This window comes from Theropithecus gelada, chromosome 4 (genome assembly GCF_003255815.1).
Source record: "Theropithecus gelada isolate Dixy chromosome 4, Tgel_1.0, whole genome shotgun sequence".
Classification (NCBI taxonomy): domain Eukaryota; kingdom Metazoa; phylum Chordata; class Mammalia; order Primates; family Cercopithecidae; genus Theropithecus; species Theropithecus gelada.
Window position 1 is genome coordinate 99224656 of NC_037671.1, and position 72089 is coordinate 99296744.

General features: G+C 37.1%; 1 pseudogene; it reads left to right on the forward strand.

Moving 5' to 3' along the window:
• The first annotated feature begins 144 nt into the window (after window positions 1-144).
• Window positions 145-1498, forward strand: LOC112622632 (annotated as a pseudogene).
• Window positions 1499-72089: the final 70591 nt, after the last annotated feature.

Here is a 72089-nt window from a genome sequence, read left to right on the forward strand (position 1 = left end):
TATCTGCACAATAGGGGCTGCAGTGCATGATCCCTCACAGCTTCATCATAGTCAGGGCAGAGAGTGAGATGCCCCTGTGTCAGTGGTACGGCTAGTGCTCACTGCTTGCTTGCCTTCATTCCTTCTCTAGATTAACCATAAACGATGTCAGGTTGCTGTCTAAGTCCTGGCAGGGCAATGTATTGTGGTTTTCCACAGTCTTCACAACCAGCAGAGGGAGCGAAAGTGCACAGTAAGTAAACTTTAATGAAGTATAAAATCTTTTTTAAAATTCTATTTCATTAAAATAAAATCTGCTAAATGTGTCTGGGTTGAGAAATTTGACATGCCTGGTATATTTGCCTGCTGTCTGTTAGTGTTTGTGCGTGGGAAGTCAGAATTTAAAAATTATGGCCACTATAGTTAATAACAATATATTGTCTTGAAAATTGCTGAGACTGGAAGCTTCCAGCTGTACTGAGCTCTGCGTCTGCCCCAGTGATTCTTCACACTGCCAATCAAGTCCCTAAGGAACTTGTCTCCTCCAGACTCAAGTGCATTCTGTCCTGAAGAAGTCTGGCTTTGATAGGAGCCCTGTTCTTGTAGGGACAGAAAAGAAAAGGAGTGGAATGTGGTCCATCTGCCAGAAGAAAAGTTGGATTGATAAAAAGGGTCTCCAATTTGGGCTGCTGCCTAAAAGACTTTGGAAATTGTAGTTTTACTCCAGTCCCCACAGAGGAGCTCTTCAACAACCCAACAGTGAATCTGTGCTCAGTGGCCCAGCCAACCAGCAACTGGCTCTGCTGGTTAGCCTGGCAATTAGTACCATTAGTGGTCATGCCTGGAACTGCCCAGGCCTTTGTGCCACTTGGGTTGATGCCCAGTAGACATTAGTACACCCCTTACCATTTCATCAGGAAATCTCCATGGACTATCAGTTTCATTTCTCCTCAGAGAACTACAGGGAAAGGTACCAGAACTTCTAGGATTTCCCTGGACAAACCTTGTATCTCTTCCCCAAGTGTAGTGTATTCTGGTCTAGGAGATGTGGACCCTCTGGGATATTTTTTTAAAAGAACGATGATATCTAGTATTTTTCCATGAGAGACACTGATCCATTTGGTACCCAGAAGGTCATGCAACAGAAATTTGATCTGCTGATTGGGAAAGACAAAGGTCTGTCCATCTGAGTTTTGATGTTGATGCATTTGACTCTACACTGGCTCCAGTCACAGGAATCCCTATTGTAGGGGGACTGACCTTTCAAGAAAGCATCTATATTACTGAGGAAATACATAGTACAGGGTTGCTGTCAGCGCTGGATCTTGTTGAAGTCAATCCTCAACTGGGCACTTCAGAGGAAGGGGCAAAGGCCACAGCTAGCCTGCCAGTAGATGTAACTGCTTTACGTTTGGGTCAGACAAGATGTAACTGCTTTACGTTTGGGTCAGACATTGCCTATGGCCAGATTTTCAGTTTCCCGGTCAAGTCAGAAAATGAAGCGTGTGTGAGAATTTAGGAAAGACTGTGCACCGTTTTGTTTCACAATGGACATTCCAGAACTGTAAGGCATTTGAGAGGACAGGTATTAAGTGGTTATCTGGGTTAATATTGCCTTAATGGAAACATTTGCACATTCTCACAATTGTAAAGTTTCCCCTCTCCATTTTGGTGACTAATAATACTACTGTAAATGTGTGTGTGTGTATATATATATACACACGCACACACACACATATACATATTTTGCACTTCACTGGGTATTAATGCATTGTAGTGTTGTGTAAATTTAAAGATGCACAGCAGCATTTGCTACCTTGATATATCAAAAAATGCTAAGAGAGGAGATTTTCAAGTATTTTCACCACAAAAAAATGATAATTATGTGAGGTCATGCATATGGTAATTGGCTTGATTTAGCCATTCCACAATGTGTACATATTTCAAAACAATATGTTGTGCCTGATATATACAATTTTTATTTGTCAACTTAAAAATTAATTAATTGGAAAAAAAAGTAACAAGAGGAAGGAGATTAGGTCCACCCACACCTACTATTCTGCTGTCTAAAGATAAAGGAGGAGCCAGAGGATGCTGGGCCTGCAGGGAAGGAGGAGACGCATATCAGCGTCCTGGCTGGGAAGAGAACTCAAGCCTCTCCCCTGGACCTGCTTTCGTTTTTTCACTCACTCACATGAAAATGGGCTTGGGATCAATAAGAATAATTCTGCTCAAGCTTTCCAACAGAAGAAAAACAGAGTAACCAGCCATGTTCTGCAGTCCTCACAGCAATCCTTCCCTCCAGCTAACTTGCTTCTCATCTGCTACTTTTCATAAAGATAATGTGCTCCCGCATCTCATGATGAAAGGTAAAGTCTTTAAAGTAGTCCGTCGGTCACTAGACCTCATGGCCTCCCTTCGCCCCGCGTACCTCTGGGTCTCCTCAATTCTCCCACAGCACCAGTGGCCAGTGTGCCTTTCCTGAAGCATGTCAGGCCGCTTCACACCAAAAGCCTTTGAACTCACTGTCCCCAGAACTCTGTTCCCCTAGAAGTCTGCATGGCTTAGTCCTTCTTTGTCTACCGAATGTCAGCCTTCTTGATGCCCTATTTTAATTGTAAACTATCTGCTTTTCACTTTTCCTCCTACCTTATTTTTCTTTACCTGACATTTGATACATATTATATGTCTTACTATTTTCCTTATAAGTTCAGAGGTTTCTATCATTTTGCTCACTGTCATTCAATGAATGAATAAATGAATGAGTGAATGAATTTTAAACTTAATTACATATGCAGTGTTTGAAAGAAAGAAAAGCAAGTTTCCTTTAATGAAGGTATCATTATGTGCATATTATGGTTCTTTCGGCCTTACTCCCAAATAATTTTTTAATCGGTAGCTTCAAGATTGCTACATTGATTGAAATTCTAATTACTTGGCTGTGAGCACAAGTGTGCTCATAACTTTATCATGTTGCCATAAATATCAGTTATTTGGTAAGATAATGCTGCATTCACCTCCTCCTACTATAATGTCTAATTATCTCTCTTGGGCTCTCACATTCCATTGTGAAAAACTAACATTAGCTCATATATAATAGTCATTCATAGTCTTTGCATGTTTGGTATGTGTGACCAAATGCCCTTTAATAGGTTCCATACTAATATTATATGAATATTAGTGAATCATCTAGTATAAATTTCTACAGGGCCTCTTAAGTAAATATGTATTTAGTTGGTTATGTTTTATGCATATTTAGAATTTGTTTGCATTATCCAACTTCACATGTATTATTTACCCGGTGGGAATATTTCACTTTCTGCTGCTCTACTTTATCCTATGTATAAATTCACATATGTTTTATAATATTCATAACACTAATCCACCAAACAATCTTGATATCTGGTATATTATCATTTTCTTAATGAGGTGTTATCTACAGCAAAGTATTTGCTTAATCACTCACGTTTTGTTTGCTTGATTTTGGCCATTCCTCACTCAAGACAAGTATCTGTTGGAAAAAAAGGATGTCTCCAGAAAGTCAATGAGTGCTATAAAGGAAATTGTAGCAGACATTTTCTGAAGAAAAACTAATGTGTCAAAGGTAAGTAAACCATAATTAATTTCTTGGAAGTTTTTTTAAATTTTCTTCCCCAGCTTATAAAAAGAAACCTCTCTGGTATGTTGGTCAGGTTGAAAGCTAATTGCAAAATCTACATTATTTCATTCTCAATTGTAGTTGAAACAACTCAAATTGATAAGTGTTTGCTTTCTGTTTTCACATTTTTAAAATCTAATTTTTATTTAAAAAGTTGAGTCTAAAGAACTAAAATTCGGGACAATTTAGAAGCTAAAGGGAGTGGATTAATAATTTGGTTACATTTTGCTGTCCAATCAACATCTCATGGGAGTTTAAAAATAATTTTAGTTATTTGCTTTTAGCCCTTCTTACATAAGGCTAACACAGTGGACGTGTCATAGACCATTATTCCAACTAGTCTGATGGTTTGTTTGCAGACTATTTCATTATGTTCTTCATTTTTTTCATTAAAATCTTTATGAAAGCTAAGTGGCAATTTCATGTTGGAGAAATGAAGCAGTGAAAATGGCTATCATATATCCATCATTTAAACAGAGTACTTGGGGTGCCGTGTTCCAGCACCGCGGCTTAGTGCGCCAATACTGTCTAGTATAAACATCTCTTAATAGGTACCTGGGGCTGGAGTTTCTCTACTGTGTTTAACCTAAATGAGTACATGAGATTGCTATTGAAAGTGTGTTTATATCTGTGTGGAATACAAATAAGTTTATTGTTGTGGAGTCTCTGTCTTAGAAAACAGATATTTAGGGTCTCTAAACTTTTATTTTGAAGTATCTATAGACTGACAAGCAGTAGCTAAAATAGTACAGAGAGATTCTGTGTACCCTTCACCCAGCTGCTCCCATATAAAAAATCCTATGCAACCGTAGTGCTTTATTAGATTTTTAAAAAGGTATTGTTTTATTAGAACAGTTTCAGATTCACAGCAAAATTAAGAGGAAGGTATGGAGATTTCCCATACACTTCTTGTCCTCCTCCCACATGCATAGCCTTCCCCGTATCAACATCCTCCACCAGGGTCATACATTTGTTAAAATTGATGATCCTGCACATCATAATTGCCCACAGTCCATAAGTTACATTAGTGTTGTGCATTCTATAGCTTTGGGCAAATGTATAATGACTGGTATCCACCATTACCTGACTATTCAGAGTGGTTTCACTGCCCTAAAACTCCTCTGTGTTTTGCTTATGCATCCTTTTCTGCTACCTTCAACCCTTGGCAATCACTGATCTTTTGTTGTCTCCATAGTTTTGCCACTTTCAGAATGATTTGTAAAGTGAGGAGACTTGATGGGCCTATTCCTTCTGAAGCAGGGTAGTTATATAGATAAAAAACCAAGCCCCACTGATTATCTCTTAAAACTAGCAACTAAACTCCGTGATTCCTTGGGCAGTTCCAAGATTTCAGGTGCAGTATTCTTCATTTATATTTGCTTTGCTTAAATATTATCCAGCCTATAATTTAACAAATCAGCAAAAGAGAAAAGCAGAGAGAAATTAGCAGAGATATCGTCCCCCAATTCCCTCCCCATCTCTTTATTCCTCACCCAAAACAGCACTTCTGGAGAGAAGTTTATGAGATCTGTAATTTCTGGACCTATCAAAAGTATTAATTTGTGAGTTTCTGGGTCTTTCTTCTCACTGTCCTTCAGAACAAGCACCCCAGGAGCATGAAGGCCAAGTCTGTCTCAGTTCTATCATCTAACGAGTGTCTTGAATTTTATAGTCAAGTATTATATAACTGTTTCTGTATTAAAGATTGCGGGTTTTTAACAGGTTGATTTGTATTTTTTTTTCTTGAATAGAATAGAGAGAGTTATTCTCTCTGAGAAGATGGGTTCTCCCTTGTCTGATGGACTTCAGAGCTTAAAAATAAGGCTGATTTGAAAGTAAATTTGCCTCCTCTTTTATTTTTATTTTTTTTGGCCCTGAGTCCAGGAACCTTTACCCTTTCTCTTCTCTTCCCTCATAATGAACCTGGTCTCTTGTCTCGTTCTGTATGTAATCCCCTGGCTGACTCCTAGCTTCAGCTCTAGACTTAATACCAAAACCTGTGAACAGGGGAATTGAAAGGAAGCTGTATTCTCTCACCAACTTTCTCTGATTTCTAGGCCTCCTTCAGATTTGACCCCAGGCTTCTTCTACTTCCTGTCCACGTGTAGCAATTGCAGTTCAGCTGGTTCCTGAGTTGCTACTGTCCAGCCCCCACGTGCACGTGCTGGTCTAAGAAGAGGGCAGGGATATTGAGAAAGCAACAGGGAAGGGGCAACAGTGACCATCTCTGCCCAAGTGTGAAGGCCTCCCTGGCCCTCCAAAGAGATGTACAGACTTGATGAGGAGATGCAAAGGTCCTTCTTGGTGCAGGACTTCAATTATGATCTCTGAGAATCTGCTTCAAAATAAAGTCCCCCATATTGAAAATCACTGATCTCACTTCAAAGGATAAAAGTAATCTTTACTAGAAAAGTCACATACACACACACACACACACACACACATACTGCCCCCCTACCACACACACACAGTGGTAACTATTGGTAGTGATACATGTGTTAATTAATTTTGTTGTGGTCATAATTATACAATGTATATGTAATTAATTCATCCCATTGTATACCTTGAATATATGCAATTTTTATTTATTAAATATTTTCTTAAGGTCTCCTAAAGTATGTCTTTTAACTCTTTAACTATTTCAGCAATATCATCTTTTCTTTCCTTCATGTTCTTATTCTTTCCCATTTAATTTAATTTTTAAGATAATTTTTCTCTCTGTCTTTTCAGGAATAACGATCTTAAAGTTTTCCTTTAAAAGCAGTGATTGCAGATAAAGAAGCCGAAATTTTTGCTCTTATGATACAAAACAGCATGGCTTGTAAAGAATTTTCCAGTGTCATTTGCCCAGGAGGTGCCCTGTCCCCTCCAATTTTGCACCAGCTCTGTATTTTTTCTCTGTGACCTTGACAACAATTCTTCACATATTCATTCAATACCTCTTAACTTTCCTGGGTGTCAGATAAGGCACTCAGGACACAGTGGTGACAAAATAGATAATTAAGGGAAGCTTACATCATAGTTGGGGGAAACAGTCCATAAATAAGTAATTGAACAATAAGCAAGATAATGTCAGAATGAAACCAGGATCAGGAAGAAAATGAATCAGAATGATTTCAAAGAGCATTTGAGGGCAGGGGAAGATGGGACTTTTTTAGATGGGTGCATCTAAAAGAGGGAAGGCCTCTCGAACATGTGATGTCTGAGCTGAGTCCTAGACGATAAGACAAAGCAACCATGAGAAGATTTTCTCTGAGAGCATGAGAAACAGGCTGCAGAGAACATCAAGCACCTGCCTTCTTCAGACATCTGCTTCCCCACAAATAGCAATCTATTTTACCTGCAGAGAATTTTGCAGTTGCTCTCCTTCCCTCTCCCTCTGCCTCTCCCTCTCTCTCTGTCTTTCCCTCTCCTTCTTCATCCCTCCCTCTCTCTCTCTGTCAGTGTGTGTGTGTATGTGTGTAAATCTATGAGAAACAATTCATCTGAGAAGTCAATATATAAGTTAAATTTAAGACAAATATAGAGGAGAATAAGATTTGAGGGAGTAACAGAGGTAAAATAACCTTATTTGATTAACATTTTATTTCTACCTTAAATAAAAAGAAAAATGTTTCATTTACAATTATTTGATATGTTTCTGTAAGTGCATAAAAGCCTATAAGCTATCAAAGTTCATTCTATTAACTAAGGAGAACTCTTAAGAGCTATATCTGGATAATAAAACAAATTCATAAATTAGCAATTTATAATTCCCCATTGTAAATGATCACTCAGTGGATCCACATGTCCGCATGGGGACATCTGGCAATCAAATTAAATATTCCCATTTCCAGATGCAAGACGTAACTAACTGGTTAATTGCCTTAAAAATTTTGGCCTTATGGTTTATTTTTTAAAAATCATTAGAAAATAGATAATGAAAAAAATGTGGTTCCAAAAGTTTTTCATTTTTCTGAAAAATACTTCCATTATCACTATTTTTAGCAAATTTGATTTAAAAATCTTTTTTTTCCTAAGCTTTGAGTTAGGGAAAATTTTAAAAGACTATAGGAGTTGGGGAAATTTTAATATCAGCCAAAAGGGTTTGAAGCAGAGAACTAGGATAAGAAAGGAAGTGAGGGGTGAGCAAAGGTCTCAAGCCAAATGGGGCAGAAGAAAGAGCCCAACTAGTTGTGACAAATAGAGGGAGAGCAGCTGCTGACCAGCCTCATGACCTTATTTATTACATGGGGAGGAGAGTTGGCCAGTGATGGAAAAGGAGGAAAACCATATCCTCCCTTGGGGACAAGGTATAAAGATCAAGAGATCTGTGAAGTCTAGCATGTCCCACAATGATGATGATGGTGATAATGACCACAGCAGTCCCTAGAGTGTGACACCAAAGTGAAGGGGAGGACAAACACTCACACGGAAATGAGGCGCACTGTGCAGCAGACGGAAAGCCTTCATTTGATTTCAAGCTCTTTTAACAGGAGACCTGTACTTATTCCACAATGAATTGTCTCTCTTCTCATCACATCCTTTGGAGAGAGCAAAAGTTAGGGAATGTCCATGGGGTTTTTGTGACGATTCTTTGTACTGGGGATGGGAGGTACAGATGCATTGGCAGCTCTTCACTTCCCCCATGAAAATATACTATATCCCTCTCAATAAAAAGAAAGCAGGGAGAAGAAAGTTGTGGTAGAGGTAATTATCATAACGCCAAAATTATTCTGAGGAAAAGAAAAAGCCACTTCAGAAATATTCTCTCCCTTAACTGTACAAGGTGTCAGAGGAAGCAGATGTTTTGGCTGTTACTCAGTCTCCTACTCTCTCTTTCTCTCCTCGTCATCTTCCCCATCACTTCTCCATCATAAATTAATAACAGCATTGACTAATTTTATCATGTTTTGAATCAATTTTCATAGATCCATCTGTTTATTTGAATAAATGTCTCTGATATACATCATCTGATAAACACCCCAAAATGTAAAACCTTAAGCACAAGAAGAAAGGTACATGGAGAATTTGTGTTCCAGGACTAATGCTATTATTGTGGATTTTTTCCAGAAGAGGCTGAGCTGTGCACACCTCAAGATAGACTCGGCGATAGGGCTTTATTTATTTTTATTTTTTGGTTATTGCAAGGAAATTAATTATGAAACTGGGTAAAATTTTTTCTCTTATTTTACAAACAATAATACCCATAAAGCACGCTAAGTGTGAGTAACAGGAAGCCAGTCATGCACGGATGCGTAATAGGGAATGAGGACCCCACAATTCAAGCTTCCTATATAAGAGCATACTTGATGGCTGCAAAGGTTTTAAGATCCGAGATACAACTAAGACGAAGAGTTTAAGGAACGCAGTCACAGCCAGTGTTATACTGGGCCTAGCAGCTGCCACTGAGTCTCTACTTGTGAAAGGTGTGAAAGCGAAACTAAGACTTTAGTTCCCTCAGCCACAGTCTCCCTGAAGGGCAGCAGTTGGCATCGAGTCACTTTTGCAAATGAAGTGACTCACACTGAGTAGAAACAGTCAGCCAGGGCAGGAAGGGCTGTGACTCTTCATCAGTATCTCAGGGACCTCGGTCTCCTTCCTTCCTCTCCTGAGGTAAACCATTTGGAAAAGTCTAGATGTTTTCTGAGTATGATAAACTATGAAAATAAGCACTTAATTTATATTTCTCCTAGCATCATTCCACTTACTCTTACAGACTCTTAAATTGGATGATACATTACTGAAGCAACAAAGAGTCCCTAAACAGAAAATGCCTTTGAAATAAGGTATAAGTTAATAAATACCAATTTAATTCAATACTAGTCAAATTTTGCTGTCTTCCCTGCAAGATCATTGGATTAGAGAAGTCAGAAAACATTGGTTTTATTTTAGGATCCCTTATTAGACAAGTGACCTTGAACAATCACTTTAACCTAAGTCTCTGTTTCTCATTTGTGATATAAAATTAGTCACATTGGCTCTGATTACCCATCGGGGCTATTGTTAGTATCGTATCAAATAACCTGTGGAAAAATCACTCATTATTAATAAAATACTATTTAAATCCAAGGCCCTGTTCTTAAAACAAGTTCTCAAGCCAAACCTCACTTTTCTTGCAAATCCTTCGTGGACCTCTCTTTTGCCCAGGGTGGTAGAGGTTCACCTCTCCTTTAGTAGCACCATCCTGAGCTGGGCACGTCACCACTCCACTGAAGATGACACTGCTCAGCCTCTCCAGTATGGCTGTGTAACGAAGTTCTTGCCAGTGGTACGTGATCACAGGTGCTGTACACCACTTTCAGGTCATTTAAAGGATGGCTCTAGTCCTCCCCTTCCTCACCTCCCCTCTTGCTCACCGGATTATAGTCATTGTAGAGGGAGCTAAACAGCCATCTCACACCACAAAAATAGAAGCAACAGATGAGGCTGGCAAAGCAGTAGGACTCAAAGAACCCGAGTCACCCACACTGTGGAGTGGTTATTAACAGCCTCAGGGTGTCTTGTTCAGTGAGAGAATAAACTTCTATTTGTTTAAGCTACTGTATTTTGGTCTTTATTATAAAAATGTCTTAATGGATGTGTTCCAATTAATTTTATCTATCTGTACTGTAGTACTCATCACTGTATATTATTTTACTGTTATCTTCTTAGCTTACTTGTTAAGTCTCCTTTAGCTGAACTCTGAGAGCAGGGACCATCCATTCTTGTGTGCCCAGCACTGAGAACAACATCCAACTCAGAATAGACTCTATAACATTTAAATGAATTAAAAATCATTTTTTAAAAAAATAGGAATGAACAAATAAGGCTTTTGAAGGAAATCTACAACTTTGCATTCTAGTTAAAATAGTAATTAAAACACTTCAGGACTTCAATGCTGTTCATTTTCTGCCATTTAATTTTCATAATAATGCTACAGTTTGATGCTTCTTGAAGCCCAGTCAACTGTTTCATATTATATTTCCCTATTTCACTAATTTTAATTTTGACAAAATTTAGTAGTTATCTAAGAATAATATTTCTAAGAGGGTGATAGGAACTCAGTTCTCAGTGGGGTAGGGATACAAGTTTGTATAGGGTAGTACATAATATAATATATTGTGAAAATGCTGCAGTAAAGTTAGGTATAAATTAGTTAGGATTTATCAGTTAGGATACTACTATAAGAAAGGTCAAAATAAAAGCATCTTAAACAAAAAGAACTCGTAACTACAGTAATATGATATTGGTAAAAACCCAACTATTATCAATGTTTAGGGAATAGGATTTAAATGCTCATTTTCTACTTATAACTAGATATATTCATACAAGAATTACCTGTAATAGTGAAAGAAATAAGGGAGACTGGGAAAGAGAGAGAGAGAGAGAAAGAAAGAGAGAGAAGGAAGGAAGGAAGGAAGGAAGGAAGGAAGGAAGGAAGGAAGGAAGGAAGGAAGGAAGGAAGGAAGGAAGAAAGGAAGGAAGGAAGGAAAGGAGGCAGGGAGGGAGGGAGGGAGGAAGGAAGGGAGGGAAGGAAGGAAGATTCATTTAATAATAGAGAAATGGTAGTGTATCTATCCAATGGAATATTATTCTGTCATTTAAATCTAGCCGTAGAGGAGTTGTTCTTCCTCCTGAAGCCAGTTCCTTCACTTGTGCTTTAGATTTGGCCCTTTCTCCTCTCTCAGAAGTCATGCATTACCAATTATACCCTTTCTCCTTAAATTGCCCACTTCCTCTAAAATGGATTTTTTCTTTGGCATTTCAAGTCCTATTATCCTAAAAATAGCCCCTCTGCCCAAGAGCCTCCTCTAGCTATGCCCTACCCCCCTAACCTTTCTTAGCCAACCTTACTGAAGGTGCTCCACACTCATGGTCACCATTTTCCCATCACGTATATGCTTCCAAGTGACCTAGGAAATGAAGCCTTCAGAAATCATGAACTCTGCACCTGCTTTAAGAGGTTCTTCCCAGGCTCAGCTATAAATTTCTTCAGTTGTAAAATAAGGCAATTCAGAGTTAAAGCTGAAAGGGCTTTCAAAGAGTCTACCTCTCAGTAATATTCAGTGGGATGATGAGGGTGATTAGCTCAGTACTAGCCACATCTTCTGAGTTTCTTGTGTGTTTGATCCTTGGAACCACACTTTGATGTGATTGCATCCAGTCCCATGGCTTTAAATACCATCTACATGATGATCTATATGATCATCAACCACTCTCCTTAACTCTGGAAGTGTGTATTCAGTTTATGCCTCTTCTTTGTTGCTCCAGGCTTCTGAAACATAACGTGTCTAAAACTGAACTCTTAATTTTCTTCCTTAAACCTGCTTCTCCTGCAGTAAATGGTAACTCCATCCTTTGAATTGATCCACCCCAAAATCTCGGCATCACTCTTGATCATATCTCATGATTTCACTACTATTGACCTTGTCTAAGCCAATATCATCTATCTTGTCTACACTATTGCAATAACCTTTTAACTGGTGCTCCTGTTTCTGTTCTTACTTTCATCCCTTTCAGTATCTTCATAGCAGCAATTTTTTTTTAAGTCATGTCACAGCACTCCTCTGCACAAAGTCTTTCAATGGTTTTTTTTTTTTATTTATTTCACATGGAATAAACTCTAAAGTTATTTCCTAAAGGACCCTCCATCACATTGGACAGTGTTTGATTTTATCTCTCACCTACTCTGCTTTGGTCACTTGGATATGGCTATTCTTTGAAAACAGCCTCACACTCTTCTGACTCAGAGCCTTTGTATCTGTTATTTCCACTTCCTGGAATCTCTCCCCAGATATTGGCATGGCTTACAGATTTACTTTCTTCAAGACTTTGCTGAACGCTATGTAAAATATCATACCTATATCCTGTTTACTCTGTAGGCACCATCGTATTTTTTTTTCATAGCACATATCACCACCTGACATATTCTCTATATTGATTTATTTATGTGATTTTTGCTTGTCTTCTTCCACTGGAATGTAAACTCCCTGACAGCAAGGAATTTCTCTTCTTTTTAGTTTTTAAATAACTGAGCACATAAATATTCTTGAATGAATAAATACATTTCTATTCATCTAGGGTTCTACTAGAACTGATATGTACATCACCTCATCTGACAGTCTGTTTTACACTTAATCGTCTTAATATATAAATATGTTCATCTTATTTCAAACTGTAGCAAAGTAAAAAAATAATAATACCTTGAAATAGTTGGAGTTAGCATTCCTTTGAAGAAAATAACTGTCTTTTGTTTGGAAAAATACCTGATAAACTGGTTGTGGTGAAAAGTGAAATCATGACAGCAAGGTTTGGCAGAAGGCGAGCAAAAAAGGGATTAAGTTGCTATGCAATTGCAATTTGGAGTGATGAAAAGACAAACAAATACAGTGGGGGAGAAACAGAAGAGTATAAATAAGGAACAGTTGGGTGAATTGGGAGGCATGGCAAAGGGTTTATGACATCTAATTGCTAAGTTTACATGGCTTGAGTTTTTCTGATATAAACCATTATCTCCCCCAAACCTTCTATAAAGTCTGCTGCTTCCAAAAGGGTCTTTCATTAATGGCGTGTGTGTGTGTGTGTGTGTGTGTCTGTGTGTCTGTGTGTATGTGTGTAAATAATGAAACAGATTGCATTGTGTTTGGGCCATGCCAAGGGTGAGAGTAAAGGAAGGACAGGGTATGGTGGGAGAACAGAAAGCAGTATGGGCAGGACATAAATGCCATAGATGACCCTGAGTGATTGAACCCTGCTGGAATCAGCAAGTATTTTCGTGAGAACATTGGGGTCTGAGCCAATCTTCCGTCATACTTATGGGGCAGAAATGCCTGAGGAGCCGTCTGTGTTCCTTGACCAAACTTTCCTTGCATTTAAAGACTCTCCTTTTATTTATGCTACTCTTTTTAGAAATGTCATGACTCGAAGACAGAAATTGTTACTCTTGAATCCATTCCAGATTAAATAAATAAATAAATAAGGACAAATTTCTCCATTATCATCTAGAAAGTTATTTTTTTCCTTCTTTTTATTTTTCCTCTGTACTTGCTTCAATACCTTCAGGATCCTTTATTTACCTTAAAATAGAGAAGAAAGTTAGAGTGAATATGCCAAAGCAGGTCTCAAACTGAGTACATGAGGACTATTTCTCATTGCCTACATATATCCCTCCCTCATAAAAGATAACAATGGACTTTTCATGTATTACAAACGGTCTTGCCTTGCCAATTCACATGTAACTTTTGGTCCTACTCTAATTATTAGACTTTCTAATTAGATCAAGAGAACTATTTTTCTAAAAATTAGATGCATAAATAATGTTACTTTTGCTACCCCATCCATAACAATGTTCCTCACTAGAATTTTCATATGAACTGTGTAGTAAACTTGTCAGTAATTTGAATTTCATTGCAGCAAACTCTCTGGAGCCTTTCTAGGGAGATATAATGGGAAACATTATTTGAAACAAGGATGCCATTTTCTGGAGCTCAGAAATCTACTTCGAAATAATAGATGTTGCTGCAAAACAATTTGATGCTGCAAAACAATATGTTTAAAGTCATAGCTAAATACACTTAACCCATCACACATCTCAGAATTAGATAGTGTCTATATGCCAGGTTTATACTATTGTTTAAAAATGCATTGTGTGACTTGCAGACCTACAGAGGTGGCCTGAAGAGAGCCTCTTCCCTCTTCCCTCTTCCCTCTTCCCACTGTGTGAATTGTGCTGTTGATTAGCTGCTCCATGAGCCTAGAAAAGCTGCCAGTTAATGCCGGGGACCCCAAAGCTGAAGGAAGATTTGCAGCTGTGACTGGCCTAGATTCTGGCAGTGCCAGGCTTGTGATCTGTTGGAGCTGCTGCTGCATGTGCTGCCTCTTCTAGCATTTTTGAATTGGAAAGAAGATGGAACAGGGAAAGCTGGAGATCAGAAAAAGGAGGCTTGGCTCACATAATAGCTATTCCCTTAGTCTATGCAGGCTTGAGATCTTCCCTTTCTTTAAACGATTCATTTCTGTGACCACCACTCCCCCACTGCCAGCATTGACCCTAACGATTCTTTTTGGCCCTCATTTACATGGCCCTCCAACCTAAGAAATTATTATTATTATTATTATTATTATTATACTTTAAGTTCTAGGGTACATGTGCACAACGTGCAGGTTTGTTACATATGTATATATGTGCCGTGTCATTTACATTAGGTATATCTCCTAATGCTATCCCTCCCCGCTCTGCCCTCCCAACAATAGGCCCTGGTGTGTGATGTTCCCCTTCCTGTGTCCAAGTAATCTCATTGTTCATTTCCCACCAATGAGTGAGAACATGCGGTTTGATTTTCTGTTCTTGTGATAGTTTGCTGAGAATGATGGTTTCCAGCTGCATCCATGTCCCCACAAAGGACACGAACTCATCCTTTTTTATGGCTGCATAGTATTCCATGGTGTATATGTGCCACATTTTCTTAATCCAGTCTGTCACTGATGGACATTTGGGTCGATTCCAAGTCTTTGCTATTGTGAATAGTGCCACAATAAACATACGTGTGCATGTGTCTTTATAGCAGCAAGACTTAAAATCCTTTGAGTATATACCCAGTAATGGAATGGCTAGGTCAAATGATATTTCTAGTTCTAGATCCTTGAGGAATCGCCATACTGTTTTCTACAATGGTTGAACTAGTTTACTGTCCCACCAACAGTGTAAAAGTGTTCCTATTTCTCCACATCTTCTCCAGCACCTGTTGTTTCCTGATTTTTTTATTTCCTCACTTCCATAAAACTTTGCTCTTTGTGCAATGCTACCTATTAGAACACTCTAATCCAAAGAAAAGTGATTGAAAAAATTTAGATTAGTCAAAAGGGCATCTTGATTTTTATCAGTTGGCTTTATTCTGAAATTAGATTCTTCCCTTGATGTATGTTGGACTGAAACCTCCTGCCCACCAAATAACGTCGTATTTAATCACCAAATTATGCCCTATGGTTGTGAAAATCACAACACTTGTTTTCATAGGCAGGCTCTCAAATGCCCAAATCTTAATTTGGCTAAATTTTATCTGTTTGATATTAAACTGAACTGAATGAGGAATGAGAGGTCTGGTTCTTTACTTATTGTCACCATCTGTAAGCTATTTCATCTATAACCAAAAGAAAGACAACACACACATACACACACACACACTACTCTGCTCATTATTTGAGGGGCAAGAAATTTATTAGTTTATTATTAACTTTATTGTTCCCAGCTGAAAACCTTAAATCATATTATACAAATACATTCAATCTCTCAAACTAAAATTATTAGGAACAAAATAAAACTTTATAATTCATAGACCAAAAATCTTCTATTTTCAAATAATAATTTTTGTAAATGATTTTTGTAAAAATGTAAGCAATATTATTTTTGCTGCCCAGCTTTAATTCTTCTAGGGACATGAAAGGAAGAGGTCACACACAAAAAAGTCAATTTACTTTTGAAATGTTTTCAAATGAGGAGAGAAAGGAGACTATATTATAAAAACAGGATATTGAGCTCAAATGAAGATGAGTATAGCTGTGGCACCCAAGGGGTACTGGTTTTTTGAAGCAGCATGGGGGCAGGTTTTATTTGAAAATATGTAATGAAGTTTGCCAGAATACAACAGCCTGGGGACTACAATTAAGAGGTAGCATAATAATAATATTGATTTTTAAAATTATAATAGTGTCTCTCTTGACAAGACCTGCAAGACAAATCACCAAAACTCCAGACAGTTCTTATTTTCCCTTTCTTCTGAGTAGATTTGATCATGAAGATCACTCACCCATTATCAACTCTCCATCTCTTAGAAGCTTCAGGAACATGCAGTGTGGCTTTCCTGGCCACCACCTCTTCAGCAGTGTTCTCTTTATGCTGTGACATAGCCAATTGTTCCCGTTGCTAATCCATCTTTCCAGGAATGGTTCTAGAGATGCTTCTTCTCCATTGGGCACTATCCTTTGGTGCGGATAAGATTCTTTCTTCAACCAGAGGTGAAATTCTCTGCACCAGAGGAAAACATGGAGCTGACTTAGGGGTCCCAGTCTCCAGCAAAAGCCCCAGCATTAAAGTCCTTTTTTTGAGTCATTATTTCCTTTTTTTTAATAGCCAACCCATCTCCCTAAAAAATATATAGTCTTCTGCAAGGGCTATATGAAAGTAACATTGATTTGTTCGTTATTTCTTCATTATACAACGTTGATTTAGAACCTACTCTGTCCCTAACTCCTTCTCACATCATTGATCAAGATAATAAGCTCCCCAAAAGCTTATTTTCTAATGAAGGGAAGCTGGTAGGAAAAAAAATAAATGTATTAAAGTGATCCAAATAGTGATATATCCAATGTAGGAAATTAAGTATGGAAGGAGAACTTTCAAGGGAGTAGACGTGCAGTGTCTTCGAATAGGTGGACAGGGAAAGCATCTCTGAGGCCCACTGGTGCTGAGGCCTGGGGAAGGGCAGGTGGCAGCATGCTTGCTGCTTTCCTTTGAGAAGCAGAAGGTAGGTTGGTGTGGCTGGAAAACAGTGAGGCAGAGAAGGGTGCAAAAGGAGGTCAAAGCAGTCCAGACCAGGGCTTAGGAGGCCATAGCAGGAAATTTGATTTCTGGTTAGCAGTAGTGTGAAAGAATAACCATATCCGCTGAATCAATATGATTATATGACTAAGTAATCTGAAAAGAGAATTTGCCAATAGGTTTACATATCAATGCATGGATGGAGCTAATCCCACATCTAAGCAATTGTCCACCTTAGCAATTGCCACACCTTAGCATTTCTTATAAAATGTATATAGAAAGAGTTTCAGGCACAGGTCAGCTGATGTTCCTATTAAAAAAAAAAAAAGAGCAAGAAAAAATAGAAATAAAATTATATCCTTTTTCAATACATAGGGCCAAAAGATAATATAATTTCATTTTTCAAGAGCAAGGTTACATGCATCAGTCTATGAATTGGTATAAGAAAGTATAGTTTCTACAAAATGTGTCACATACAGTAAAAATTTTCATTCATTTACGCAATGCATGTCAGTATCACTGAAAAACATGTGCCAATGTGCAATGCCATGATGTACCCTAACCAAGAAAGCCCTAGGTTAAGCTATCTTCACAAAGGAATAAGTCACAGTTTTGACTACTCTAACAAAAAGAACGTTTTTAAATAGAGCATGTCATTGGGCAAATTTTGTTCCATTAACTACTACTTCTGCCTATGAATGACTGCTTATACAAAAGCTGCTCTTCCAACAGTTTGGTGATTGGGGAAAGGGATCCAAATTTTGAATTTTTTTTTTTTTTTTAAGACGGAGTCTGTCTCTGTTGCCAGGCTGGAGTGCAGTGGTGTGATCCCGGCTCACTGCAACCTCTGACTCCCTGGTTCAAGTGATTCTCCTGCCTCAGCCTCCCAAGTAGCTAGGATTACAGGCATACACCACCACGTCCAGCTAATTTTTGTATTTTTAGTAGAGCCGGGGTTTCACCATGTTGGCCAGGATGGTCTTGATCTACTGACCTCAATGATCCTCCCGCCTCGGCCTCCCAAAGTGCTGGGATTACAGGTGTGAGCCACAGTGCCTGGCCCGAATTTTTATTTTCTCCATCACTTCATTACTATTTGGAAAGCCGAGTAACAACAAATATTCTGAAGCACTCTAGGAGCTTGCTTGCAATGTTAAACCAATGAGTATTTAGGAAGAGAAATATAATCCACATGTTCCTGATTGACTTATAATTAAATCATTTGTAAGAGCCATTTGATGTCCAAAATGCCTTGTAAAATTTTTTTATAAGCTTTGTTTCCTTCAAGCAAAAAGATCTATTATTGTCAAGAGTAAACAAAGCTTAAAGGCACATCTACTTTAACAACAACAACAGCATCAAAGCCTAAAAAACAAATAACCAACCAAACAAACAAAAATCAACAAAAACAAAAGCCATTCAATAGCATGATGAAAATGCACTGTACCTCAAAAGGAGACAATATTCTGGCTCCAGAGCCATGCACATTGACAATCCTCTAAGTTTTGACCCAGATATAAATTGCTGGCCAATCTCATCTCATTTACCCTTTTATGATTGGATGGGTAGGACATGGAACAGAAACTTAACTTTAAATGCAAACAGCTGCTACAACTGACCTAACCCCAAACAACTCCAGAACGCCTACTCTCAGACCTTGCCTTGATCTTGGACCATTAACAATAAGACTAAGAAATTTTTGACAGGGAGACAAATTGAAATTTTCCCACATATGTAATAAAAGCAGAGTTCTTTTTTTTTTAACTATACTTTTTTTTTTTTTTTTTTTTTTTTTTTTACTTTGTTCCATGTAGGAACAAAGTAGGAAGGAAGTATTTATTTCACTCCGTATGGAACTTCAGAGTAGATTGTCCTAAGCAACCCTAAAATTTAATAATCTTCTTGTGACCAGCTTGCCAATAGAAAAAGCATCTTATAGTTTGGCCTGTAAGTGAACTTGGGCAAAGAAACAAATACGGGGACAAAGATTCAGCAGGAAAGTTGAATCTTTTTAAAAAATAAAGAATATGATTGCCAAATATTTAAAGACTCCACGTTTAGAATCGAATCATTGAATATGTTTTTGGTAAAGGATATATGTAAAACTTAACACTAAATGTCCCATATTTTTAAAATAATGTATACAAAAACACATTTTTAAAATCAAATTGTTTACTATTCATGCTCAAAGTATTTGCAATTCACTAGAAACCTAAAAATACTATTTTCAAAAAGTATTACATAACAAATTCCTATTCATTGTAGAAAATTAGGAGATACAAATAAATTTAAAGAAATAAATTCAGATCACCTGTATTTCCACCATCCTGTAGTAACTATTATTAACATGTGTATATGTATGTGTGTGTTTATACATATGTGTGTATATATACACACATACGTATATATGTATATATATGTGCATAAAGACTTTTTTCCACTCACACTTATAAATGTAGTTTTTCTTAACAAAAATAAGATGCCACTATAAACGTTTTTGTAATTTAATTTTTTTCCTTCAGTCCATAGCCTGTCAACAAATATTAAACTTTCCCTTCTTTATAAGATGGTGTCTGAGTACAGGGGTAGCTAATGTATTCAGATAGTTCTACAATCCATAGAGACCATCTCTCTGGTCTCTTGTACAAGTTTGAAGTCATGCATCCTCACTTGCCAAGTCTGCAGATGATAAACCCTTGATCTATTTTCTGGCATGGGCCACTCCCAGGGGTAGGTCTTGTGGCTTGATGATGCCCTACCCTTGGCACACTGATGCTTACCTCTGAGTCCAGCTTTGGGCTGCCTGTTTGCCTGGTATCACCTCTACTCCTTTGAAGACACAAAGTCTTTAAAATTAAGACTTTAATTCTCAGTTGTGCCCACTGTTCTTCCCTGAGCCTGTGACAATCTCTGACTCTTTGTCAACCACATACAGCCTATGCAGCCCTGACCCCTCTATGCTTTAAGCTAGCCATGTTGCCATTTCTACTCTCCTCCTGGTGCAGGACACTCTGCAATTCTCCTGAAGGGGTAGCAAATGAGAATCAAAGCACATGGTTTTGGCTTCCCATTCAAAAATGTGCTCTTTCTGTGGTGTTCAACCCATAAGGGCAGAAAAAAGGACATTCACATTTGACTCCTTGCCACCCCTCCCTTCGTCTCTGGGTCCTCCTCTCTGGCCCCAGGAAAGTCTTACATAATTTTCCGGATTTTTTTCTGCTTTATCATCTACTCTGTGGTCAGTCCTTTAAGCTCTGACTCATTGAAACGTGCAATTTTTCCCATTTCTCATTAAAGCATGGCTTTTGAAAATCAAAAGTATTTGCTTTTAAGTTGCTAACTCTCTATGGATTAATAACCTCTGTTTTGAAACTTAAAGTCAAGCAATGATTCCCTTATTCTTGGCAGTCCTCCACCCACTTACACATGGCAATGAATTCATCTGATCCATTCGGTAGGGCAGCTGCCAAACAACTCTAAAAGGGAATTATCACAAAACACATTGGTTTGATACCTCAAAAATGGCATCCCTTATATCATTAGAAGTGAAATTGTTGAGTCAAAGAAAATGTATATTTTAAAGACTTTAAGTAGATGTTACTTATCCTCCAGTAGACTATTCTGAGTGGCCTTTTAAACCTAAAAAAGTTAATATAAAAAGTGAGTATTAGCATATTTTCATATTTGTCAAATAAAAATGATAAATAGTATCTTATTATTTTAATTGCTAAAAGTATGAACAAATTTGATAGACAACTTGGTAGTTATATTAACTCAATCATTTGATAAATATATATAGGTTCCATACGTGTGTTAGGTAATGGGAAAAAAATCTACAAGACATACTCCAAGACTCACATTCAAGAGGCTCATAGGCTAATGGGAACACAGCTATAAATAAGTAATTTCCTCTGAACATCAAAATGAAGAGTGATAGGAATAAACTTTAACACATTCAATGTTTTAAAAAATTCCATGAGTCATTGGGCATGGTGGCTCTTGCCTGTAATACCGGCACTTTAGGAGGCCGAAGCAGGCTGATCGCTTGAGCCCAAGAGTTCGAGACCACCCTGGGCAACAAGGCAAAACCTCATCTCTACTAAAAATACAAAAAATTAGTTGGGCTTGGAGGCACGTGCCTGTGGTCCCACATATTCAGGAAGCTGAGGCGGGAGGAGCACCTGAGCCCGGGAAGTCAAGGCTGCAGTGAATCTAGAGCATGCCACTGTACTCTAGCCTGGGCGACAGAGTGAAACCCTGTCTAAAGAAAGAAAGAAAAAGATATTCCGTGAGTCCACACTGATACTTATAAAGGGTTTTTTCTTTTCCTTTGTTTTTAAGGAGGGAGAAAAGGAAAAGTTTTCTTTATTCTTGTAAAAAGTCAACTAATAAATGTAGAGGGAATTAAAGAAACAGGAAGCAATTCATTTAATAGCATCTAGCATCATAACAATAATTGATTCAGTTAGGAATCATCATTAGATGCTCTAATTATGGGATGAAAATGTTGAGAGCAGTATATGGAAAAATTGAGTTGAAGGACACTCCATTATTAAATTACTAAATTTAACATCAACAGTAATGGGAAAAAACTGACATTATGTACCTTTGATGTGATGTGATAAAGAGTATAAAATATCATCTATGTATATTCTTGCCAAAAATGTTTAACCTAAATTAACCATAAAGAAACATTCAAGTCAGATAAATTCAAATGGAAGCACATTCTGTAAACAACTGCCCAGAATTCTTTAAAACTGTCAACACCACAAAACCTACTCTGTGTCAGTCCATTTGAATTACTATAAAGGAATACCTGAGACTGAGTGGTTTATAAAGAAAAGAGATATATTTTGGCTCAAGGTTCTGCAGACTGTAAAAGCATGGCACCAACATCTGCTCAGCTTCTGGTGAGACCTCAGGAAGCTTACAATCATGGCAGAAGGCGAAGGGAAGCAGGCATATCACAAGGCAAAAAGGGAACAAGAAAGAGAAAGGGAAGCTCCTAGACTCTTTTAAACAAACAAATCTCGTGTGAACTAAGTGAGAACTCACTCATTACTATGGGGAGGGCACCAAGCTATTCATGAGGGATCTACCTCCATGGTCCAAACACTTCCCACCAGGTCCCACCTCCAACATTTGGAATCACCTTTCAAGATGAGATTTGGAGGGGAGAAATATCCAAACCATATCACACTACCATTATGACCCCTCCCAAAAGGCTATGAAACTGTTCTAGATCAAATAAGACAAAAGATATATACCAACAAAATACAGCAAGTGACTATTGATTGTATCCTGAATCCAAAAACAGCTTTAAAAGAAAGTATTGGGCAATGGAGGAATATTTAAATAGGAACAAGTATATTAGATAATAGTTTTGTTTCAATATTAAATATTCTGAATGTGGCTGTGAAGGAAAATGTCCTTGTTATTAAGAGATGCACTCTGAAGTATCTAGGGGTGAAATAGAGTGATATTTACAAATAACTTTCAAATGGTGGAGAGAGAAAAAGAGGAGATGGAGGGAAAGAGAAAGCAAACATAGCAAACTATGTGAATCTAGGTGAAGAGTATATCCAACATACTATTTGGTCACATTCCACACTTCTGAAATTATTTTGAAATAAATCCTTGGGGAAAAAAATAAATGATTGTAAAAAAAATAATTCCCATACACCATGAAAATGGCATGAGAAAGGCAGTAATTATAAGCAGAGATGGCATAAACCTTTCTCCTCTTTTCTTCTCCGTGTACCTCTACTTCTTGGTGACAGTACACTATCCTGTGCCTGAAACACCATCTGATGCCAGTGACTACCAAAGTGATATCTCTAGTTCTGTCTTGTCTTCTGAAGTTTTTGCGGCTGAATCCCCATTGCCTAGCACCTAGTAGGTCAAATGCTTGAGAATGAATGAATACATTCTGCTTGGAGGAGAGAAGGGTAATGTCATTGAGTAAGAGACTCTTTATCTAGATCTTTAAAAGTGAGTAGATGTTAGTAGTAAGGTGAACGGGAAGATGACCTGTACATCCTTAGTTGACTCTTTCTCCAATGCCTTGGTTTAGACAATAAATGATCAACACAAGCTGAGGCAGAGAGGTGGGGCAGGGGACGAAGTGGAGCGTGCCCATCCTGCATGATAGTAATGACAGATCCTCAGCTAGTTCTTTTCTGTGGTAGAGTAGACCAAGAATTTCCAACTGATTTTAAGAAGAAACTGAAAGTCTACAGATTTCTGGGAATTTTCTCAATAATTAAAAGTTTTCTTTTAAATTTATTTTAAGTTCTGGGATATATGTGCAGGTTTGTTACGTAGGTAAACGCGTGCCATGGTGGTTTGCTGCACCTATCAATCCATCACATAGGTATTAAGCCCCTCAGACTCAAACAAAATAAGTATTCTGGATGAATGACATGGTTTGCACTCCCAGATCTGAAACATGATTAGTAGCAAAAGATATGTAGGACCAGCAGAAAGAATAAATCTTTGAGACTCTTGTGAAAGATACGCTATAAGAGATAGAATCAGGTTTTAGTGGAAGATTATGTTTGATGAGAGAGACAGAAAAAAATGATCAATGGTCCAATCAGAAGAAAGGAGACAAGTCCTAAATAAGATGTTTTTTAAAAAACCTGTTAGTCATTGGGGCACAAAAAAACACATAACCTCAAAAGAGGGTCACACACACATACACAGCAAGATAGCATCACCTTTAAAAGTGAGCCCTGCTTAAGTGTTAGCTTCCCAGAGCCCCTCTGCTCTGAAGGGACCTGGGAGTGCAGTGGAGCCTGGCAGAAGGGGTGTTTGTAATAGGAATTGGAGAGTGGGGCCTGTCCAAGTGGAGCTGGAGCAAAAACTTCATGTTGAATCTCCCTGGGTTCACACAGATCGTTCCAGGAGTCCTGCTTCCACTGGAGAAGGCAAGAACTGAAAAGCAGTGGGCACGGGCACTGGAGCTTGACAGCACATTCCCAACTCTGTAATCTTCCCTCAATCACCAATTTTGCCTTTTGTTTTCCCTAAGAAACATAGAAATGTTTGTCTAACTGAAGGAAACATTGATAGCATATGTAATTTGCATTATTTTGCTTTTTTGGTCTCCATATTTGCAACTATTCAATAATTGTTTTTGAGCATGTGCTTGGTGCTAGACACTGTATTAGGTACTAGAGGCACAGCAAAGAGCAAGACAGATCATTAAATAAAAATATTACTTGCATATAAAAATAAATCTTATAAAACTCAAGTCATGGTTTTTTCAGGAAAAAAATAGAAGTATGCTTAGACAAAATCTACAGGACAAGAAGATTGCAGTGAGTTAGTGTCAGAGAACACCAATTTAAATTTTCATTCAATCATTCACTATTTTTACAATAATTTATTGATTATTGACTATTGCTCAGCTGTGGAAGATACTAGAGAGAAAAAACAAATTTTTACTCTTTAAGAGTTCACATTCTAAGGAGGAAGTTTAACATTTATATAAATAAATAATTATGATATGTATAATAAGAATAGAGGTTTGAGCAAAGTGTTTAGGATCTCAGTGAAGGAAGAAATTAATTCTGCTTAAGGGTCTGAGAAGTCTTCTCTGAAAAGTAGAGAAGAAATCTGGATTTCTTTGGTGACGTACTAAGGAATGATCATAAATTGTAAATACTGAATAGAAAATACGTTAAAGAGACCTGTAGAAATTAAGAACTGAAGGGGAGTGGTCTCGGGAAGAAGTTTTATGAGGTGGGAAAGAGGACCTGTGCTGTACAGTACTAGGAAAGAGACAAGGTTGACTGTGGGAACTGTACATAAATGGGATGTCTGGCTTTACTCTTCAATCACATGTGAGGCTTTTAGAACAAAATGTTAATAGAAGATGTGGGGATATTGATACAAATTATATCCTGATAACTTGGGAAACAATTTGCATCTCATCATTTTAAAATCCCCATAATCTTCTCAAATCAGGCTAAGAACGCTCAGGATCGATTACACTTGTGTAAGAAGGTGGTGCATAAAACTCCCTGTGATGGATTCAGGCAGTGTTTTCCCACACTAAGTGGAGTACCAAGGGTAAAAGGCAAAACAGCCTTTAACACAGGCAGGAAGAAGCTGCATTGTAGATAATTTTTTTAAAAATAATAAAGCTGGCCAAAAATTAGTTCACTTTTTGTTATCACCATGAGTGCACAATTCTTACCCGTGTCAGTGATAAAACACTTCTTCCCAAAATATGTTCTTTAAGTTCCAAGCAATTATTGTGATTGCTGTTTGAGTTCTAATGTGAAAGCTATAAATGATCATATTTTTTGTTACTTATCTTTTAATAGGCATTATTTTTAACATGGAAGTTAACACAGAGTTCCCAGTTTTACAGCTTTACTGAAACACACACACAGACTCATCTGTACATGTTCATTTAGAAAGTTGTTTGTAACAGGTTAAAATTATTCGAGCCTGTGTAACTTATGTCTGAAACCCCTAAGATACTACGAAGTCTTTCATTTAAATACTAGATATGAACTAAACAGGGATAGCTGTGTGGATTTTTTCTTCTCTGATATTTTTTTCATTACAAATGAGGTTAACCTCACACACACACACACACACACACACACACACACACACACACACACGTTAGTCTTGAACGATGAGCAGTGAAAACCAAGCTTTAAAATCCTTTCTTGATTGGCTCACAAAAATTGTGAAATATTCCATTTGCTATTTCATAAAAAAAGAGAATAAAATTTTGAGAACAAAATTCTCTTCATTGTCTGTGTTTATTTTCTGGCCATGAGTTACTGTTTATTTCTTAATTATTCTGAAAATAATTATGTTGTAATGAGGAAAGGATGTTCATAAATGATCCCCTCTGAGTGTCAAGAATGCTGGGCACGTTAGTGAGCTGAAGCAGCTAGAGGAAGTTTAAGTCAAAGAAGCAAAAGACAGCTCTTCCCTAAAAGTGGCTGTCTTCAGACAACTTGGTTTCCTAGAACTCATGGACTCAAAGGTGAATGTGGTTGGGGGACTCACGGTTTTAGTGGAAATTGAGTATTAAAATTTTCAAAACACTTGAAACTCCATTTGTAAAATTCTCACAGGTAGACATTCCATAAACAAAAGGTGTTAGTATATTACCATAAATAACTCAAGTTATTATGATTACTCAAGTTATATTGTATGCTGATTTAAGGTACCTTTTATCGTAGAAGAGAAATAAAAGATCTTTTGCATCAATGAGAATGCTTGAACAAATCACTCCTGTGAATTAACATGTCACAGAAGAGAAGCAGACTCTGATATAACAGATTCAATGGATAAAGAGGAGGGACACAATTCTGCATCACCAGTTTGAGATGTACTTCCAAAATCCACCTTCTAATGGACAGTAAAAGCAAGGCCATGTGGAAATAGTCTATAACACTACTTAAGGGATATTTTCTGTCATTGGTTACATTCAGCATTGATTTATCATTTTGATTTCATTAGTGGTCCCTATGACTTGGATGCTCACATTCTGCCTGAGGAACTATAATTAAATTTTGTCAACCAAGCTAATCTGATTTTTGCATGCATTATAACTTCCAGATCTTACCTACTTCAAGAGTCCTATGCCGTTGCTGCTGCTTCTATTGCTACTACTACTAATAATGATGTGTCCCACAACTTTAAAAAGTTTTTAAAAGTATTTAAATAAATAATTTCTCCCCAAGTTTCTTAAAATTAGAACTGGGGGTGATATAAAAATAATAAATCTGGAGGTATACATATTAAGTGCTCATGCTGGCACTTCTCTTCCCACACCAATGCAGACATTACTAACCACTCTTTAGCACTAAGCCTAGATGCCCCTCTGAGTCTTTCACAATTATCAGTGGATGTCCAGGCAGCCACTAACCTATCATGTTGTATTGGCATTACAAGAGAAAATATAATTTCTATTCTTGATATAGTATAATTTATAATTTTAAAGATAAAGAAATGCTCAAAAATCACTGCACAGCAAATTAGTTGCAGAGTTAAGACAAGAACATGTCTCATCTCCTGACTCTCAGCCCAGTATACCCTTTCTACTGTGTCACGTGTAGTTTTCCATAACATAACACCCAAATGACTAATCAGATTCTGGTTTCAAAATTTAAAAGCTCACAATGACTTTTAAATTTCATTATTCAGAAAGCTGTTCTAATAAAGAGACTTTGGTCCAATATATTTACTACCTCATCTGGTCACCATTCTTTACACAGCAAGTATAATCAGTTATCTCCAGGGGGCAGAAGGTGATTTCAGCAGTTGCTGAAATACATGCATTTATAAAGACTGCTAGCATTTTTACATCCTACAAAAATGCACAGAACCAATCCCAAAACATCACCAGCCCTCAAATAGAAGGATTCTAACTATATGTGAGGGGTAGCTGATCAAAGTCAGCTGAGACTAATAAACGTGAAAAAGAAGAGCTGAAGAGAAAGACAGATGCCGATGAGTACTTTTTACCATTTAAGACAACTTATAATTCTAACCATTCTGCTAAAAACAGACAATGGACTGATTGCTATTGTTTTACTGATTAACTATTCTCTCTGCTTTTTCCCAAAAGGCACCCTGGCAAACTTTGCTTAGTAAATATTGACACCTGTACACCAAGCTGGCTAATGCCATTGGCTCTTCAGCAATCTTCCCATCTGTTGCCTGAGAATTTTAAGCAATGTATTTTGGGACTCTTGCTCTCTTTCCATTGTAAACTGTAAAAAATGCTACCCAGAAGCTAATCCGAAAGCCACATGGCCCTAGAGGGGCCTGTAGTAAGTAAAGGGAAATGTAGTCTAATATGTAAAATGCATATCCCACTGGCCTCCGCGGCCACCCCGTCTTTAGTTAACAGCATGCCGGGGTAATCTGCTTAGTTACCAAGTGGGGCTTTTTTCCCTCTTCCCCATGAGATCACCCAGACCACGATCAAAGCCCAAACACACTCTCTGCCAGCTCTATTGTTCCCCAGAGTGGGATTAATGACTAATTATGTCAGGTCACTCATCCAGATGGCCTCTCAGATGTTCCTTTGTCATTGTCTGACCTTCCATATGCCCCTTTGACCTTGAGGTTTATTTCCATGGAAACATGAAGCCTCAGTTTCCTTGCTGAGATTGCCAAGAATTGGCCAAAAGGAGGGATACAGGATAATCTACCCACACTTTGTATTCTGCTTCCATCTCATGCCTTGTTAAATCCAATGAATAGATAAAAAATGCTATCTGGTCCCAGCTGAGTGATGACCATGGTCATGATTCTATGTTACATGCTATGTTTTTTAAATTAGCAGACAGCTTTGTACATGGAAACGTGCATTCAATTTGAAGAACATCAATCGCCATAATGTGATCTTTTTATCTCATTAATGTTAAGCAAGGGTAATAGAATGGAATTACAAAATATCACTGTGAAAGGAATACAATTCAGAGAATTATAGATATCCTCCATTAAAGCCCTAGAGATGTTTGGATAAGTCAACTTGTTCAGTTTCATAAATTAAAGATTCTTTACTCACTACCTTTTCTGGGGTTTAAATTCTAGCCTCAGATGTTGATCTTAATCTGAGGAAGGATTTTAAGGTGGTTAGTAAAATAGAGAAAATTTCCTCAAAACTACCAAATAAGTAAATAAAAATAGAACAGGAGACTGACTTATGAACTCAATTAAATAAAAAAGGTTGGATATGTATTTGCATGGGATAAAATGTATTTCACTTCATAGTTTAAAGAAGACTAAGGAATAATTTAAATACCTAAAACGGGGAGGCTAATTCACCTCTTCCAAGTTCATCCAAGAATAAAATGTCTGTCTCTTCTATACATGAATTCATACAAGCCCCGAGGTCTCACGGAGAATGCAAACAGAGTGGGAAGTACTCACACGTGCCCAAGTTTCCCTGGCAGGGTGGCAATTTATTAATCTTCCCTCACCAATGGTTAGGAAGCTGCAGATTCCAGCTGAGAGTTTTCAGTGTATTTAAGAAGAAAATTAGAGAGCTAGGTGAAAGAAAGGATTTTGTTCCTTTCATTGTTCTTGAAGGGCCATTTTTGCTTTCTGAATCCAGAAAGGAAGACTGGGTGAAAAGAAAAAGTCACCCTGGTTAACAGCAACCAATCCCCTCCACTCCCCTTCCCAGGGCTCTAAGGCCCTTTGGAAGCAGTGACAGTGCCTTGCTCATTGCTAACTACAGTCATCTTTAATACTTCAGTGCCCAGCACAGTGCGTGGCTAATCTAGATTTCTAAGAGCTTGCTGAAGGAGTGAACGTGAGATAAACGTTAGTGTCAGACTAGATGGACCAGAAAGCTTGACCTTTCTCTTCTTTTTTATTCCAATAACACAATCATAAATTGTATAATTAAAAAATGTTTTGTATATCCAAGTTTAGCCTAAAGGAATACAAATTCAAAATGTCACAGAGAAATCCTTTCTTTCCATTAAAAGAAGACAACTTTGCTTAAAGAATGGTAACTATACAGTAGATTTCCACAGAGTATAAAAGGACACTATGTTCCTAATCATTTGAGAATGTGGCCAGGAAACTCCTGCCATGTTTCAGACTCCATGCTTTAGGCCTATGTAATGTCCCCATTCCACATGAGATACTCATTATGCCTTCTGGATATGTCATCATCACTCCCAGACAAAGATCCTCTCCCTTCTCAGAATAGCACTGCTAGATATATGGCTAACCAAGAGCCTACACTATGGACGTCGAGTGGTGGCAGGTGACCTGGAGACAGTGGCACTATAAATCTGCTACTTTCCAGATTATTCAATAATGTAATTAAGTGGTGTTTATTATTTCCAATATGTGGAAGATAGATTCCCTCACCCCACACTGGGACCATATCTACCAAAGTAATTTTTTAAATTCCCAGGGAGAAATGCTTTGTCTTTCATATGACTCATAGACAAAGAATAATATTAATAAGAAACACGTCCCAAATGTTGACATTCTACCTCAGTAGAATCATTGCCTGAACATAATTTCAAATCTCCCATTATCTGAGGCATCAGATCTGACACTTGTCTAGGTCCCAGTTTCCTCATCTGTAAGTCATACAAACGTACCCTGCTAGTCCTTGCAATAACTACAAGTCGAAATAATTCTCTCAACAGGTCTTAGAATTCTTATGTACTGGAACTAAAATATTCATGGTTGCCTAAAAGATTCATGTGAGTCAGCTAGTCTATTAAAATATTGCATCAAGGGGAAAATTACTGTATCAAGGAATAAGGAACTGGAGATCGGTATCATCCAAGTATTGCTTGTTTGATATTTATGGTCCTTGTAAGTTGCCTTGTAAGCAGTTTTACATCAATGAAAAAAAAAATACTTGTGAAGTATCTATAATGTGTCAGGCACTGGCTTAGTTTCTGGAGATACAATAATGACAATCTCAAGCTGCTCTTAGCCTAGTAAGGAAACTGAGATGTAAACCCAAATGCCTTGGGAAAACATGGGACAACTTCCTGGAGGAGGTGATATCTAAGCTGAGTTGAGCCCTAAATAAGGGCAGACATAGAAAACAGGGGAAGAAGAGTGAGAAAAAGCATCCAAGAAGAGGGAGCAGTTTATGCCAAATTCTTCAGAAAAACATGGCAGGCCAAATTTAGAGATTTGCAAATAGTTCAATATGACATAGGTAGGGAGTGATGAAGGTGAGGATGGGGAGGTGTACAGGAGTCCCATCATCAGAAGCCTCATCTTAGAGAATCTGCAGCAACAAGAGATCGATGCAGGCTATGCCAGGGTGTCCACAAAGGGAATGAACTGTCATCAGCTGGAGTGCCTCAGACCCCTGGTTGGAATTCAAGAGAAGAATTTCAGTCTAGAGAAAGGGATAACTGGACCAAGTCAGAGACCCAGTCCTAGAAGGCCTAGATTACTAGGTTTTCCAGGCAGAAACGTGGGCACTCTGAACAAGAGAGTAAAACCATGAAGAATAAAAAGACGAAGCTCAGATCTCACCCACTTCTCCCAGACAAGGACTTGGAGCTGAGTTTCATAGTGCTGAGCTAGTTTCTTCTCTTTTTTTTTTTTTTCCAAGATGGAGTCTCACTCTGTCACCCAAGTTGGAGTGCACTGGCATGATATCGGCTCACTGTAACCTCCGCCTCCTGGGTTCAAGCCATTCTCCTGTCTCAGCCTCCCGAGTAGCTGGGATTACAGGCGCCTGCCACCACGCCCAACTAATTTTTGTATATTTAGTAGAGACGGGGTTTCACCATTTTGGCTAAGCTGGTCTTGAACTCCTGACCTTGTGGTCCACCTGCCCCAGCCTCCCAAAGTGCTGGGATTACAGGCGTGAGCCACCGCGCCCGGCAAGCTAGTTTCTTAAATCTCTCCTTTCTAGGATGTGAAGAGACACTTCTCAAAAGACATACACGTGACCAACAAGCATATATAAAAAAGCTCAACATCACTAATCACCAGAGCAATGCAAATCAAAGCCACAATGAGATACCAGCTCACACCAGTCAGAATGGCTATTATGAAAAAGTCAAAAAATGACAGATGTTGGTGAGGTGCAGAAAAAAGGGAATTCTTATACACTGCTGGGGGATGTAAATTAGTTCAGTCACTGTGGAAAGCAGTTTGAGATTTCCCAAAAAACTTAAAATAGAACTACCATTCAACCCAGCAATTCCATTACTTGGTATATTCCCAAAGGAATATAAATAATTTTGCCAAAAAGACACATACACCTGTATGTTCATTGCAGCACGATTGACAATAGCAAAGACATGGAATCAATCTAGATACTCATCAATGGTGGACTGAATAAAGAAAATGTCATACATATACCCCATAGAATGCTATGCATCTATAAAAAAAGAATGAAATTACGTCCTTTGTAGCAGCATGCATGGAGCTAGAGGCCATTATCCTAAATGAATGAATAGAGGACAGAAAACCAAATACCGCCTGCTCTCACTTATAAGTGGGAGCTAAACACTGAGTACACATAGACACAAAGAAAGAAACAATAAATACTAGGGCCTACTTGAGGGCGGACAGTAGTAGGAGGGCAAGGTTATAAAAAACTACCTATTGGGTACTGTTCTCACCACCTGGGTGATGAAATCATTTGTACACCAAACCCCAGTAACATGCAATTTACCCATGTACCAAATGTGCACCGTACTGGCAAACCTAAAAAGTTGGAAAAGAAAAAAAAATCTCTCCTTTCTAGAGAGGGGGATTGAGTGAGGTTGGAGAGAGCATAATGAACTCTTGAGAGTCAAGTGAAGGGGGCCATGGCTGTTAAAAGAAGAGAAAGGCAGAGGCAGGGACTTACTAGGTTTGTCTCTTGCAAGAGTGTGAGACAATGGAACACAGACAGTAGAGATACAGTTTGAAATCCTGGATCTGGAGCTGATTAGCCATGTGATTTTGAGAAAATTACCTTCTTCACGTTTCTGTGCCTCCATTTTCTCATGTATAAAATGAGAATAATAATACTTTCTTTGCTGGGTTATTGTGTATTAATAAATCAAAAGTAATAGAAGCAAAATGCCAGGCATCTGGAAGGCAGTCCATGGTGGTAGTAAATAAGCAGTAGTTTTATTACGAGAGTGTGTTAATAGTTATTCTCGGCTGGACACGGTGGCTCACGCCTGTAATCCCAACACTTCGGAGGGCTGAGACAGGTGGATCACCTGAGGTCAGGAGTTGTAGACCAGCCTGGCTAACATGGTGAAACTCTGTCTCTACTATAAATACAAAAATTAGCTGGGTGTGGTGGTGCACACCTGTGGTCCCAGTTACTTAGGAGGCTGAGGTGGGAGAATCGCTTGAACCTGGGAGGTGGAGGTTGCAGTGAGCTGAGACTGAGCTATTGCACCCCAGCCTGGGTGACAGAGCAAGACCCTGTCTCAAAAAAAAAAAAAAAAAAAATTATTCTTTGGGAGATATTGATTGGCCACAATGAATTATAACTAACAATTATCTTTACACTTTATCTGGATCTCTTTCATAGCATTTTCATTCCACTTTTCACTAGTAATTATGCACATATTTTGATAATTCAGTTACTATTATGTTTTATATTATGCTTTATCCATTTTACTATCTCCTAGAGTAGATATTACAGCTTTTCATGGGATGGGTGCCTGGTTAACCCCTTTGGGCCTAAAATATGTAGTAATCATAGGGCCATTTGTAAAAGCTGCTTAAGTTATTGGTAGTTAAGTATTTATTTCTCTACTCCTTCAATACCCATTGGTATTTATTGAGTAGCAATTTCATGCCAAGCCACCCCATCCATCACTAATTCCTACTTTTTCTTTTTACCAAAGCAGTTAGGATTTGTTTTTGTTTTGTTTACTTTCATTAATATTATGGTTCTAAGGAATGATCAGTTTATGAATTTTGTAGTGTGCATTTGTTAAATACATTACAAATGCATCTCTGCTTTGGCTGTTTAAAAGAAAACAAAGAATGAAAATTGTCTGCCCAGGTACTATCATAAGAATCCAATGGCATGAGAAACCAGTGGTGGGGATAACCCATAATAACTCATAGTCAATGAACCCCTACCCAGTGCACAGTTCACTGACTCTGCATTATTATTGTTTTAGATGCCTTAAATTTGCTATATTAGCTTAGAACATAGCCCAGAATAACGGCTTAATGAACTGGCTTTACAAATGGTCAGTACAAGAACAACAGGCTCTGAAAGACACATTACCAGATGTGTTTTTCATTCCATTTTTAAATGATGTCTTTTTGGGGTGGGAGAGAGGTTTTCAAGGTTTAATACAATTTTATTAAAGTTTTCTCAATGGTAAGCTTTAAATTATATAGGCAAATATTAATTCCATGATACACTTACTAAGTTAAAAAAATGATACAAAGTATCCAGGATGATTTTATGTTTGATGCAGTAAGTACAACACTGAAAGTAATCTAATTACATTCTGCAGAAATGTCACTTATATTAATCTGTTATCCCACCTTCCATAGCAGGGTAACTTTCAACTCTCCTTAGCTGCTCAGACTCTCCTTTGGTTCTTTATCTGATTTGCTGTCTAATACAAATAAACTTATTTACTTGTATTTGAGAGAAGATGAAGAAACAGCAGAGAGAATGATTCAAAAGTCACCTTTAAATATACGAACAGAATAGTTCCTTTATCAAAACTCTTTCATTCATACGTTTGCTAAAGCCCATGTGCAGATACCTAAAATTTCAGTATGATGAGTTTCTAGCTGCTATGCATGTAATCAACTTGCTACCTTCTTATATCTTTAACAAAATTACAGGAATCCAATAAATCCACAACAGACTGGATTTCTGCATAACAAAGTCTGCCTCTTTGACATGGAAGCAATTGGATGCTCAGTAGTTCTTTACTTTTAAAGTTCTTATTTTGTTAAGATATCAGGTTTGATTAGTGAAAAAGAAAGGCCGTGTTTTAATGGTAACATTTTTGTGTGAAATAAAAACATTCACTAGAAAAGAAAAAATTATGAATAAATGGTACTCTAAGCCTCAAGTAGAAAAGAATCTGGGGAAATGATTTTATATTTAGAAAACCCCATCATCTCAGCCCAAAATCTCCTTAAGCTGATAAGCAACTCCAGCAAAGTCTCAGAATACAAAATTAATGTGCAAAAATCACAAGCATTCTTATACACCAGTAACAGACAAACAGAGCCAAATCATGAATGAACTTCCATTCACAATTGCTTCAAAGAGAATAAAATACCTAGGAATCCAACTTACAAGGGATGTAAAGGACCTATTCAAGGAGAACTACAAACCACTGCTCAGTGAAATAAAAGAAGATACAAACAAACGGAAGAACATACCATGCTCATGGATAGGAAGAATCAATATCGTGAAAATAGCCATACTGCCCAAGGTAATTTATAGATTCAATGCCATCCCCATCAAGCTACCAATCTACCAATGAGTTTCTTCACAGAATTGGAAATAACTGCTTTAAAGTTCATATGGAACCAAAAAAGAGCCCGCATTGCCAAGACAATCCTAAGTCAAAAGAATAAAGCTGGAAGCATCACGCTACCTGACTTCAAACTATACTAAAAGGCTACAGTAACCAAAACAGCATGGTACTGGTGCCAAAACAGAGATATAGACCAATGGAACAGAACAGAGTCCTCAGAAATAATACCACACATCTACAGCCATCTGATCTTTGATAAACCTGAGAAAAACAAGAAATGGGGAAAGGATTCCCTATTTAATAAATGGTGCTGGGAAAATTGGCTAGCCATAAGTAGAAAGCTGAAACTGGATCCTTTCCTTACTCCTTATACGAAAATTAATTCAAGATGGATTAGAGACTTAAATGTTAGACCTATACCATAAAAACCCTAGAAGAAAACCTAGGTAATACCATTCAGGACATAGGCATGGGCAAGGACTTCATGGCTAAAACACCAAAAGCAACGGCAACAAAAGCCAAAATTGACAAATGGGATCTAATTAAACTAAAGAGCTTCTGCACAGCAAAAGAAACTACCATCAGAGTGAACAGGCAACCTACAGAATGGGAGAAAATTTTTGCAATCTACTCATCTGACAAAGGGCTAATATCCAGAACCTACAAAGAACTCAAACAAATTTACAAGAAAAAAACAAACAACCCCATCAAAAAGTGGGCAAAGGATATGAACAGACATTTCTCAAAAGAAGACATGCATACAGCCAACAGACACATGAAAAAATGCTCATCATCACTGGCCATCAGAGAAATGCAAATCAAAACCACAATGAGATACCATCTCACACCAGTTAGAATGGCAATCATTAAAAAGTCAGGAAACAACAGGTGCTGGAGAGGATGTGGAGAAATAGGAACACTTTTACACTGTTGGTGGGATTGTAAACTAGTTCAACCATTATGGAAAACAGTATGGCGATTCCTCAAGGATCTAGAACTAGAAGTACCATATGACCCAGCCATTCCACTACTGGGTATATACCCAAAGGATTATAAATCATGCTGCTATAAAGACACATGCACACATATGTTCATTGCGGCACTAGTCACAATAGCAAAGACTTGGAATCAACCCAAATGTCCATCAGTGACAGACTGGATTAAGAAAATGTGGCACATATACACCATGGAATACTATGCAGCCATAAAAAAAGATGAGTTTGTGTCCTTTGTAGGGACATGGATGCAGCTGGAAACCATCATTCTCAGCAAACTATCACAAGAACAGAAAACCAAACACCGCATGTTCTCACTCATAGGTGGGAACTGAACAATGAGATCACTTGGACTCGGGAAGGGGAACATCACACATGGGGGCCTATCACGGGGAGTGGGGAAGGGGGAGGGATTGCATTGGGAGTTATACCTGATGGGTGCTGACGAGTTGATGGGTGCAGCACACCAACATGGCACAAGTATACATATGTAACAAACCTGCACGTTATGCACATGTACCCTAGAACTTAAAGTATAGTAAAAAATATATATAATAAAAGAAAAAACATTGTATATCCTGGAGATGAGTTACACATGACTAGCATGTTTAAGATAAACAGCTTGATAAATTTCACTACACTGGGTGCTACAGGAAAAAGTTCAGAACGTTTTTTAAAAAGTGAACTTCCCAGAGGAAAAGAATTATAAAATGGACATAATTGGTTATTTGGCAAATAATCTCCAATTTATTTAATATCTCACTCTTTGTTTAAATGTAAAACACAAACAAAATTTTCATTCATATTTTTTCTTTCAGGAATAAAAATATCCTGTGCTAATTCACTACCGATTACCAGGAAATTTTAATATTTTGTAAGACAACTTGAAAAAAAGGTGCTGCAATTAAAAATGTGCTTATGAAATGACGGTTCTTTCCTCCACCTCCTTGTGCCTACTCCTGCAGTCACATCTGCTTTCCTTGCTAAAGAAATAAGGCTGTGGAAAGAAGAGCTTACACAGTTGAGGAAGAAAAGTGCATTCCTTTTTTGTCTGGTGCATCATCAAACAACCTGTCAGCTACATTCCAAATGCAGAATCTTTATTTTGCATGATGATTCTAGGAGGCAGAAAGCCCAGCTTGGCTGACTGATCCCAGGTGGAGTTTGAAGTGCTGACAGCAAGAGAACTAATGTTTAGATTTATAAACTGAGTGAAGTTGATGTGGAAATCATTGCAAATGAATAAATATAGAGTCTTGCATTATCATTTTTATCAACTCACTTTGCTCACTATAACCCTTTCTATGTAATTACTTGCAATGAATGTGAGTTGTACCTACAACAGACATATGTACCTACAACTGCCACATATGTATGAAATATGTAGCCTCTTCAAGGGAAAGAAACACACCAATTTATTCAGCATACAGATTGCAAATACAAAAGGCAGGCCAGCATCCTATGTAACATGGAATGAAGAGTTCGTGGCTTGTATAATTCATATCCTTAAATGAGTCAAGGAGTATTCATACCCAGGAGTGAAGATAAAACTGGCGTTTTATTGATGGCATTATATAAATGTTAAAATGTATATATTTTATATACTAAAAAAGGAAGATAAATAAAAGTTAAATCAAAGAAAATAGGTTGTTGGTATAGTACTCTATCTTTCATATTGACTGGAGTATATATTAAGTTGAACTATTGAAATTACATTGACATAATAATTAAAAGTGGATTCATTTGAGTGAAAACCTATATTTACTAATATTAATAGTTTTATCCGTCAATGGCTATCAACCTTCTTATCTGTTATTTATATCTGTTGTTTCCATGACTTATATGCATTATTTTTTACAAGATTTCCTTATGAATAGTTTTGTATTTTTTATTCCTGGATAAAACCACTGGTGGCCAGATTTCACTAATAGTCCTTTGACATGAGGAGAGAATCCAGCCATAAAGGACAAAGCTACTCACAGATGCCACTGAATCTCTGCTATACACACTGTGCCCGATTTTTGCTGCTCTTGCTTGGCACCTGCTGGTTTGGAATGTCAAGGCCAGAGTGCATGATGACATGTAGATTGAAGTTAGGGACAGATGCTACACACTCCTAGTTTTGCTGAAAACGTTACTTTCAGGTTATTTGAAGGTGTATTCAAGGGCACTATGCCCACTAAATACACACATAAATGCATGTGTAAAAGAATCGCACCTTCCTTCTGATGCATGGATGTATTAAGCAGTAATATTAATAACATTTTAAATATAAAATTCTATAACTCAGCTAGGATGACATGAGGTTTGATAGATGACATCATATATATTGAGTACATATGCTTTTTCTTGGCACATTGTCAAAGAGTCTCAATACTTTATGAAAGGTATGAAAGAAGTGTATAGCTCTTCCTACTACTTGTACTTAATCCTGGGGCATCACTTTTTAAAAATCTTTATAATGGGCATTATTATTCTTTATTTCTAATATAAAAAGTTTCAAAAAAGTTTATACTTACTAAGAAACTATAATTACCAACAAAGTATTAATATAAATAACATTATAAATTATTTATTTTAAAGTAATACAATAACTATTATTCCCTTTCTGGGAATATGAGAATATTTTTATAATTTCTGTTCTCTAGCTGTTAGATGTCTTTCCTGATTTCAAACCATAAAATCCTACTGGATTTCATACTGTTGTATTAAAAAATATAACGTTATGTCTTAAAGCTTTACAAAATTATAAAAAAGTTGAATGGTTTCAACATTTATTTTATCAATTAAATCTGGGCTTAGAGTAAAATAATGTTATGTCTTAAAGCTTCTCTGCAATTAAAAAAAAAGTTGAATTGTTTCACCATTTATGTTATCAATTAAATCTGGGCCTAGACTAAAAATGTGGAGTGCTTTCAAAATCTAGTAGCATCCCTAAATTCTGTCTGATTCTATAGAGATATGTCCAAGACAAATTAAGGATGCAGTAGTGAAACATATTGGGAAAATAATCACTACTAGCCTAACAGGGAAGACATCATGGTTCTTTCTAAGTTTATTCAAGAATGTGACTTTGGACAGACACAAACTTTCAGTGTCTTGGTTGCTCTTGCATAAAGCAAAAACCTCATAAAACTACAGCTTTCTTCCCCACAAGGTTAAGCAACATTTAAATTAAAATACAACATAATTATGAAGCATTGATATCTTTAAACAACTCAATATTTCTCAATCAAGGGTCTATAATAAACAAATAGTGATCAATAACATCATTAAATGCATGCTGGCTGTGCATAAATTACATATTAATACAAATACACACTATAAAATTGTGGGTATACCTTTTCTTCCATATGGACAAAGAAAAAATCTAACTAGATTTGAATTTGAAAACTTTAGAGTTACACTGCAAATAGTCCCAAAATTATAGACAAAATTACCAAGTGTTATTTAATTGAACATTTATTAATATCACTACTTCAAATTCCCTCTTGCCTTTTATCTTTGCAGAAAACGAGTATATATGTGTACATATGTGTGTATTATTGCATTTTAATTTAAAGAAAACTACAAAGTGAATCACATTTCTGAAATATTTCCTTTAAAAATGTGGCTCATATGCATTTTTTGAGATGCAAGATGTTTAACTTTCACCAGAAACTTTTGCCCAAGTCCAACAGATATGAATATTTGCTATATTTTGATCCCGAGCAAAAAAATCAACACCAAGTGGTTTAGATGTTTGGTGCTTGATTGTGTAGATATTTTGAAGCTTTATTTTTACAAATAGCAATTTAAAAATGTATGTAATTTTGGTAGATATTGTTAATTTTACATTCAACACCTGTCTCTTTGTAAGTGGCCATGAAGATTATGACAGTGGCGAGTCCTGTATGTCTGGAGGACTTCAATAAGAGCCCAGGTGATCTAGAGCTGTTGCAGATGGAGAGTGGCGGGAAGAAGTAGAAAAGATTACAACTGTGAAACAACTGTAGAGCATAATTTCTGCCTCAAAGGGCTTACAATTTGGTGGAGTAAATAAGACGGGTTAGTAATGATGACCTTTGTCAGCCAAAGTAGGGAGCAAACACCTACTCAGGAGAGTAAGCTCAGGAGAAGGAGAAAGGACTTGTTTGAGGAGGGATCAGGAGCCACTTTGCTGAGGGGATGGTAGACTGTGGATGGTAGACTTGGATGTAGACTGTGGTGGAGAGAAGGGTTTGGACTGAAACAGTTGAAGATCTCAGAATGGGTTGAGAAGAGCAAGGATAGGAAAGGCACATGGGAAAACGATGAAGCAAATTGTTCAAAGTCTGACACTGAGGTCTAGTATTATTCCCACTGTGAAACATATTAGCTGTTTCCTCTCTGTCCTGTTTCAGCGGTGCCAGCTCTTTTCCTGACTGGTCTTGCCTACACTGTTTCTTTTCCAGTAGTACACGAGCATAACCCTGAAATGTTACTTTTGCTTTCCTCGTGTTTAATTTTAGGGCAATAATTTAACGTTTAAGTCAAAAACCTGGAGGTTCCCTAATTATTTCCTCTTCTTCATCTTACTCCCACAAGATTGATCACCAAGACCTGCTGCTTCCAGCCTCCAAAACTCTCTCAAAATGTCTAACTTTCTTTTTCCCCTCATCCCCTATCCTAGTCCAAGTCCTCCTCTCTCACTGTATGGAATTTTTCCTAGGTCTTCTCACTCCAAATAATTGCACCCCTTTAATATATTCTCCATATAGCTACCAGAATAATAGACTGAAAACATTACGTTTCACTTTTCTTACAACAAATCTAAAATATATAATGGTCCTTGAAACCTTACATGATCTAACCCCTGCCTACCTCTTCAAGCCAACTTCTCAAAAATTCTCTGCTTCCTTAGTCCACCAGCCCTTTAGGGCTTTGGGCAATTCCCTCAACTGGAAATACTTCTCCCACCTACCACACCGGGCCCCTCCCAACCTGGATGACTGTCCCACATCTTGCAGGTCTCATCTGCGTGTCCTTTCTCTTGGGGAAACTTCCTTTGCCCCTGCTTCCTGTACCTGCAGCCTTGGTTGGTCCCTGTGACGCTGTCCTACAGCACACTGCATTTCTTTTTCTCATAAAGCTAATCACATTTATGTATTTCGTGTCTTCTAGGTCATGCTTGTTGTGTTGATTGTTTTGTACCCACTAGTTAGCACAGCGCCTAGCCCAGAGTGGGTACTTAATAAATACAAATTGATTAAATAAATGGAAAACCTAGTTGAAATACCAATGCTTTTAATGCTTGGCTGGAATATTTGCAGATTGCATTAAATATACTTGCATATTTCTAAATTATGTCTTTCTCCTAGTATTATTTATCTTCAATATAACTACTGAAGTAGTGCTCAATGTCCAGTATTAATTAATTTCCAAATAAACTCAAAATATTCAGTTTTGACAAGTTTTGAAATAGCTGGGGGTTAAGAGAGAGAGTAGAAATTGTCTTTAGTTGGACTTGAAAAGAAATTGGAAATATACAATCTGGGAAGCAGAGGTCTTTATGACAGAAATATTCAAAGACTAGGATGAAAAGGCATTGTTTTGGAGTAAAATGAGACACCACAGTTTACAAAACCAAATTAAAGAAAAATTTAAAACTAGAAAAACTTAACAGTGATGTATATGTGGCAAAGACTGGAATTTCCACTTGTTTCAATCTTTAAAACAGAAAAAAAATTAGGCAACTTACATTAACACAGCCTATAACCCAGCATTTTCTCCTCTAACTGTATCTTTTTTTAATTTTTATTTTACTTAAAGTTCTGGGATACATGTGCAGAACATGCAGGTTTGTTACATAGGTATGCATGTGCCATGGTGGTTTGCTGTGCCTATCAATCCATCATCTAGGTTTTAAGCCCTGCATTCATCAGGTATTTGTCCTAATGCTCTCCATCCTTTTGCCCCCCACCCCGTAAAAGGCCCTGGTGTGTGATGTTCCCCTCCCTGTGTCCATGTGTTCTCACTGTTCAACTCCCACTTATGAGTGAGAACATGTGGTATTTGATTTTCTGTTCCAGTGTTAGTTTGCTGAGAATGATGGCTTTCAGCTTCATCCATGTCCCTGCAAAAGATATGAACTCATTCTTTTTTATGGCTGCATAGTATTCCATGGTGTATATGTGCCACATTTTCTTTATCTAGTTTATCATTGATGGGCATTTGGGTTGGTTCCAAGTCTTTGCTATTGTAAATAGTGCTGCAAAAACATATGTGTACATGTGCCATTATAGTAGAATAATTCACAATCTTTTGGGTATATACCCAGTAATGGGATTGCTGGGTCAAATGGTATTTCTGGTTCTAGATCCTTGAGGAATCACCACACTGTCTTCCACAATGGTTGAACTAATTTACACTCCCATCAACAGTGTAAAAGCATTCCTATTTCTCCTCTCCAGCATCTGTTGTTTCCTGACTTTTTAATAATAACCATTGTAACTGGCGTGAGATGGTATCTCATTGTGGTTTTAAATTGCATTTCTCTAATGACCAGTGATGATGAGCTTTTGTTTCATATGATTGTTGGCAGCATAAATGTCCAACTCCATCAAAAAGTGGGCAAAAGATATGAACGGACGCTTCTCAAACTGCATCTTAAAAAAACTTTTGCACAATGCAGCAGGTGGCAGGCACAAGAATGTTCACAGCCCAATGTTAAGGGTAGTGAAAGAAAAAATATTGGAAACAACCCAAATATATATCAACAGAAGAACAGATAAATATGTTGTGGTGTGTCCATGTAATGGAATACTCTATATCAGAGAAAAGTTAATAAAACTACAGCTACCATGTGAAGAAGGGTGACTTTAAGAAACATGATGCATGGGAAAATCAAGTTGCAGGCAACATAAGCAATATAGTACCATTTTAAATATTCAAAAACAAAAGAAAAACAATGCATTTCTTAGTGTTCCTATCTCTCAGAATTTTTCAAAGAAACAGTACCAATAGGATATATGGTCATGTGCCGCATAATAACATTTTTTCAATGACATACCACATATAGATTGTTGGTCCCATAAGATTATAATGGAGCTGAAAAATTCATATCACCCACTGACATTGTAGCCATCATAACACCATAGTGCAAGGAGTTATTCATTATTCACATGTTTGAAGTGATGTTGGTGTAAACAAACCTGCTGCACTGTCAATTGCCTAACAGTCTAATACATACATAATTATGTACAGTACATGATAGCTGATAATGATCATAAATGACTATGTTACTAATTTATATATTTACTATATTATACTTTGTATCATTATTTTAGAGTACATGCCTTGTAATTATTTTTTTAAAAAAGGTTTACTGTAAAACAGCCTCAAACAGTTCCTTCAGGAGGTTTTCCAGAAGAAGACATTGTTACCATAGGAGATGACAGCTCCCTGAGCATCATTTCCCCGAAAACCTTCCAGTAGGACAAGATGTGGAGGTAGAAGACAGTGATATTTGAAGATCCTGATCCTGTGTAGACCTAGACTAATGTATGTGTTTGTGTCTTAGTTTCTAACAAAAAAGTTTAAAAAGTAAAAAATAAAATAAAATTTAAAAATAGAAGAGTTTATAGAAAAAGGATACAAAGAAAGACAATATTTTTGTATAGCTGTACAATGTATTTGTTTTCAGCTAAGTGTTACAAACGGTCAGAAAGTTAAAAAATTTAAAAGTTTCACCATGGAATACTATACAGCCATAAAAATGATGAGTTCATGTCCTTTGCAGGGACATGGATGAAACTGGAAACTATCATTCTCAGCAAAGTAACACAAGATGAGAAAACCAGACACCACATGTTCTCACTCATAAGTGGGAGTTGAACAATGAGAACACATGGACACAGGAAGGGGAACATCACACACCGGGACATGTTGGGGGGTGAGAGGATGGGAGAGGGATAGCATTAGGAGAAATACCTAATGTAAATGATGAGTTGATGGGTGCAGCAAACCAACATGGCAAAATATACCTATGCAACAAACCGCATGTTCTGCACATGTACCCCAGAACTTAAAGTATATTTTTAAAAAGTTAGAAAAAAAGTTGCAGTAAGCTAAGATCAATTTATTATTGAGGAAAGAAAAATTTTAATGAACTTAGTACAGGCTAAGTTTTCAGTGTTTATAAAGTCTACAGTAGTGTACAGTAATGTCTTAGGCCTTCACATTCACTCACTACTCACTCAACCTCCCAGAACAATTTCCAGTCTCGTAAGCTCCATTCACGGTGAGTGCCCTACATAGGTGTACCATTTTTTATTCTTTATGTTGTATTTTTGATGTACTTTTTCTATGTTTAGATATGATTGAATGCAGAAATATTTATGACTGTATTACAGTTGCCTACAGTATTCAGTACAGTAACATGCTACATAAGCTTATATTCTAGAAGCAATAAGCTATACCTTACAGCCTAGGTATGTAGTAGGCTATACCTTCTAGGTTTGTGTTGGTACACTCCCTGATGTTTGCATAATGACTAAAATCACCTAACGATGCATTTCTCAGAATGTATCCCTGTCCTTAAGTGATGCATGACTGTATATAGATATATATGAGGATACTTATTTTATGTGTTCATATTATGACATTTTATATATTTTATTTGTAGCATGTTAATATTATTGTATGAATTTGCTCACACAGTTAGGGAATCCAAGAGATCACACAATCTACCATCTGCAAACTGGAGAACCAGGAAAGCCAGTGGTGTAATTCAGTCTAAGTTCAGAAGCCTGGGAAATGGGGCGTCAATGGGGCAAGGAGCACCAATGTCAGAGGGTGGAAGATGGATGTCAGCTCAAGCATGGAAGGCAAATGTGCCCTTCTTCTGCCTCTTCGTTTCAGTCTTTCAAAGGATTGGTCATTTCCACCCACACTGGTGAGGTAATTTAATTTACTCTGTCTGCCAATCGAAATGCTAATCTCTTTCAGAAACACCTTCACAGACACATCCAGAAATAATATTTCGCCAGCTATATGGATACCTGTTATCCCAGTCAAGTTGAAACTTAAAATTAACCATCAGAGAGATATATACGTATCTAGTAGAATAGAAAGAGGATGATTTTAAAAATTAGGTTAATGTGATCTCTTGGGTGGATGTATGGGATGCAGAAGAAGTAAGAAGGATGCTTCAACAATATTGATACTGTTCTGCTCCTTAAGTTGCATGATCAGTTCACAGATGTTCATCTTATTATTATGTTTTATAATTTACATATATGTTGCATATATCCTTTGGAAGGTACCAAAAACTTTAGGCTTTTAAAATTAGAATAAAAATCAAGTAGCTCCATTATATAGGTTAGATCCAAAGTCTCTGCTATAAAATATATGGGGAAAAAAGCAAATCTCAAAATGTAAGAGTGTAAAATGGTCAGTTTAGGATAGTAGGTAAAATTTCCATATAAACTACAGATGCTATTTATGATGATCACTGAATAATATTCATAGACTAATGAAACTTGCTCCTCTTCGAGGACAAGGCAAAAATTTTAAGTGGAATTCAAAAATATTAGAAAACTCAAAACAAATCAATCAGTGACATGTTTTTAAAGGATTCTGGTTTGTTGGTATTATAGCCCTAACCCCTGTGACAGACATTAACCATCATTATGGCAATTTGTGTAGACAGTAACTGGAAAGGTCTGGAATGACCATAGCTCCCTATTGAGTGTGGAACTTTGCCTTGAATCAAATGAGGCCTGTAATAGACCCCGACACATAATCACTTGGTAAATATTTATTGTATGAAGGAGAGCAAGTGAAAGTTGCAACTCTTTTGGCTATTTCCTCCCACCTCTCACCCCGTGCAGTGGAGAAACCTTCTGGTAGGCTACCTGTGTGAATTGTAGCCTGTTGACATAGTCTACCTATGTGAATTATAAACTTTACTCTGGAAAGCCAGCTAAAGCAGCCCGAATAGTTCAACTCCTTGTTCAGCATTTCCCTCAAACTTCGCTCCCAGGCAGCCAAGGGTCGCAGGCGAATGAAACATATTCTTCTCCAGCCTGAGGCCCTAGGAGAAGGAGAAAAAATGCAACATACACTTTGGCAGGTAACTGCTTTCTCCTTCTCCTCAAAAAGCAAGGAGGCGATGCATGAAGCTAATAGATTATCCCTGTGTACTATCCCCTAACTAGTATTTTTTTTAACTGTGGCAATATATACATAACATAAAATTTACTTTATATTATTTACACTGAATGCAGCAGTCAGTGACTTAAGTACATTTATGCTGTTCAACTATCACTAGAGTTTTTTTCATTTCCCAAATGGAAACTCTGTATAACTCCCCATTTCTCCCTCCCCCTGGACCCTGGCACCACCATTCTACTTTCTATCTCTAAGAATTTGACTGCTCTAGATATCTCATATAAGCAGAACCATACAATATTTGCCCTTTTGTGACTGGCTTATTATACCTGGAGTAAGGTCCTCAAGGTTCATCCATGTCGTAGTATGTGTCAGAATTTTCTTCCTTTTTAAGGCTGAATTCCTTTGTGTGACTATATGGCATTTTGTTTATTTACTCAACCAGCAATAGATCGATTGGGTTGCTTCCACTTTTGGCTATTGTGAATAATACTGCTAGGAACATCTAATCAAGCCTCTGCTTTCAATTTTTTTGGGTATATACCCAGAAGTGGAATTGGTGGATCGTGTGCTAATTCTACTTCAAAAATTCTGAGGATCTTCCGCACTGTTTTCCACAGTAGCTGCACCATTTTACACTCCCACCAGCGGTGTAGAAGGTTCCCAATTTCTTTAAATCCTCTCCAACACTTGTTACTTTTTTTAAATAACAGCCATCCTAATGGGTATTTAATAAAGTTTTTTTATTAGAATCATTTCTCTTTCTTCTTGTAAGCCACATCACTCATGCACGCTTCAGCTAACCACCCAACCCTGCTTTTTCATCTTCATTAATCATCAGCCTTTCACGGGATAACACTTGAGCTGTCTATTGCAACCAAGTTATAATCCTGCCTACTGGAGCTTTCAAGAATGATACCACTTATGTTTGGGAATGATCCTCTGTGGGTGAAAGTAGGCAAAACAACACACCCTTCATTTTCACACTGAAGAAGGCCACAACAGGCTCTATAATGTGTGAATAAAGCCAAAGGACACTGTAATATTCTACTAAACAATTATCTGCAAACTGATGAGAAGTATCACATTAGCTCTTCAGTATCAACTGTCATTAAACTTAACATGGAAATAGGTAAAATGAGACAGTTTAGAAATAGAATTGATAGTCTTTTTAAAAAAATAAACTACGGACTGGAAAGTATATATGCTTTAGATGATGTTCAGAGTGTAATAGATTCTAATGATCGATGTCAAGTCACTTATGATTTTGCTTTCTTCCCAAGTGAAATTGTCACAAATCCCCAAATGAATTACTGAATGTGAACAAACTTCTTTTTTGCCTGTTGTCATTCGCTTCCCCTTCTCAGTTCTTCCTGCACACCAGCATGTTACTAAATCAGGCACAGTGATAAGCAAGAAGCTTGCCTTCCATTGGTTTCTATCTTAAATAATTACAAACATTATCATCTAGAGCCATACAGCGGTTCTTCTGGAGAAATGTTTATGATGCTACCTTCAAATTAATAGCACTACAGAAGGAAAAGGGTAGAATAATGTCGGAGGCATTAATCAGTAACACTCCAATAAGTGGTTTATAGCATTATAGACACCTGACTTGCATTTATGATATGTGGGATGTTCTTTTAACTGCTCTGTTAGAGGTTTTTGATGAACATAAGATTAATTAGAAGAGATTTTACTGCTGGTTCAAAGTACATTGTTCCTCATCATGAATGTAATCATTGATGACTGAAATAACTCGTGTTCTAGCATAGATTATTTTATCATTACACCATATGCCACTGTAGTTGAGGCTTCGTCAGATCCCAAAGATATGTCATTTATCACAGAAGTTCACCCTGAGGTAAACTGTGAGTTGAGATTCTATCAACAATGAACCTGATGACTTTATCATTTCATTTAAAGAGAAGTAAGCTCTGTAACCTGTACTTTATGCTTCTGTAAGCACAGAAAGTATTTTAAAACGTAGAATGGGGCTTTTCACACAAAACAATAACACAAAAGAATAGATCTGAAAGGACTGTCATCTGCAATGACTTCCTACCATCAGTTTTAAGTCAAATGGAAAAATAGCTCTCATAAGAACGTCAGTAGGTACTCTCAAAGGCACTGAATTAGCTATCTGGGTACAGAAACGGATGTATTAAGGTGTAAAAATTGAAACCCACCAAACGTGTATCAAGTAGGGGAAAATCTGCCTGAGCCTCTAGTGCCCAAACATTTAACCCTGAAGTACCATGTGTCCCCAGCCGCGGGCAAACCCAACCCTAGTTCACGTTGGCGTCTTGAAACTGACAGGGCTCCATGAGATCTTCCGTTTCCCGCCTGCGCGTCAGTGATGTTGATTGACAGCCTCTCCCCTCCCGCCCTCCCTCGCGGTCCGGCCCGGCAGGCTGTTTTGTCAGCTGCTCCGCCTAGGCCTGGCGAGGCCGCAGCCTGCCAGCCGGCTCCGGCCTCCACACCGCGGGAGCCCGCCCCGCCTCGGCCTCGCCGCGGCTCGGGCTGACACTCTGCCTCCGGGCCCGGGGAGACCTTTCCGTCTGCAAATAACACTGGAGAATTCAGACTAATCGGTTCAGCTTCCCTGAGGCAAAGGGGGAAAAAATTGTTTCTTCAAAGGAAAAGGATTAAGAGGGAAAGTGAGCAAAGACTTGTCTGGTCTCCACTTAGGGAATCTGAAAGAGCACAATCAATTGAACAAATGCTTCACCTAATCATGGGGAAAGCAGAGTTGGAGAGGAGCTCTGTTTTGTGGGGTTTTGCTCTTGTAAGGTCACTTATGGAATCAGCTAAGGGAAACAAGTTCTAAAGACTTAGTGGAGAACATTTTCTTCACTCCACATTGAATTAGGTTGGTGCAAAAGTAATTGCTGTTTTTGTATTACTTAAAAAAATTGCAAAAACCACAATTACTTTTGCGCTAACCTAACATGTCTTGCAATTTTTTCTTTTTCTCAAAGGGCACTTTACTAGCCACAATTCTTCATCCTGCACGCGCACACACACACACACACACACACACAGGCATCTCATTGTTTATTCTGCTATTGAAGCGGTTACGTAACAGATTACCTGCAAAATGGGAGCTGAGAAAACATATATAGTTTTAATAAAGATCCAGCGACATTAGAGTCTATCATGGAAAAGCTCGATATATCCAAACTGGGAAACCATGAATCAAAACTTCATTAGAGAAATATTAGTGACTATTCTGACATTTTTTTTGTTTTTCCCTTTTTGATATTAGCCAGCTCTTCCTCAAAGTCTCTAGGCTGTTTTATATGGAGTTCCCAAGCCCTCTTTCTCAGGAATGATATCTGCTTGGAAATTAGGTGTCTCAGTGCAGCTGCTTGCTAATTGTAATTTAATTTGAATCTCACTTAAGTAAGTATTTTCTTTGGCGGGGGAGAAATCTTCAAGGAAAAAAATACTTTCAGGTCTTGATTTGTATAACTAACCCCTTGCACTTGGTAGGTCATTAGATCTCACTAGTTTGTAATGCAATCAGAGTCAGCATTCTGCTCTTAAGGGCTACTCGGTAATTTGCTTGTTAATATATTAGCACACAGCATTGATCAAATGGCTAATCCAATCACACGCTTGTAATCGATCTCTTATTGATCACCTAGCCTGGTGATCACTTTTGTTGGGTTCAGTCAATAGCAAATGCCAAGTAGCCTTTCACACACCTAATTAGCTTGTGAAATAAACCAAACATTTTGCTTGGCCCCGAAGGCAAAGATCAATGGAAAGCTTTGGGGCTGAATTCAGATGATTTTTTCATCAACTTTTCTTCCTCTCTTCTGCAGCCACTCAAGTTCACATTAACACTCTCCCTCTGTTTTGAAGACATCTGAAAAGCAGCTGCCATGGTGGAGATGCTGAAGCAGCTGTAAGCCATAAATCACAAGGGTGAGGGATTCTGGGTTGCACATTGGCATGTGGTCTGTCAGGCCAGAAAAATAGAGACATAAAAGAGCCAAAGGTCAGAGGTTTGTAGAGTTTAGAAGCCTGAACTTGTGCTATATTTTATGCAAGGAAACCTTGGCATTGGTGAGTCTTTCCAAATACACTTTGACTTTACCCTCCTGACTTGGTACTTGATTAGATCTTTACTCCTCTGAATGGACTGACTGTAACTTCCTGCTACCCATCTTGCTACTGTTAATTTGATCATGTACTTCTTGCCTTCATCCAGAGGACCAGTCCCTCCAAGGGTAATTGGGTTAAGTAACAGTTTTCCAGTTGCATCCAAGATTGTTAAAGTTTGAAATGAAAGCAGTATTGGAGATGGTTTGGTTGTTGCTTATCACATGACTTTAAGGAAGAACCTACTCTTATGGACCCAACCCTATTTCCTCGCTTTCCCTGTGGAATAGACCTCATCATAGAAACATTTGCCTAGGGCCTGAGTAATCACAGACCTGCTTGCTGATTCAGAGCAGGAAAATAAAGGAAAGTAAGTAGGATGGCTTTCCTGGAAATTACCGACAGCTACACAGTTGATTTCCCAGAGCAATATATGGTAATGACTCTCAATGATGGGAAGTTCCAAGTTCCAAAACACAACACCAGGCTGGTGGAGTGTGACCAAGTCTCTGTTGGCAAAGAAAAGTGTAGAACTGAAGCACGATCCTAAAATCAATCCCAGAATTTTCCTGTCTGAATTGCCATTTTTAGAACAAAGAATTCACCAAATGACTTTCAATTCTTTTTTAAAGAAAAGCAAATTTCCAGAAACCATACTTGGCTTATATGATTATGTCAAATTTTCCTGAGGATTTAAAACAATAGCTTTGTGGTAAAAAATATAAGCAATCAATCAATCAATCAATCAATCAAACAAGCAAATCCACATACTTGGCAGGGCAGATGAAGCATTATTTGTCAAGGCAAATGAACACAAGTAACCTTCCCTTAGGACTTATCTAGACAATTTCACCAAATTTTCATCTTGCCTTGAAGATAAGATCCATTAATACAATAAAAAGCAAAGTGATTATTTAAGTTTTACTGTTTTTCAATTTTTTTAAAAAAATTTCCTGTTTCAAAACCAGCTTTATAGAGTAGTTTTATTTTGGCTATTTATCTTTTTTGGTTGTCTTCATGTTAAACACACACACACAAATACTGTTCGTACCATAGTACAGATTACTTCACATTTAAAAGTACTTATGCTCATTTTTATGTGTGTGTAGAATAAAATTATTTATTGGAAAATTAAACTGGGATACAGAGAAAAGATAAGCTTACCGGAAGTGACATGACTTAGCACAGTTGAAATAAAACAGATTTCTATTTCTAAAAGAGATCATGGAATTAGGACTATCCTTTTTCCAACCAGATTGTGAAAACTGATCTGAAGCAAAATAGAGATTGGTGATTTAGCTGGTGGGGCTCCTGTACTCCTTTTCTGGTCTGCTTCTCCTCACAAGGTTTTACCTCCAGATCTTGACTGTTCTCTGTAAAGAGCCAGGTGAATAGACAGTATTGATTAAGCACTAGAGCCAGGCTACCTGGGTTCAAATCCCTACTCTGTCATTTACTGACTGTGATCTTGGAGTTTTTAAACTTCTCTTTGCCTCAATTTTGCCATCTATAAAAGAGGAATAATTTTAGAATCTACCTTATAAGGTTTTTATAAGAATCAAACAAGTCATTAAGTGTAAAAAAAAAAAAAAAACCCTTTAAACAGTGCCTGGAACTCTGTAAGCACTCCAGAATCACTGTCTATTCTGGCCATTACTCTCTGCCTAAAAATGATCTTCTGAAATTTCTTCAACTCCTTGTGTTACTCACCTCAGGACCTCCTCAGGGTCCAGCAGGGTTTTAAATCTTCTGTTAGTTTATTTCAGAAACTTCATTTTAAGCAGTATGCCCCAGAAGAAAGAAATCTTAATACTTTTGCAGCAGGTAACAGTTCAATGTGTTATTCTTTCCAGGGTTGTTTACATTTAAAAAGAAGCTGCTGACAGGCAATAGTGAAATCCCTGTACATTCTCAAACTTAACAGTTATGATTTGAAGTATTCAGACTCCGATCTCAAACACTGACTATTGTCAGGGCTCAAATTTGACATCAATGCACTGGGGGGCTGGTGTCAGAGAACTACTGGAGAACTTAGCACCTTGTAATTCTTCTTCACCTTAATTCTGAAGTGCCATGAAAGATGGCCAGCCATGGGAGACACTGTTGGGAGTTAAGAAAAAGTGAGAGACATAAGAAAGGTATGGATTTTCACTCCTCCAAAAATAATCTGTGGGAAGGATTACTGTACTTTATCCCAGACTGGGGCAACCAGGTGAAGACAACCTTGTGAGCTTGCCATTCAGGTATTACTCATTAAAGGAGTCATAGGTTATTCCACACTGAAATCAATATGTACATAAGCAAGTCAAAATAGAATTATTAGACTTGTTAGCAATTTATTTTAGTCAATGTAACTAAAGGGTATAAATTACATAATTTCCTTCTTTGGGGATCTGTAAAATTAGGACAGAGCTCTACTTTCGGGAGCATTGCATACCTAGGACACACTTGAATGGTCAATTTCCGGAATTTTTTTTTCTCTTATGCTGTAATTCCATGATTCCATCATTTCAAGGTTTTGTTTTACCAATTTTTCATTCACTGCACTGGTGAATTCAAGCTAGGAAACAAACAAACAAACAAACAAAAATACTATCTTTTACAGATATTTACAACATTTCATCATTCAGTACCAGCAATAAGTAAATTTATAAGAGTTTTTCATCTTGTAAAATAATCAGAGCCTACCTACCACTGGAAACAATTGTTAATCCTTTGGTAAATTACATATTATTTCCCTCACGTGTAAATAGCATTTCCATAGACTACAAGCTTCTAAAGTATACGAATGAACTTCGAGTTATGTGTAAAAATATTAACAAGATTTAGTGAACCTATCAGACCTAGCAGGATTGTGAAAATCTGTTTTTCTTATCTGTAGAATCAAGTAAGTTGTGGGTTCTCAACTGTTATTTTAAACGTAAAATGAATATACTGAATGTTTGTTTTTTCCAAGTTAGAGTAAGATTTTTTAAAAATATAACTACTGAAAATTTTTAATTAATTTGGTTAGATACAAATTAGGGCAATTACTTAAGTATACTCAACCCTATAGAGAGACTTGAAAAGGGTGTACATTTAAAAAACATTAAGAAAGATTTGGCATCAAAATGCCAAAAATGACTACATTTTTGATAAATATTCCTTATGAAATGACATAATTGGCAGATGTTAAGTGAATATATTCAACCTATTTAAAGCTATATTGAATAAAGTATATACTGTATTGAATAAAGTAATGATTAGACGAATGTATGAAATAAACAGATACCAGTTGTCCAATGTTAATTCCAATCATTTTGAAAAATAAAAAATATGAATATTTTTCTCCTCCATACATATAAGTGAAAGTAAATTATGAGATTTATGTCTATATTAACAATTATAAAGTACTTCAATATCTAGGTTTTTATCTTTTGTTTTTTTTTTTTGAGGAGCCAATTTGTTTTTGTTTCATTTTTTAGTGAGTTAATTTTGAAGGCTAAAGGATGAAAGCCCATTTTAAACTATTAAAGTGCAGAAATAAACTTTAAAATATTTTTAAAATTAAGTGTAAAGCATATGTATTCATTTTAGTGAAACCATAATTGTGAGCAATCTGCCATTGTGTATTTAGTTAGATTAAAGTGAATGCTTTTAAAGCAATAAAAACTGGCTTTTAAGTGGACAGAACATAACCTTGAGATTTAGATGAACCATCTCTTTGCAGACTTCTTCTATTCAATGAAATTCAAATATGCTTTCTAAATGAACCCATTGCAAAGGATGGTTCATGAATTATAACCTTCTTTTGTGATTATTTAAGTATAATATGCTAACAAGGAGCTAACCGGTAAATTCCAGGTTCCTGCTGTGATACTATATTTCAAATATACTTTCAATTTTTAAGAAAGAAATGAAGACTTTTTCTGAAATCAGGCTGCAAACATGCTTTTATTCATCTATAATTTTTGCTTTTAGAGAGTATACATTTTAACCAAAAAGAACGTGACACATAACATCAGGTTTGCCAGAACTAAAGTTCATAAAAGTGACACATGATCTGGTGGCACTCTCTGGAAAAACGATTTGGCAATGAGGTCAGAGTGCTTATTGTAGGAGCCTTGGAAGGTGACCTTTGTTCTTCGACCTTCCACTATGAAGAGGATGGCTAAAGAGAGAGACCTAATAACTAACAATAAGACTTTTCCTATTTCCTCCTGTCCTGCCAATTTAGAAGAAAGAGAGGGAAGGAGGAAATGAGGGAAAAACAGGCAGACAGTCTAATTAGGTACAAACCTCCATCATCAGTCACTTCATGGTAGAAAGCCATTAAAGCAACCATGCAGGTTACTAAGGAATTTTTCAAATCTCAAATAGGAATTTGAGATTCATATTCTTGAGTCAGGAAACCAACCTGTCTTATGTTTACAGATGCATTCATCAAACCTAACTAAAGTTATGTTTACTGTCCATGAAATAACTATTACATTTGCTAAATCACACAAAACATGTTATGCACCCCCATCCAGAGCTACCCAGCTACGGCAGTTTTTCCTGTGCTACATTTAAACTCTCTTTACAAAAGGAAGAGGGAGTTGGCAAGGAAATAATTTGATTGTGTGGTATTTACCCAAAGGAAAGCGATTTTCAAAGTATGTATTGAGATCCATGAACACTAAAAGTTAAGGTAGGAGTACTAATGATAGCTAATACTTACTCAGCACTCGTGGGGTGCCAGGCATTGTGCTAGGATGTTTGCATGAATTAGCTCACTCCTCCCAACATTTCTTTGAGGTAGTTAATATTATTTATTTATTTATTTATTACGGATGATGAAATTGGGACTTAGAAAAGAGAAAGGGCTTGCCCCAGATCAAATAGTACCTAAAGAAGCTAGAATTTGAGCCCAAACAAGAAAGGACTCAAAGGCAGGCAGGCAGTAGTGAGCCCATGGGCCATCAATTTGCACACCCCTTTCCAGGAACTACATTTAGATAATGCATCCAGACCACCTCAGCCATCAGCAATTGCATTCCATTCCATATACTATGTTTGCAAATTACTTTTTGAAAAAGTTTGTTCCAAGACTGAACCAAAAGGACTTTTGCATTAGATGTGAATTAACCAGACTGTTGACTTAATCAGAAAACCCACTTCCTCATACATTCCTCCTCAACAAGACTTTGCTGCTTCATAACTTAATAGAGCAGCCACAAATCACAACAGATTCACAAAAGAACTCAATAGAACAATTACAAATTGAGAAAATTACTTTATGTAATTGGAATACTTTAAAAGTTCTTAGTGTAAAGTTTCAGCAGATAAAGTATAATTTCCTTAGCTAAAATTTAACTGCCACATAGCCTGCCCTTACATAAAACAGGGCAAAATGCTTGGTAAATACAGCACTGATAAATATGGGTGGAAGAAAATATCACCGGCATCTCCCACTCCATGCTGGGACATCAGTTCTATGCCAGTTTTAGAGCAAAGGGGTCATTGGGGCTGCCCCTTAGGGTACCTTCTGTCATGTAGAAGTCATTATTTATGAAATCAGGTGCAGTTGAAATCAGGACATAAACAGTTTTCCCTTTTTGAGACAAAAGGTCAAAGATGGCTATACATTTGGAAGATAGGAGCAATAGAAGGATCACACAATTACATTTTTTTGTATTTTTAATCTTTTATATTTAATATTTAAAAACAATTTTTACATATTTCACAGCAGGAATTTCCAGTTTGTAAATTGGAAAGTGCTAGAAAGCTGAGCCCCACTCAATAACAAGACAACTACAATCAAAGCAGGTGTTTGTAGGCATCAAGGTCAAGCTTAGCTGGGACAGCCGAGGGCAGCCCAGAGGTCCTTCTCATAGTACTACCTTGTCATAGTACTACCCTGTCTTGAGCAAAGCCCCTTCTGGGACCATCAGCAGGATTTGGCTAACAGAGGGCAAATTTCGTGCTGGTTTGAGCCTAATGCCTCTTTGTTTTTACTGCATTTTTATTTACAAAGGGAATTGTGCAAAAAATATAGAGTAAGATTTCAAAGTTTTGGGGGTCAATGTGGGTTTGGCTACAAATTTTCAGAGGAACATAAAACCAAAAACGCAAGCTGTGGCCTTACTCTGAGTAATTTCAGAAGAAAATAAGCCCTTTTGGAAATGTATGCTCCCATATTTCTGATGTAGGTTGGAATCTGCTGGTTGCAGTGCTGGAGATATGGATTTACAATATGCATTGGAATTAGGCAAACCTGAGTTCATGTCACTCTTCTGCTATTTATTATTTATGTAGCCTGAGAGAAGCCCCTTAATTTCTCGATTCTTTAATTTCCCCCACCTTACAATGAGCATATTGAGAGTGCTTACCCCATAGGAGAGGGATTATTAAATAAGACGAATTACAGAAGGAACTTTCTGCAGTGCCTACCATGTAGTAAGTGTTCAGTAAATGCCAAATTATTGTTGTAAGTCTTAAAAGATTTACAACTTGGTTGAACTTCACTAAGATTCCAAAAAGTTCTCTCTCTCTTTCTCTCTTGCCTCCCGCCGGCTGCATTGGAGCTCCCTTCTTTGCCACCATGTTTGGAATTTGGTAACACCAATTCCAAAATCCTTTATAAAAGGATGCACAAGTGATTCTGGGAAGCTAAATGACAATCCTAGCAGAATTGGCATGTTCCCTGAGAAAATGCAAAGACTAAAACATAACAGATTTGAGGAAATCATACAATGGAATTTGAATTCTTAGTGGATCTAGCCATTCCAAATATTTTCATAGGATATGTTCAAAGTGGCTTGGAAAAAAGGTAAAAACAAAATTAAGAAAGCTAAAGGAATTGATAATATGTGCCATTCAGAGAAAATCTTTTTCACTTTGGGACATTTTAAATGATCACGTGAAAAGATTTTTGGATCTCACATTAAATTATTGCTTACTAATTTGCAAGATAAAGAGAATTGGGATGGAAATATAATTTTCTATTGAACGAAAATGAATACAAATTAAAGTGTTACATTCTTAGGTTAGAAAATGTGCTTGACTTCAAAGAGTTATGGGATTCACTCATATTCCTACATTTACTTAATGAAATGTAACATGCTACTGAAACATTGCTTTCTACCAATGCTTTCTGCCAGAGCCTAAGAAACGCTGAGGATTAATAGCAGAGAAAAATGCTCCTCTCTTTGGCTGAATAAACATTACACAAACACTAAACTCTGTGTGGGATCATTAGTTTTTTTTCATCACACTTTTTCTAGAATTGAAAAATCACAAATCCTTCTCCAGCTTAATTCTTTTTTGCAACAAAAGCATTACTCAGACCAGCTAAAATGTATTCTTTAGGATTCTGACATCTCCGGAATGTCAAACAGGTTCAGTAGACACCAAATACAGATTCTCTCTTTCATGTGGAAAGGTTAAGTAAGAAAAGACTTCATGTGAGGAAACTGCCGCATCATTCACAGTTATTTTAACTTAATCTGAATGTGCTTCAATTTACATATAAACTGGAACGTAGTCTCAGAAAAAAAAAAAAAAAAACTATTTCAAGGAAATCAACCTTTGGAGTAAATAAAACTGACCGTATAAAAAAGTGATGAACATTTTAAGACTATATATGCATTTGAGAGAAGCCAGCATAACCATAATGTAAGATTAGCCTTAATTTAACATGAACTATCCATGAAAACATTATGCATATATTCTTTGACTTAAACAATTGGTTCTATAGCCTTCTGAAATTTTGAAAGACTTATGGTCTTTAATATGCTGTAGCTTTTAACCAGATAAGCATATTTTTCTGGAAGATATTCCTTTCACAGAATATAAATTAACCACAGACATGACAAAATGGCCAAAGCTGGCAGGAAGAGGAGAGAGCTGGATGATATTAAGAAATTAAATGAATAAAATATGGTGAACTTTCATCAACAAATATTTAGCCATAGAATTGTTTTTATTGTAACCTTAAAAGAAGAAAATATTATTGATAAGTAATATTTGCATATCTGCTCCTTGTTAATTATAATTATTCTTAATCTTATTGACTTATAAGAATAAACATAATACAATGGTTTTCCTGCACCTCCTCAATAAATGATTGTAGTAACTTTGCTTAAAAGTTTAACTCAGACCCTAATTCTTTCAGTCCCCTTAGGAAATTATTTAACAAGTGTATTTAATTTAAACTTTAGTGCACTAAAGTTTTTAAAGTAAATTTTAAACTTATGCTGATTAACCTTAATGCCTAAGTCCAGAGAAGCACTACAGTTAATACTTAGCGCATAAATCTGTGGAAGAAGAAGAGCTTTTTGTTTGTTTGTTTGTCTGTTTGTTTTGCCCCTTTGTCCCTTCACAAGGTCTGAAGTAAGCTTCAGATTCAGATTAATTTGTCATCTCCTTTCATGAATCTTTCACAAATGATACCTGTATGGTACCTTCCAGTGTTTCCCGTGAGTTTTTTGTTTGTTTGTTTGTTTGTTTGTTTTTAAGACAGGGTCTCGCTGTTGTGGCTCAGGCTGGAGTGCAGTGGCGTGATCTCAGCTCACTGCAACCTCCACCTCCCGGGTTCAAGAGATTCTCCTGCCTCAGCCTCCTGAATAGCTGGGATTACAGGCGCCTGTCACCATGCCTGGCTAATTTTTTGACTTTTAGTAGAGATGGGATTTTGTCATGTTGGCCAGGCCAGTCTCAGACTCCTGACCTCAGGTGATCCGCCTGCCTCGGACTCCCAAAGTGCTGGGATTACAGGCGTGAGCCACCGCGCCTGACTGAGATTTTTTTTTATGTCTGAAATTTCATTATTAAAACTTTATATTTTGTCTGTATTTTCAGATGACTTTATTGTCTATGTAGAAAATTCTAAGGAATCTACCAAAAAGCTACTAAAACTAATAAGTGAGTCTAGTAAATTTGCACAATCCAAGGTCAATATAAAACTCAATTATAATTCTATATATTGGCAATGAACAGTTGAAAATTGGAACAAAGAAACTATACCATTAATGGTGACATAAAAATATATGAACTACATAGGGATATTGTAAATATGTACGTGACCTATACACTGAAAAACTATAAAATATTACTGACAGAAACTAGAGAACAGCTAAATAAGTGAAAAGTATACTGAGTTCACATTGGAAGCTCAGTATTGTTAAGATGTCATTTCTCCCAGGATTGCTATACAGATTCAATATATTCTCAGTCAAAATCCTTATGAGTCCTGGGGTAAAAATTAGCAAGCCAATTATATAATTTATGTCGAAATCCAAAGGACTTAGAGCAGCATAAATAAATTTGGGGTGGGGTGACTAAGTTGGAGAACTTCCATTATCTGATTTCGAGAATTACTATAGTAAACAAGCTAATGTGGTATTAGCATAAGGGTAAGTATATAGATCAATAGAACAGAATAGAGAATCCAGAAATAAATTGAGAAAATATGGTAAATAGGTTATTGACAAAAATGTCAATATGAATGGAGAAATCATAGCATTTTCAAAAATGGTGCTAGAACAATTTGGTATACAAAAATAAATGTATCTCATACCATAAATAAAAATTATTTCAAAATACATCAGCAAAACTGTAAGAATTTGAGAAGGGAAGTACAGAACAAAATCTTTGTGACTTCAGGTTAGACAAAGATTTCTTAGATGGAACATAGAAGGTATGAATCAAAAAAGAAAAAATGAAATAAATTGGATTTCATAAATATTATCATTTTCTGTTCTTCCAAAGACACTGTTAAGAAAATGAAAAGGCAAGTCACAAACAATGAGAAAATATTTGCAATTCATATACTTGATAAGGGATATATAATTCAGAATATGTAAAACAATTTGTAATGTAGCCACAAGAAAACAACTTGATTTTTTAATGCTCAAAATATTTGAACAGACAGTTGACCAAAGAAGGAAGACATACAGATGACAAACAAATGCATGAAAAGATGCTCAACATCATTAGTCACTGGGGATATGCACATTAAAATGAGAATGAAATACCACTACACATCTATTAGAATGGCTAAATTTAAAAAAAAAGAAGAGGAGGAAGAAAAGAAGATACCAAGGTCTGGTGTGGATGTTGAGAACTGGAACTCTCACATATTGTTGGTGGGAATAAAAAATGGTATGGCTACTCTAGAAGACAGCTTGGCATTTTTTATTAAGTTAAACACACACTTACGTGGTCTAGTCATTACATTCCTAGGTATTTAGCTAAGAGAAATGAAAACATATATTCATACACATATTGTACACAAATTTTCAAAACAGCTTTATTTTGTAAGAGCCAAAAACTGGAAACAACCTAAATGTCCAACAAGAGGTTGTGACATATTCATACAGTAAGATAATACTAAACAATCAAAAGGAATGGGCATACAAAAACTTGGATGAATCCCATTAATATTATGCAGAGCAAAAGAAATCAGACACAAAAGATTTAAGCTAGATTACTCCGTTCATATAAAATTCTAGAAAAGGCAAAACTAAATTATGGTGCACTTTACAAAATGAGGATAAGCACATAATTGTAACATTGCAAATGAATATTTTGTTCTCTACTGGAGTTATACTAGGTGCTGTGACAGATAATCCCTAAAATTTCAGTGCTGTAGCACACCAAAAGTCACTTCTCCCTCACTGAAAGTCCAAAGCAGGTTGCCAAAGGATTTTCCTTCTACTCCGCAACTCAGAGGCACGGGCTGTCTCCATCTTGGATGCTGCGATCACAACATGTAGTTTTCAAGGTTTCTGGAGTTGAGGTAGTAGCAGAGGAAGTACACCAGCTCTTAACCACCTTGGCCTAGAAATCCCATGTGTCACTTCGATTCATAGTCCATTGGTCTGCCCTAGTCATCTGGCCCTGACCTAACTCCAAAGGAGGTTGGGGAACTTAGGAGAGAAAATGGAATTTTTAGTGAGCACTGAATGAGCCACACACATTTTAACAACTTCAAGGTATGGATAAAGGATGAAGGAAGTTTAAAGCCTGAGGCAATTTTTAAAAGATGCTCTACATATTAGACTGGAAAGGAAGGAGAGTGGATAGGTGTTCACTGAAGACAAACGTTTCAAAATTTTCCTTGGGTAGACCAGTCCCCTTCTGCTGGTCACTTATCATCTGTCCATCTATTTTTGGATGAAATATTGACCATCTCCCTGCTGTCTTCTCATCTCTAACATGGTAATAACTCATTATTTGACTGACATATTGGGCAAATATACTAGTAGTGCCACAGCAATAAAAATATTGTAAACTTTACCATAATACTGGGGTCTGAAAAATCTAATCATGTAAAATTTAGTGTTATTAATGTAAGATTAAAGAACTGATTGGGATAAACCTGCTGTTGAGAATAGGATTCAATTACAAGCTGCATCACAGGCAAATTTAGGTTATTACAAGATGCTTTATCATAGGGATTCTTTTTGTGTAAGTGCAATGATTATCACCATTAATTTTTGTGGGAAGAAAGTTAGCCTATGAAAGATCATTTTCTAATATTTTTTAATGTATTTACTTAGAACAAACTATGAGGTGCCATAATACAATACTAACTATGCAAAATTTAATTGAAATGATTAATTCTCAATAAGCTTAGTGTTTCAATCAACAACATTTATTGTGCCCCTAATAAAAGGAAAGCATCATGAGAAATGTTCATGTGTTATCTCATTTAGGCTCTACAACTCTAGGCATTACTATCTCTCTCTCTCTCTCTCTCTCTCTCTCTCTCTCTCTCTCTGTTACAGCTGAAATTGGAGGCTCAAGGAAATTATTTGTCAGTAGGTGAGAAATAACAGACAAAATTTGAAACGAGGTCTCCTGACACCGACATTTCTTCTGCTACAAATCTAGCTAGCTTCAGCTGAGGTCACAGAAAAGTATTTTATTTAATAACCTTTTTGACATTATTACTGTGCTTTAACTTTTTTGCTAGACTTATTTGTAAACATCTATTACTAATAGTAGCAAGGCAGCTAAAAAAAGTGCAATGCCATACCTTGGAACGGATGTTCAATGTAAGGCACATTCCTCATAAAGCAGATGTCTTGCACCCATTTGCAGAGGATGAAATCAGAGAATTTAAGTGACTGCTTTAAGGTGACATTTTTTACTACTGAGCTACTATTTGACTCAATCTGTCTGATCCGGTTCCATTTCACAGTACCCAGCACCTCTCTATTTGCAGCTGAAGAGAAATCCCATAAATGTTTCACATAAGTATGTAATAGAATTAGCACTGAAATAAGTTAAATTTTACAAAAACGCAATTGACTATTATAAAACAACCGGCAGTCTTATGCAAAAATTTCTATAACATTCATTTCTCACACCACTATATTGGAATAGGACACAAACAAAAAAAAATGTGAATCAGAGAAAAACTATTCTTAACAAATCAACTGTAAAGATATTCACAATGTTTATTATAAATTATTATGATAAAAAGAAAGCTATCTCTAATAGATAAATATTAGTAAAATATTCTATTAGCATTCATCAAACGATCCTAAAACATGTAAGGGCATAGGTGTTTTACAAAAGAATATCAGTCAGAGATGAGGTTATCCATAAGCAATTGACTTCTCTTCATGTCAGACTGACCTGGCCTTAGCTATAATTTCTGATGAAGAAGCTACAATCACACCCAGTCATTTAGGTATTTGGCAATCCTGTCCAGTCACTAAGGAAAGTCAAGGTGTTTGGATGAACATTTGGCAGGGAGTCTCAGAGAAATGTATTTCTGACACTTGCATCCTCACTCTTGCTCCATAGCCCATGAAGAGTCTTAATTATCTTAGGCTGCAAGGTCAACTCCAGAATTTATATGCAGTGGGGAGTGGGGCCTAGGGGCAAGAGATCTTGATCTGCTATATTGGCTTTTGCCTATACTTCACATTAGATTGAGGAAGTGTCAATTGTCCCCATCAGAGGAAAAGAGGAGTTGGGGACCAAGACTTGTGGAAATAATGAAAGGAACAGGATAAGTTTTCTAATAAGAGAACAATTATTTTGCATCTAAGACCAGAGGTCACCCCTACACACACACACACACACACACACACACACACACCAGGTTTTGTGACACTCCAGTATCCAGTATTGTGATACTCCAGCAAATAAGTCCATGCCCTCTGAGGGCATTGGTTGGAGCTGCCAAAACCTTGTGCCCGGGAGCCATTGGCAGCTTACGAGAAATCAAGAGACCACCCATGGAGAGTAGCCTGGACAAAGGATAATTCAGCAGACACCATTGTGAAAAGATGAATCCACACCAGATTCCTGCCCCCACCCTTCTCTTTCTCTTGGCCTGGGAGATATCACACCACCTGGAATTTTAAAAAACTCTGAGAGCAAGAGATATTTTGCTTGAGTAGATTGAGATATTTTGCCACGGAGCAGAGGATCATCACAGAAATTTTTAAAATATGATTTTTAAAAAATGTTAGTTTTCATGCACATTTGGATTTGCAGAGTGAGTTTTTTCCCCCCATACCTGTGTTAACCTAATGGCTAGACAAATGGAGTCAAAACTGCTGAGTTCCGTCTACTTCTGTCACATTCCCGTGAATAGTGCTGATGTGCTCACTTATTCCTTTGCCATTCCTGTAAATCCCACTCACCACAGCTCCATTACTTACATTCTATATGGCTGAAAATTAGTCAATCTCTCTGGATCTCAGTTTTGTTATATGAAAAACATAAATAGTATGACATTTCTGATCATCCTAAAAATCAAATGCTAATGTTAACACTGTTTTCAGCTTTAAGCTGGCCCTACCTGTTCACATACTATGAACCCACTTCCAGTAAAGCAAGTTCAGACCTCCACTATGATTTCAAGAACTCATTCTAAACTTTACCTTAAGCCTCAGTCTTAACTTATTTGCTCTCATCCTGCCTTTGCTCCAATCTCATCCCCATCAGATCTCAAACTCTCCATCTCTGACCCTGTCCTCAATCCTACTTTTAGCACTGTGGAATTCATGTTTATACAACATCTTCCAGGGCATGACCTGTGACATTTCCTATGGACTTTGACTTGACTGTATGTCCTACTCTAGAAGTCTTATTCTACCCTGGGTATAACATCCCCTCCTCCAAGCTCAGCTCTACTGAATGCAAATATTCACTCTGGCAGTTCATCAAATGTCTAGTCTGACCAGTCCTGATCTCAGTGTAAATGGTGAAGCTGGACAGAAGAAAATGGAGGGAAAAGTTCTTTGAAAAGTTTTAAATATGAAGTTATCCCATTAGTGGTCACGGTTTCTCTTGCCAACATCCAGTGCCTAAAAAGAGTATATTGCCTGCTCCTTCCTTTGCCATCCTGAAATCGTCTGACTGCCACTGCATCAAATCCTCCCCTACTCTGCTGTTCACAATCAAGTCTCCATAGGGTATCCCAGAAAGCCCCCAAATGATTTTAAGCTTGCACATTTTATGAGTGAAGCGTTTGGTAGAAGAATGGCCATAGAGTCACATTAAGTTCAAATATCTCCATAATTTACCAGTTATGAGCAGTGGTTTCCTCATCTAGCAAACAGACGATGATGTTGCACACAGTGCTGCTCAGAAAATTCACATATAGAAAACACCTAGGACAGTACACGGTATGTACTAGGCACTCAAAATTAGCTTTTCATTACTCCCACCTTTCCTTACTTTGTCCTAACAGTTGGGTTACTTGCTTCCAGGAGGGCTCACTCGGGAACACTCTACTTTGGAGAAAACAGAACTGGATGGGTCACTTCTGTGGGAAGATAAGGGCAGCCACACCTCAATGCTCAACTATACCCCTATTATCAATTCACTACTCTGTCTGTGATGTTGCCTCCTGGGTTACTGACTGGGGTGTCTTGGGATGCCAGTTATAAAGACCAGATACCACCAGGTCCACTCAAGTCTCCAACTCTGGAATGCTTACTTGAGAAATAAGTAATCACTCCAAGGAGCTCCCTATCTGTATTTTTAGCTCAGATTTACGTGCGTTGTTGCATGGTCTGTAGCTTGGCCTCTTGGTATTTCTTCCAAAGTAAGCCTAAAGCCCAAGTCTAACAGGCTACTGGGTCACTGACACACACAGAGATTAGGACAAAGGGGGGTGGGTTTGATAATTTTTCGGGGTCAAGTTAACAATGCACCTGCTGAGCACCTGCAAGGTAATTCCTTGTATGTATGAGACAAAATGTAGTGGATGAAAAAAGGCAAAGGCTGGCCTATCAGCCCAAAAGAGATGAAGAGACAGCCATTGTTTTCCTGAAGATTCGAAGTGAAGCCTTCTTTCTAGTTTCTCTAGTTAGGGGCCAGGAGGTCAATGTCCCCCATCTCATGGGGCTGGAGTGTTTACCTTCAGTAAATGCAAAGAATCACCTCGAGGTGATTACTACTACCACATTCTTATCATCTCCAACAGCTGCTTGCTAAATAAGGAGCAGGAACGTCCAAGGATCATTAGGAGCAAGACTATGATAGGGAAGGAATTTGAGATAGTTAGACAAGAAATTAAAATTACTTCCACACCTCTTTGAGTTAAAGAAAGAGAAAATTCTGAAACATATCCTTGGTACTCTTATTCTAAAACAGTGTGTCCAACTTTTGATTATATTTTCTTAAAAAGAATGTCCAACTTTTGAGGATGGAAATAATTCAGTATATGATGTCTGAGTCTGAGCATGTGGAAAAAAATCTCAGTGTTAACTGCCTTTAATAACATACTAATTGTAACCAAGAAATAGTGTGAAATATTGAAAAGCTCATGTAGCCATGTCTTAAAAGGTTGAAATAACCTAAATTACAAAGTGATAGAGGTCCCTATTGAGTGTAGATAATTTATGGTGTTTGTACAGGGAGAGACATTAGCCAACCACAATTCATGCTAAGCAGAATTTTGAACAAAGTCCAGATGGTGTTTCAGCAGTAAAATGCAGTTATCCTGGGACTATCTGGTGACCAACAAAATCATTGAAGTCAAGCTCACTGTTCCGTATAAGAATCAAGTTCAACAGAAGCAGAAATAAGGAAAAAAAATTGCACAATATTTTTATATTGGAAATTACACAGTTATCTTTATTTTATAACCTAATTTTTATTTAATGCACAAATTATATATGTACTGCAATAAAGGAAACAAAGGAAATTCCACATTCCCATCATCCTAATACACACACATAATTACAAGCACACATGATTCATCACAACAAAAATCAAAGCATATCTTCAAATTGTATTCTGCTTTTTTTTTTTTTTTTTACAAATTTAATTGTTAAGTAATTATTTTGTATTATCATTTTTTTGGTGGCTTCAGAGCATTCTGTGTAAATTTTGTACCATGGTATACTATTGAAGTCCCCTCTAAACTCCCCAGTTAGTATACCTCCAGTTTGTTTTTTTTTTTAATTCTTGTAAATAAAACTACAAAGACTATCTCAAGCAAATAACCATTATTATCCCTTTTTGATTTCTCCCCCTTAGGCAACATAGTCCTTTTAAAAATGTGACACTATAACTCCAATATGTCCTTCAAATGAATTTTGGAACTTTTTGAAAAATTATTTGTTTTATGTTTAGTGTGTCCCCACATCTGTGCTAACAGCTCCACATTAAATTTTTCTATTTCATAACACTGTCTCCAAGTTCTGTTGAGCTCAGATGACTGCTCACAGCAAGTTCCATTTTACTTGGCTCCAATCAATTACAGGAATATAGATGATTTACAATCCAAATCATTTGAGCTCATACATTTCACATAGGGTAAAACAGAGTTGACAACCTCACTTGAAAATGTTAAAAGGGTGGTCCATGTTTTCATGCACTAGTAAGTGATTTCTCAGTTAAATCTGAATGAATTTGAATATGTAATGGAGCCAAAATAGCATACAAGTCTGGATTTTGTGGAATGCACAGCATGAGATCATTTCTATACTGAGATTAAGCATTTCATTAATTACCTAAGTCTCAAATCTATTTCTCCTTTTTATTCTTGATTCAGTAACTCCCTTCATGCTACTGTTTCTTTTATAGAAATAGAAAAAGATAGAAACATTTTTCATAGGAAAAATAATTAAAGTTGTGGAGTTTTTAAAAATAAACTACTAACAGAAATCTGCTTGTTCCAATTTTGTATGGTTTCTAAATTGCCTGAAAGCTCTACATTTTTAAATTGCTTTTCCCTCTGTCCTCCTCTCCAGTGCTTGTTTACTGAAGAAGATATGGGACAAGGGGCTCACCTTCTTACACAGGCTGAGGCCAACAGGGCCACTTGGAAAAGACCTGGACACCAAGAAAACAGGCTTTGGATTGTCTTCTTCTAAAGTAATTGGCAAGCTGATGCAATTCATATGAGTATTAAAAAGGAATTGATACTGATGACATTATCAAACAAATTCATGTTTGAATTTTTACAAAAAAGATAGTCTTCAGCTGCCTTAGCAAAGCATAGTTTGGGAAAGATAAAAGTGAGTTTTTAAATATTTAAAAAACATCATATAAAATATGCTTCCAGCAAAGTGAGTTGATAGGCAGAGAAGTTATAGGCCTTAATTCGGAGCTAGAAACAGCAAAGGAATTCAATTTAATTTTCACAGATAATAAACTTGTAGTTCAAAAATCAATGATTAGAATTAAACTCACTAGAATTAGAGAAAGAATTAGAATTAGTGGAAGAAAAAAATAAACAATAAATAAAAATTTAAAAATTGATATTCACAGCTATGTGTGAATACCAATTTAGTAATGTAGATGATTTTAGCCTAATCCCTATGCTGTTATTTTCCATAATGCTGTCTCACATGAAACAGAAGTTTGGACAAAATCAGATTCAGGAAATAAGTTTGCCTGACAGACCTCTCATTTTAGGAAAGAAATATCATTTTACATGAAATATATAATTCTGCTAGATTCAGCACCATAATAAACAGGAAACAACTGACTTCACTTAGGAGCAAGCTAACGCATACCACGAGGGCATTATAGGCAGCAAAGTGTTTTAGGAAAGACTAACAAGACTGAGCTCTGAAGAAGGCGGCACTGATTATTATAAACCATGAAGGTGTTCAACCTGATGTTGAGTCAAATGTTTGATCCTTATCTAATGTTCTATATATATATACACATACACACACACACACACACACACATATATATATATATTTTTCTTTTTCTTTTTTGAGACAGAGTCTCACTCTGTTGCCCAGGCTAGAGTACAATGGTGTGATCTCAGCTCACTGTAACCTCCACCTCCCAGGTTCAAGTGATTCTCCTGTCTCAGCCTCCCAAGTAGCTGGAACTACAGGTGTTTGCCACTATGCCCTGCTAATTTCTGTAGTTTTAGTAGAGACGGGGTTTCACCATGATGGCCAGGCTGGTCTCAAACTCCTGTCCTTGTGATTCACCTGCCTCGGCCTCCCAAAGCACTGGGATTTCAGCCATGAGCCACCCAGCCGGACCCTATATTTTTTAAAGAAAGGACCATTGAAAACTCCTCCCAATTATATTTAAGTACTGGAAATACAATGATTTCTGTGTTACTGATCATATTCAAATTATATTCAGAAACTACTATAACAAGCTAAATCTTCTCTTTGTTTACCTTTCTTTTATTTTTTAAAACAATTATAACCTCTGGCTTTCTCTTACTACATGTGTATAACTTTTACTGCCTTGTTTTTATTTTATTTTACTATTTTTTTTGAGACAGACTCGCTCTGTCACCCAGGCTGAAGTGCAGTAGCACAAAAATGGCTCACTGAAACCTTGACCTCCCAGGCTCAAGCAACCCTCCCATCTCAGCCTCTTGAATAGCTGGGACTACAGGCACCCACCACCACACCTGGCTATTTTACTATTACTATTATTATTTTATTTTATTTTATTTTATTTTATTTTATTTTATTTTTGGTAGAGATGAGTTCTCGCTATGCTGTTCAGGCTGGTCTTGAACCCCTGGGCTCAAGCAATCATCCTGCCTTGGCCTTCCAAAGTGCTGGGATGAAAGGCATGAACTATAGCACCTGGATATTTCATTTTTAAGGAGAAAACAGGGTATAATTTATACATAAATATACTACAGATAGGTGATATTTCTAAACTGATCAAAAAAGTTCACCTTGCTCTCATAGAGTTCCAACAAACCTCATGACCTCCAAGATGAATTAAAGATTAATAGGTGTTTTAAAATTTCCAAACATATATGCAGAAAGAATAGTGCTATTTCCACGGGAAAGAGAAAAGTTTAAGAGGCAATCACTACTTCAACTTGAAGATTCAAGTTGAAGACTGGACTGCTTGGAGTTTCTTCAAAGGGAGATACCATTTGGAAAGGTGGGATGGCAATATTGGTTACATAATGGCTGTGGGTGGGGGTACTACTGGCATTTAGAGCCCAGAAACCAGAGATACATAATGTCCTCAATGCTCCAGATGGCTCTACACACCAAAGAATTACCCAAATCAAAATTGTAATTCCCTTTCCCCACTCCTTTCTCCAACTGGGAAATACTTGGTGGAGTCCCTGGGGATTTGAACTTGATTCTTCAGTCCCTGGTGTATTCATTCATTAACGAAAAACTATTGCACACTAACCGTGGGCCAGATAATATACTAGGACTGGCAGAGATGCAAAGATGAACAAATCTCAAGTCAGCTCTATGGAACTCACAATCTTCGGGGAAAAAGATAAGAAAATCAGCAACCCTAACATAGAAAAACAATTGTTATAGTATAAAATGAAAGGAAGGAATCTAAGAGAAATCCTTAATTCATCAGGAATCGCCTGAACCTTTAATTCAGTGAGGATTATTAGGAAATGTTTCCAAGGCAAGATAACACCTAAAATGTGTGCTCATCAAGTATTCATTTATTTCTTCACAAATATATATTGAGAATAGGCTCTGTGCTATTCGCACAGGATTACAGCATGGAATTACAGCACTGAACAGGACAGACATTGCCCCTGCCTTTCATATAAGGATGTGGTTAGTAAATCAAATATTGACAGTGTAATATATGTCATGAAGGAAATTAGTTGTTCTGGTAGAAAACATTAGGGGGATAGGAGCTACTCTGAAAATATGGTTAAAGAAAACCTCTCTAAAAAGGTGATATTTGGGTTGTGACATGAAGGATGAGAGGAGGATGTCAAATAAGGTGGTAAAGGAGAGTAAAAAGGATCCAAGAAGTAACTTCGAGCAACTGAAACAACTTAGCCTGTTTTAGGAAGGGAAAGAAGAGTGATATGAATGAAGTGTAGTATATAGGTAGAAGAGTGAGGAGAGCTTGGGGAGGAGGGAGGAACCAGATGGCACTGAAGACTACTGCAAGAATTTTTTATTTTATTGAAAGTGTAAAGAGCAGCCTTTGAGGGGTTTTAGTCAGGAAAAAAGTTGATATAATTTACTTTTATAAAATATTATTGGGCTGCTATTGGGAAACTGAATTATAGAGAGGCAGACATGGAAGCAGGGAGGCCAAACTATTTTGAGAATGCATATGAAAAAAGATGGGGTTGGAATTCACAGGGCAGCAGTGGAAATGTAGAAAAAAGGAGGAGCAGAGAGAACAAGGGAAGAATTTCAGATGTTCCACTTTGGACCTGGTAAATTTAAGAAGCCTGAGACCTCCAAGTGAGGTATGCAGAAGATATTTCAGGTGAATATAAAACTCAGGAGTCATCAGCATATAGATAGTATTAATAGTTAAAGCCATGGAATTACGTGAGATGTCCAAAAGAAAGTCTTTAAAGTGAGAGAAGAGTCTCGGATGGAGCTGATTAACACTTAGGGGTTAATTAGAGAAGAAAGAGTGAAGACTGAGAGGAAGCAGTCAGAGAAGACAGAAAAACCATGAGGAGTGAAGAGAGAAGAGACAAAGACAGGTTAGCCTGGAAGAAAAAGGTTATGAAGAAGAGTAGGGAAGGGAGAAGAAAAGTTCAGACAGAGACAAGAAACATGAGTGAGAGAGCATGAGCAGCACTGGGGACTCATACTAGTCCAGCAATCTAAAGGAAAGGTGATACTGGAGGAGATGCTGGCAATATTTTGGGAAGAGTGAAGAAGCATTAGATTATGACAGACTGTGTTTCACACTCTAAATAGTTTGAACTATTGTCATGAATGTCATGAAGGCATTAGGGATCCTGATACGTTTGGATCTGTGTCCTCACCCAAATCTCATGTCAAATTATAATCGTCAATGCTGGAGGTAGGGCCTAATGGGAGGTAATTGAATCATGGGGGCAATTTCTCATGGTTTAATACCATTCCCTCTTGAAGCTGACATTGAGGAGGTAGTGAGTTCCTGCGAGATTTGGTTGTTTACAAGTGTGTGGTATCTCTTCCCTCTCTTCTCTTGCTCCTGTTCCAGTCATGTAAGACATGCCTGCTTCCCCTTAGCCTTCTGCCATGGTTGTAAGTTTCCTGAGGCCTCCCCAGAAGCCTAGCAGATGCCAGCATCATGCTTCCTGTACAGCCTGTGGAACCATGAGCCAATTAAACCTCTTTTCTTTATAAATTACCCAGTCTCAGGTATTTCTTTATAGAAGTGTGAGAATGGACTAATACAGATTCAATAGAGGATTTTAGGCAAGAAGGGGTCACCATATGATATATATTTAGAACATGTATCTTCCTCAGTGAGGAAGAGGGGATGAGAAGAGAGAAGGGGAGTCAGTTTTAGGAATTCAGTTCAGTAAATTTTTCAGGAAAAACCTGATAGAGAGGAGGGATACAGAGGAGGAAATAGATTGAAGGAGTATTTATGAGGTAGAA